Source organism: Homarus americanus, unplaced genomic scaffold (genome assembly GCF_018991925.1).
Source record: "Homarus americanus isolate GMGI-L3 unplaced genomic scaffold, GMGI_Hamer_2.0 scaffold51859, whole genome shotgun sequence".
In the NCBI taxonomy this organism is placed as follows: Eukaryota; Metazoa; Arthropoda; class Malacostraca; order Decapoda; family Nephropidae; genus Homarus; species Homarus americanus.
Genome location: NW_024711292.1, coordinates 3,286,463 through 3,347,501, shown reverse-complemented (window position 1 = coordinate 3,347,501; position 61,039 = coordinate 3,286,463). Strand labels below are relative to the sequence as shown.

The window sequence follows — 61,039 nt, the reverse complement described above, 5'->3', positions numbered from 1 at the left end:
AACATGCACACACAGAGCAGAGCACACTTACAGAACTGAAGAGTTACTGTTCACACTCTGCTCATTTACTTTGCTCACACACACACACACACACACACTATTTGCCTGACATACTTACCAGCATACTTAACATTTGTATGAGGTAAAGTAGGCAGGTGGTTAATGTTAATGATAGTGAGGGATAATGAGAGACAGTGGGATTTTTACGACAGACACACATTGATGCTGAGTTATTTGTTAATGCCACGTAATGACATATTTGCGTGTTTTGAACACGACATACCATATTTTAATGAAACTACCACACGACTGCATTTCAAAATACCATCATCAACCGGCCAATCTTTGTTTCTGGCCTTATTTAACGCGACGCCTGACGGACTACTCACCCACCTGGCTGTTTGGATGCCAGGAATGCATGCTCGAGACCGGCCTGTCGCCGCACCAGAGCACGCGATTTGCAGCGGTTTGCACCAGCCTGACCAACCGGAAGCCGCAGAGATCGCCTGAGCGTTGCTTTACCAGTCAGGAGAGGAATATGCGCTGCGCAAAACCGAAGGAGGCGCTGGTGCAACGCAAATGGAGGATGCCGGTGTGCGTGCGTCAGGGGAATGTGATGACGCTGGTGTGCGTGCGTCAGTATGGTAACACGTCGGCGTGCGTCCAGGAAGCGATGCGCTGGTGCGTGGCCCAGGAATGACATTGCCGGTGCGTACTGTGTAGGCTGCGGAGACGCTGGTCGTGCACCAGGGGAAGCCGTGAGACGCTGGCCCAAAAAACACCGTGCGTGGTGTGCGTCAGGGAAGGGTGGAGACGCTGGCGCGTGCATGTCAGGCCAAGGAGGACGCTGAAAACAGGGGAAAGGGAGACGCTGGCGTGCGTGCATGTCAGAAGGAGACGCTGGCGTGTGCGACTCAGAAGGGTGGAGACGCTGGCGTAAGCCCATGGGGAAGGGGGAGACGCTGGCGTGTGCGTATGCGTGAAGCTGGTGGAGATGCTGGCGTGTGTGGGAACAACAGGGGAATGGGGAGACGCTGGTGCGTGTGGGAAAAAGGGGAAGGTGGAGACGTCGGTATCTGTGTATCAGAAGGACAAGGCATCAGGGGGGGGAGACGCTGCGCGTCAGGGAACGAGACGCTGGCGTGCGTCAAAGGAGACGCTGGTGTGCGTCAGGGGGAAGGGGAGACGCTGGCGAGTGTGCGTCAGGGAAGCGCAGACGACGCAGGTATGTGTGTGCCTGGGGTGTAAGGTCGAGACGCTGGCGCGGTGTGCGCGTCAGCGGGGAAGGGTGAGACGCTGGCGTGCGCAAATGGGGGAGACGCCAGTGTGTGCGTAAAAAGGGGAAGGGGAAGCTGGTGCATGTGCATGTCAGGGGGAAGGGAGATGCTGATGTGTGTAATGTCAGGGGAAGAGGGAGATGCTTGCATGTGTGTGTCAGGGGGAAGGGGAGATGCTGGTGTGTTTTGTAAGGGGAAGGGTAGACGCTGAAAAAGGCACCAGGGGGAAGGGGGAGACGCCTGGCGTGCAACAGAAGACGCCTGCGCGCGCGCGTCAGGAATGAGCATGACACGCCGGCGTGCGTGCGTGTCAGGCCGCATGCTGCGCGGTGCGTGCGGTCAGGCTGGGGAGACGCTGGTGCGTGTGTCAGGGGAAGGGGAGACGCTGGCGTGTGTGCGTGTCAGGGGAAGCGTGATGATGCTGGCGTGTGTGTCGGGGGGGGAAGGGGAGGTGCTGGTGTGTGTATGTCAGGGGAAGGGTGGAGATGCTGGTGTGTGGTCAGGGGAAGGGTGAGATGCTGGTGTGTAAACAGGGGGAAGGGGTGGGAGATGCTGGTAACAGAAGGAGACGCTGGTGTGTGGGTGTGTCGGGGAAGGGAGGTGGCTGGTGCAGTGTGGTGTCTGGGGGAAGGGTGAGATGCTGAGGGTACGTTCAGAAATGGAGGATTGGTGTGTGTGTACGTCAGGGGGAATGGTGATGACGCTGGTCAGTAGTCGTGATGCGCTGGCGTGTGTGCGTGCTCAGGGGAAGGGAGACGCTGGCGTGTGTGTGTGTCAGGGGGAAGGGGAGGTGCTGGCGTGTGTGTGTGTCGTGGAAGGGAGGTGCCAGTGTGTGTGTGTGCTCAGGGAAGGGTGGAGATGCTGGTGTGTGCATGTCAGGGAAGGGTGGGAGATGCTGTGTGTGTGTGTCAGGAAGGGGAGGTGCTGGTGTGTGTGTGTGTCAGAAGGGTGATGCTGGTGCAGGTGTATGTCAGGAAGGGTGAGATGCTGGTGTGTGTGTGCAATTAGGGGGAAGGGAGGGTACAGTGTGTGTGGCTCAGAAGGCAGGAGATGCTGGTGTGTGTGGCATGTCAGGGAATGGGTGAGGAGACGTCTGGCATCAGGGAATGATACTGGCGTGCAAGGGGGAATGGGCGGATGACGCCAGTGTGTGCGGTCAGGCCGCGTGATGACGTGCTCAGGGGAAGGGTGGAGATGCTGGTGTGTGTGTGGGAAGGGAGGTGCTGGTGTGTGTGTCAGGGAAGGTGGGATGTGTGTGTGTATGTCAGGTGAGACGTTGGTGTGTGTGTGGGTCAGGAAGGTGGATGCTGAGGTGTGTGTGTGTCAGGGGAAGGGGGGGGAGATGCTGGTGTGTGTGTGTATGTCAAAGGAGTGGAGATGCTTTAGTGTGTGTGTGTCAGGGAAGGGGGAAGATGCTGGAGGTGTGTGTGGGCACAGGGGAAGAGGGAGATGCTGAGGTGGTGGGGTGTCAGGGGGAAGGGTGGAGACGTTGGTGCAAGGTGTGCTCAGGGGGCTGGTGAGATGCTGGTGTGGCATGTTCAGGGGAAGGGTGGAGACGTGCAGGTGTGGGCTCAGGGGGGAAGGGGTGATTGAGGCAGGTGGGAGGCACGCCCCAGGGTGAGGCCGCGTGGAGACGCCTGGCGTGCGTGCGTCAGGGGAAGGGGAGACGCTTGCGTGCGTGCGTGTCAGGGGAATGTGGGAGACGCTGGTGGGGGTGCGTGGTCAGGGGATGAGACGCTGGTGTGTGTGCATGCTCAGGGGGAAGGCGTGGAGATGCTGGCGTGTGTGCATGTCGTGAAGGGTGGAGGATGCTGGCGTGTGTGTGTGTCAGGGGAAGGTGGATGCTGGTGTGTGTGGGCATGTCAGGGGAAGGGTGTGAGATGCTGGTGTGTGTGTGTGTCAGGGGAAGGAGGTGCTGAGGGTGTGGGTGGTGTCAGGGAAGGGGAGACGCTGGTGTGTGTGCAACAGAGATGGCTGAGGCTGGTGTGTGTGTGTCAGGGGGAAGGGGGAGGATGCTTGCGCAGGGGGTGTCAGGGGAGATGAATGATAAGGGCTGGTGTGCAGGGTGTCAGGGGGATATCATCGGCGCAGCGTGCGCGGCCCAGACATTAATGATGCGCCGGCGCGTGCGTGCGCTCAGGGGAAATGTGGAGACGCCGGTGCGTGCGTGCATGTCAGACATGAATGATGCGCCGGTGCGGGAAGCCGGGAGACGCTGGCGCGTGTGCGTCAGGGGAGATAATGAGCAAGGCTGGCGGTGCGTCAGGAAGGAGACGCTGGTGGGGAGAGGAAGGAGGCGCTGGTGTGTGTGTGTGTCAGGGGGAAGGGGAGATGCTGGCGTGCATGTCAGATATGAATGATGCGCTGGTGCGTGTGCGTCAGGGGGAAGGGGATGCTGGCGTGTGTGCGCAACCAGATGAATGATGCGCCTGGTGTCAGGAAGGGGAGATCGGTGCGTGCGTCAGGAGAGTGAATGATGCACGGCGTGCAATTGTGGAATGATATGGCCTGCGCGTGCGTGCGTGCGTCAGAATGTGAGACGCTGGTGCGTGCGCGCCAGTAGCCGGGGATATGGCTGCGCGTGTGTGCGTCAGAGAGGAATGAGGTGCTGGCGGCGTGCGTGCGTCGAAGCCGGGGAGGTGCTGGTGTGTGTGTGTGTGTCAGATATGCGAAATAGGCTGCGCTGGTGTGTGTGTGTCAGAAGGGGGATGTGCTGGTGGGTGTGTGTCAGGGGAAAAACCACAAAAACACAAAAACCCAAAGGAAGACGTTGGCTGTGTGTGTGTGTCAGGGGGAAGAGTGGAGAGCTGGTGTGTGTGTGTGTGACAGGGTGAAGGGAAAAAACAGTGTGTGTGTGACAGAAAATGAGACGCCTGCCAAACCCACAAAAAACCCCAAAAACAAACAAGCCAAACAGGAAGAGGCTGGTGTGTGTGTGGGGGAATGAACAAGGCCAGGGGAAGGGGGAGACACTGGTGTGTGTGTGTCAGAAGAGGAGACACAGGTGTGTGTCAGGAAAAGGGGAGATGCTGGTGTGTGTGTCAGGGGAAGGGGAGACGCTGGTGAGTGTGTGTCAGGGGAAGGGGGCTGGTGTGTGGGGATAGGGGAAGGGGGAGATGCTGGTGTGTGTCAGGGGGAAGAGGGAGATGCTGGTGTCAGGGGAAGGGGGAGGTGGCTAGGTGAGGTGTGGCGTCAGGAAGGGGAGACGCTGGCGTGTGTGCAACAGGAGAATGAGTGGTGCAAGGGGAAGCGTGAAGATGATGGGCGCCTGGAAGCGCGAGATGCCAGTCTGGTGAGAGTAGATGCCGGTGCGCGTAAAACTGCATAATAAAAGCTGAGGCGCTGGTGTGCGTGCGTGAGATGCGTGCGTGCGTCAGGGCAGAGAAGGAGGCGCTGAAGATGCGTGCGTCAGGAAGGGAGGCGTGTGTAAAACAGAGGAGAGACGGTGTGTAACAGGGGAAATGAGACGCTGCGTGTGCAACAGGGGAAATATGAGCTGGCGCAAAAACAGGGGAGAAGAAGGAGGTGCTGGTGCGTGGTGCCTCAGGGGAAATATGGATGCTGAAAGCGTCAGATATAACTGCGTGCGTGGCGCGCAAAGATAAGTGCTGGTGCGCGTGGTCAAACATGAGACGCTGGCGCGTGCGTGCGCCAGAGAAGTGAGGTGCGTGCGTGTGTGCAAGTCAGGGGGAAGGAGATACACTGAAAATGTCAGGGGGAGAGGAAGAAAATGCTGGTCAGGAAGGGAGGTGCGTGTGCGTGCGAAGATGATATTCTGCGTGCGTGCGTCAGGGGAGAGGAACACGCTGGCGTGCGTCAGGGCCAGAAGAGAAACGCTGGTGTGTGTGCGTCAGGGCCGAAGAGAATAACGCTGGCGTGCGTGTGTCAGGGGGAATGGGACGCTGGTGCAAGGCGAAAAAGGCAAAAAAGGGGAAGGAATGGCTCAGCAAAACCCCAGAGATGCTGGTGTGTGTGTGTGTCAGGGGGAAGGGGGGAGGTGCTGTGTGTGTGTCAGGGGAAGGGGGATGTTGGAGTGTGTGTGCCAGGAAGGGAAGATGCTGGTGCGCGTGTGTCAGGGGGAAGGGGAGATGCTGGTGTGTGTGTGTCCCAGGGAAGAGGAGAGATGCTGGTGTGTGTGTGTGGAGAGGAAGAGATGCTGGTGTGTGCGTGCGTCAGGGAAGAGATGCTGGTGTGTGTGTGTGTCAGAAGGGAATGCTGGAGGTGTGTGTGTGTGTCAGAAGAGGTGCTGGTGTGTGTGTGTCAGGAGGGAGATGCTGGTGTGTGTGTGGTGTCAGGAAGGAGATGCTGGTGTGTGTGTGTGTCAGGAAGGAGGAGCAGGAGGTGTGCGTCAGGGAAGAAGATGCTGGTGTGTGTGTGTCAGGAAGAATGCTGGTGTGTGTGTGACAGGGAAGAGGAGATGCTGGTGTGTGTGTGTCAGGGAAAGGGGAGATCTGGTGTGTGTGTGTGTCAGAAGAGATGATGGTGTGTGTGTGCCAGGAAGAAGATACTGGAGTGTGTGTGTGTGACAGGGGAGATGCTGGTGTGAGAGTGTCAGAAGAGAATGTGGTGTGTGTGTCAGGGAAGGGGGGTGCTGGGTGTGTGTGTGTGTCAGGAGAGGAGATGCGGGAGTGTGTGTGTGTCAGGGAAGGAGATGCTGGTGTGTGTGTGTGTCAGGGAAGGAGATGCTGGTGTGTGTGTGTCAGGGAAGGGAGATGCTGGTGTGTGTGTGTGTCAGGAAGAGAGATGCTGGTGTGTGTGTGTGTCAGGAAGGGGGAGATGCTGCTGGTGTGTGTGTCAGGAAGGAGAGATGCTGGTGTGTGTGTGTGTCAGGGAAGGGGGAGATGCTGGTGTGTGTGTGTGTCAGGGGGAAGAGGAGATGCTGGGTGTGTGTGTGTCAGGGGAAGGGGAAAGCTGGTGTGTGTGTGTGTGTCAGGGGAAGGGGGAGATGCTGGTGTGTGTGTGTGTGTCAGGGGGAAGAAGGAGATGCTGGGTGTGTGTGTGTCAGGGGGAGATGCTGGTGTGTGTGTGTCAGGGGGAGAATGCTGGGGTAGTGTGTGTTGTAGTCCAGGGGAAGGAGACGCTGGTGTGTGTGTGTGTGTCAGGAGATGCTGGGTGTGGTGTGTGTGCGGGAATGCAGGGTGTGTGTGTGTGTCAGGGAAGGGGAGATGCTGGTGTGTGTGTGTCAGGAAGGGGGAAGATGCAGGTGTGTGTGTGTCAGGGAGATGCTGGTGTGTGTGTGTCAGGGGAAGGGGGAAGTGCTGGTGTGTGTGTGTCAGGGAAGGTGCTGGTGTGTGTGTGTCAGGGGGAAGGGGGAGATGCTGGTTGTGTGTGTGTCAGGGAAGGAGGAGATGCTGGGGTGTGTGTGTGTGTGTCAGGGGAAGAGGGAGATGCTGGTGTGTGTGTGTGTGTCAGGGAAGAGGGGAGATGCTGGGTGTGTGTGTGTCAGGGAGAGAGAGGAGATGCTGGTGTGTGTGTGTGTGTCAGGGGGAAGAGATGCTGGTGTGTGTGTGTGTCAGGGAAGAGGGGAGATGCTGGTGTGTGTGTCAGGGGAAGAGGGAGATGCTGGTGGTGTGTGTGTGTCAGGGAGGGGGAGATGCTGGGGTGTGTGTGTGTGTCAGGGGAAGGGGAGATGCTGGTGTGTGTGTGTCAGGGGGAAGAGGGAGATGCTGGTGTGTGTGTGTGCAGGGGGAAGGGGGAGATGCTGGTGTGTGTGTGTCAGGAAGGGAGATGCTGGGTGTGTGTGTGTGTCAGGGAAGGGAGATGCTGGTGTGTGTGTGTTTAGGTCTGTCAAGAGAGGGAGGTGTGAGGACTCGTAAACAGAGAAGAGAGACGCTACTGACGATGTGATCTCCAGGTTTACTGTGTCTTCCCGACAGTTTAAGGTCCTCCACCTGTGTATCTCCTCTACCTACCTCACCCTCCCTATTTTCTCCCTCTACCTTCTCCTATCCCCCCCCCTCCCCCCCCCTACTTATCTTTTGTCTACCAGCTACCTGTCTACTTCACCTAACCCCTACCACCCATCCCCCCTCCCCCTCCCCTATCCCTCCCTCCCCTCTCCCTCCCCTCCCTCCCCCCCCCCCCCCCCCCCCCCCCCCCCCCCCCCCCCCCCCCCCCCCCCCCATTCTCCTCCTCCCTCCCCTATCCAATTGTCTCCACCCTCCTCCCCCTCACCCCACCAAGTATCCATTAGAGTGCTGAAGCTGACACGAACACACACACACACACACACACACACACACACACACACACACACACACACACACACACACACACACACACACACACCGGAACCAATCTAAAACCGTATCTAGCCTGATGTCATAACTAACCAAATCTGTCACCACTCTCTATTGCAAAATCGACACAAATACTAAATCCTTCGTCAGATTCAGATTTTCACGAACATGTAATCAATAGACGCGACTCGGAACTCCTATTATATATATATATATAAAAATCGACAAAAATAGACGTATAATTTTGCGTCCCTACCAATCATTAGTCACCTGGGACGTTAACTGGCAGGGGACCAATAGTAATCACGCTGCAGTTGGATCCGACTTGGGATTGGATGACACGTGATGGCAATTTGATGGGTGGGCGACGTGTCGAAAATGAGAGTCTGTTGTGGTCGGGGGTTAGTGTAAGACTTTGCCGCTAGAGGGTAATACATACATACATACATACATACATACATATACATACATGCATACATAGAGGAATGATGAGTGTCTTAGGAGTTCAACTTTTTATTATTTGACAGAATGAAGATAGGAAGGAAGAGATAGAAAGGGAATGAGAGGAAGGAAAGAGAGAGTTCATGGGATCTCACTCGATTGAGTTTCAATCATTTCAATCATAATTCCCACCCATCAGTTCTCATCCATCCTGCACTAATGTCTTCCCTCTCACCCACCCTCTCTCCCCACTTAACCCTGCCTCCTTTCCCTCTCTCCCCTCTCCTCCCCTCTCTCCCTCCCCCACTCTCACCCCTCTCCATCCCCTTCCTCCTCTCCCCTCTCCATCTCACTCCACCTCTCTCTCCCTCCCTCCCCTCTCACTCACCCTGCCCCCTCTCCCTTCTCAATTATCCTTTCCTGTCTCCTCTCCCCTGTCTCACTTCCTTTCTCCACACACACACACACACACACACACACACACACACCTCTCTCTCTCTCTCTCTCTCTCTTCTTATATTTTTACTCAGACCTCCTCCCCCCCCGTAGGTAGGTATGTGTGTGTGTGTGTATGATGATGATGATGATGAAAATGATGATGATGTGTGTGTGTGTGTGTGTGTGTGTGTGTGTGTGTGTGTGTGTGTGTGTGTGTGTGTGGTGTGTCACGCCTCAGAGCTACAATCCACCCACCCCCAGTCTAATCCAATCTGAGGAGAGTAAGTGAGGAACCGATAGAGTTGCCTTCCTCCACCTCTGATTCCCCCAACAACTCCAGCACGAGCACTCAGCATCGCCAGCGTTCCCTCACTCTGATTCCCTAACATCTCCAGCACGAGCACTCAGTATCGCCTGGCGTTCCTTCACTCTGATTCCCTAACATCTCCAGCACGAGCACTCAGCATCGCATGGCGTTCCTTCACTTATGCACGTATCATAAAAAAAACCAGTTCCAGCTCTCGCAATCGAGCGCCTGACGTACCCAAACCCAGGATATTCAACACCGCCTGGCGTTCATTAGCCCAGGTGCCATTGAAAGCCGCCCATGACACGGTTCACTTCAGGGTTAGGTTAGGTTAGGAGCCAACATCGTGCGTCTGGCAGTGAAGTCTTTATAATGTTTTGGTGCCTGTGAGATGTGACTTATGTTATATACAGTCTAAACAAGTGATCTGAAAAATAAAATAATAATAATACTATAACTACTACTGCTGCTAATAATAATATGACAAAAAGTGTGTGTGGTGATTTTGATGAATATATAATTAATGGAATCTTCTTCTTCTTCTTCTTCTTCTTCTTCTTCTTCTTCTTCTTCTTCTTCTTCTTCTTCTTCTTCTTCTTCTTCTTCTTCTTCTTCTTCTTCTTCTTCTTCTTCTTCTTCTTCTTCTTCTTCTTCTTCTTCTTCTTCTTCTTCTTCTTCTTCTTCTTCTTCTTCTTCTTCTTCTTCTTCTTCTTCCTTCTTCTTCCTTCTTCTTCTTCTTCTTCTTCTTCTTCTTCTTCTTCTTCTTCTTCTTCTTCTTCTTCTTCTTCTTCTTCATCTTCTTCTTCTTCTTCTTCTTCTTCTTCTTCTTCTTCTTCTTCTTCTTCTTCTTCTTCTTCTTCTTCTTCTTCTTCTTCTTCTTCTTCTTCTTCTTCTTCTTCTTCTTCTTCTTCTTCTTCTTCTCCTCCTTCTTCTTCTTCTTCTTCTTCTTCTTCTTCTTCTTCTTCTATTCTTCTTCTTCTTCTTCTTCTATTCTTCTTCCTTCTTCTTCTTCTTCTTCTTCTTTCTTCTTCTTCTTCTTCTTCTTCTTCTTCTTCTTCTTCTTCTTCTTCTTCTTCTTCTTCTTCTTCTTCTTCTTCTTCCTTCTTCTTCTTCTTCTTCTTCTTCTTCTTCTTTCTTCTTCTTCTTCTTCTTCTTCTTCTTCTTCTTCTTCTTCTTCTTCTTCTTCTTCTTCTTCTTCTTCTTCTTCTTCTTCTTCTTCTTCTTCTTCTTCTTCTTCTTCTTCTTCTTCTTCTTCTAAATTAAGCTTAGGTTGTCACTTATGTTGTTGTTCTGTCATAAGAGACTTGTGGATGACTTGGGTGACTGGTAGGTGGATGACTGGTGATTGGTGTGGTAGGTAACTAGTGAGGTGGATGATTGGTGTGGTAGGTAACTAGTGAGGTGGATGATTGGTGTGGTAGGTAACTGGTGAGATGGATGACCGGTGATTGGTGTGGTAGGTAACTAGTGTGGTGGATGACTGGTGTGTTGGATGACTTTGGTGAGGTGGGTGGTTGGTGTGATGGATGACTGGTGTAATGGATGACTAACATGATGGATAACTACCTTGATGGATGACTAGCATGATGGAAGAATGTTGTGACGGATGAGTTGATATTTACCTGTATTTTACCTGTGGCTGAGTAAGAGGAGAGAGACGGTGGACGGAAATAACTGGTTGAGTCATCGGACACTTATACACCTCAACTGACTGGCGATTATTGACTTACTCACTAGGAGACTGTATCAGAGAGAGAGAGAGAGAGAGAGAGAGAGAGAGAGAGAGTATTGACTGAAAATAGAATCCATCTTTTGTTGCTTGTCAGATGTCTTGGAGGAGGAGGAGGAGGGTCTCCACACTCACTCAAGCCGCCTCCACCTGCCCCACTCAAGCCAACACCTGTGGCTTTCCTCACCCCTATCCTCACATGACTTTTGACCTCTGGCTTGACCTTCATCGTTTGACAAAGATTCTTAGACATTGTAAAAAAAAACTTCTTTAACCAACACCCTGCCACCACACACACACACACACACACACACACACACACACACACACACACACACACACACACACACACACACACACACACACACGGCCCTTAGCAAGCGTCAGCTTACCTTTATCGTATCAGATTATTAATACCTGAGAGGTGAGATAATTAATTGCTCTCCCGTGTACCTGTAGGAATGCTGTACCGTGTGTGTGTGTGTTTGTATATAGATGTGTGTCTGTGTGGGTGACTGGGTGAAACTGTGTGTGTGTATGTATGTACGTATGAATGTATGTATGTGTGTGTATATGTAGATGTGTGTGTGTGTGTGTGTGTGTGGCAAGCAAGGTATAAAGTATCAAAGACATTCCTCCTGTCAGTGTGTGTGTGTGTGTGTGTGTGTGTGTGTGTGGGCGGCGGTGAGGAAGGCAGGTAGAAATAATTATCAGTGTTATTTACGTAGGAGGCTGACGGAGGGGCGATAATTGTGGGAATGAAGTAAAAGGTAATAATAATTGTTGAACTTACCTCCTTCATGGTGTGGTGACGAGAGAGGCTATGAATATTTGCGTGTGCGTGTGTGTGTGTGTGTTTGACTTGGCCCAGAAGTTTGTGTATTATTCTCTCTCTCTCTCTCTCTCTCTCTCTAAATTGTTTCTTTTTTTAATTCTCTGTTAATTGCTCTTCACCTCACAACCTCCTCTCTTGTAATTGAACTCTTCCTCCTCTTCCCTCTCTTCCTCCTCCTCCTCTTCCTCCTCCTCTGCCCCATGATTATCTCTTTCTCCCTCTTTCATCATCACCTTTTCTTCCCTACTTCTTTGGTTTGTCCATTTTGTTTTTGTTTTGCTTCCCATGTTAGTTCTTCTTCTTCTTCTTCTTCTCACATTATCACGTGATGCTTCTTCTTCCTTCCCTTTACATTATTCCCTCCCTTTTCCCTTCATTAAATCCCCCCTCCCCCTATTTATCACTGGGTATGTTTCAGGGTAGGGTAGGGGGGGTGGGGAGGGGGTGAAGGATGTGGTAATTGGTTAAAAGAGTATTTTTGTTTGCAATGTGATCCGTGCATTAAGTGTTGAGTGGTGTGCTGACGTAAGGGGTGAGGGAGGAGTAGGGGTGAGGGGGAGAGCAGTGGAGGTAGATGATGGAGTTTAAAGATGTTCTCTCAACGGCCGCTATAGCAGAGAGTGACTGCATCATGTTGACCCCTGGGAGACACCTATGCTGATGGACAGGTGAGCAGGCACACGACAGGTGCACCTACTCTGCTCCCTCCCCTCACTCTCGACCCCTTTATTGGGTTCATCTCCCTCCTCTCCTTCCTTCCATCTTCCCCCTCCCTCCCCTCCCCATCTCCCTCCTCCCTTTCCCTCTCTCTCCTCCCCTTTCCTATTTTCCCTTTGCCCTACTCTCCTCCTTCCCTCCCTCCCCCTCCACACACCGTCACCTGTTGATGATATTCCCCTCCCCCCCCACAGATAGACTAAACTGCGGGGAGAAGGGAAGGGGATTAGAGGGGGGTTAGGAGAGGGTGGTGTGAGAGGAAGGGTTGGGGGGAGGGAGAAGGAGTGGTAGATTTTAGAGAGAGAGAGAGGGGGACCTTCCAACCACCACAGACTCTCTCTCAATGCCAGTCGAGCCCCCATGGAGGAGACTTGGGAAGGGAGGGGGAGGGGGGAAGGGAGGGGAGGGGAGGGAAGGGGGGAAGGGACCATTCGTACCTTCAGGGCGACTAAGGATAGAAATGCCCCAGTTCTTTTTTTTTCTCCTCTCTCTCATCTTCCTCTTTTTTTCCTCTTCTTCCTCCTCTTCTCTTCCTCCTTCTCTCCTCTTCTTCTCTCCCTCTTCCTCTCCCTTCTCCTCCTCTCAAGACTTCACCGTTTTATTGTATTTTGTATCAGCTAACAACATCAACTAACAACATCAACTAACAACACTTAACAACATCAACTAACAACACTTAACCACATCAACTAACAACATCAACTAACAACACTTAACAACATCAACTAACAACACTTAACAACATCAACTAACAACATCAACTAACAACACTTAACAACATCAGCTAACAGCATCAACTAACAACACTAACAATATCAACTAACAACATCAACTAACAACACTTAACAACATCAGCTAACAACATCAACTAACAACATCAACTAACAACACTTAACAACATCAACTAACAACACTTAACAACATCAACTAACAACACTTAACAACATCACCTAACAACATCAACTAACAACACTTAACAACATCAACTAACAACACTTAACACCATCAACTAACAACACTTAACAACATCAACTAACAACATCAACTAACAACACTTAACAACATCAACTAACAACACTTAACAACATCAACTAACAACACTTATCAACATCAACTAACAACACTTAACAACATCAACTAACAACACTTAACAACATCAACTAACAACACTTAACAACATCAACTAACAACACTTAACAACATCAACTAACAACACTTAACAACATCAACTAACAACACTTAACAACATCAACTAACAGCACTTAACAACATCAACTAACAACACTTAACAACATCAACTAACAACACTTAACAACATCAGCTAACAACATCAACTAACAACACTTAACAACATCAACTAACAACACTTAACAACATCAACTAACAGCACTTAACAACATCAACTAACAAAACTTAACAACATCAACTAACAACACTTAACAACATCAGCTAACAACATCAACTAACAACAATTAACAACATCAACTAACAACACTTACCAACATCAACTAACAACACTTAACAACATCAACTAACAACACTTAACAACATCAACTAACAACACTTAACAACATCAACTAACAACACTTAACAACATCAACTAACAACATCAACTAACAACATCAACTAACAACAATTAACAACATCAACTAACAACACTTACCAACATCAACTAACAACATCAACTAACAACACTTAACAACATCAACTAACAACACTTAACAACATCAACTAACAACACTTAACAACATCAACTAACAACATCAACTAACAACATCAACTAACAACACTTAACAACATCAGCTAACAACATCAACTAACAACACTTAACAACATCAACTAACAACACTTAACATCAACTAACAGCACTTAACAACATCAACTAACAAAACTTCAACAACATCAACTAACAACACTTAACATCAGCTAACAACATCAACCAACAACAATTAACAACATCAACTAACAACACTTACCAACATCAACTAACAACACTTAACAACATCAACTAACAACACTTAACAACATCAACTAACAACGTCAACTAACAACAATTAACAACATCAACTAACAACACTTACCAACATCAACAACAACACTTAACAACATCAACTAACAACACTTAACAACATCAACTAACAACACTAACAACATCAACTAACAACAATTAACAACATCAACTAACAACACTTACCAACATCAACTAACAACACCAACAACATCAACTAACAACATCAACTAACAACACTTAACAACATCAACTAACAACATCAACTAACAAACACCTTCAACAACATCAACTAACAACACTTAACAACATCAACTAACAACACTTAACAACATCAACTAACAACATCAACTAACAACACTTAACAACATCAACTAACAACACTTAACAACATCAACTAACAACACTAACAACATCAAAACAACACTTAACAACATCAACTAACAACACTAACAACATCAACTAACAACATCAACCAACAACACTTAACAACATCAACTAACAACACTTAACAACATCAACTAACAACACTTAACAACATCAACTAACAACACTTAACAACATCAACTAACAACACTTAACAATCAACCAACACCAATGACATCCTAACAACACAAATTCAACCAACACCAACAACATCAACTAACAACACTTAACAACGTCAACTAACAACACTTAACAACATCAACTAACAACACTTAACAACATCAACTAACAACACTTAACAACATCAACTAACAACATCAACTAACAACACTTAACAACATCAACTAACAACACTTAACAACATCAACTAACAACACTTAACACAACCAACAACACTAACAACATCAACTAACAACACTTAACAACATCAACTAACAACATCAACTAACAACACTTAACAACATCAACTAACAACATCAACTAACAACACTTAACAACATCAACTAACAACACTTAACAACATCAACTAACAACATCAACCAACAACACTTAACAACATCAACTAACAACATCAACTAACAACACTTAACAACATCAACTAACAACATCAACTAACAACACTTAACAACATCAACTAACAACATTTAACAACATCAACTAACAACACTTAACAACATCAACTAACAACATCAACTAACAACACTTAACAACATCAACTAACAACACTTAACAACATCAACTAACAACACTTAACAACATCAACTAACAACACTTAACAACATCAACTAACAACACTTAACAACATCAACTAACAACACTTAACAACATCAACTAACAACACTTAACAACATCAACTAACAACACTGAACAGCATCAACTAACAACACTTAACAACATCAACTAACAACACTTAACAACATCAACTAACAACACTTAACAACATCAACTAACAACATCAACTAACAACATCAACTAACAACATCAACTAACAGCACTTAACAACATCAACTAACAACACTTAACAACATCAACTAACAACACTTAACAACATCAACTAACAACACTTAACAACACTAACAACATCAACTAACAACATCAACTAACAACACTTAACAACATCAACTAACAACACCAACTAACAACACTTAACAACACGTCATTATCACCACCTCCCGTTAACTACTCATCCGTCTGTCCGTCACCAAACTATAAACAAACGCAGCTCTAATCACCATAATTAAAGACACTTAATTGCTGAGGTAACGAGCACTGTTGCATTAGTGTATAGAAAGATGTTAACCCACCGTTATTAACTCGACTTAACCCGGTAAATAATGACTCCGTACTATAAATACCGGATTAACGCGGATTTTATTTAAGTAATCGGGGTCTAATCGGGTGTGTTTAATCGGGAGTGTAATCGGTATAATCTCATTAATGTTGATTATAGAGGGTAATTATATTTAATGTTGTAGAATAATAATAATGATAATAAGAGTCGTGGTGGTAATGATTACTGTCTGGCCACTTCCTGTGATTAGCTAACGAGTGTGATGATTGGTGAGAGAGAGAGAGAGAGAGAGAGAGAGAGAGAGAGAGAGAGATCGTTTGGTAGTAATGGCCCCGAGATTCTGTGGGTGGGCTCCGCTAAATGTATTGGGTGGGCGTAGTGGGTGGGTTTCAAGGGTGAGTGTAGTGGGTGGGTTCGAAAGGTGGGTGTAGTGGGTGGGTTCCAAGGGTGGGTGTAGTGGGTGGTTCAAAGGTGGGTGTAGTGGTGGGTTCCAAGGGTGTAGTGTGGGTTCCAAGGTGGGTGTAGTGGGTGGGTTCCAAGGGTGGGGTTGTGGAGGAGCCTGCGGACTCAGGGCCCTCGTAACAGGACCCCTGACCGACCACAAGGGTTCCTTGTCGGGGTTCACGGCCCTCTCAATGTGTGTGTGTGTGTGTGTGTGTGTGTGTGTGTGTGTGTGCGTGTGTGTGTGCGTGCGTGCGTGCATTCCTCGTGCGCGTTGTCAACATATCACCACACTCTCGACACACTTCACCATTAAACGTTAAACACCACCACACGCACTCTCTCTCTCTCTCTCTCTCTCTCTCTCTCTCTCTCTCTCTCTCTCTCTCTCTCTCTCTCTCTCTCCGTTATTGTTACTATCCCAGGTGTGGGTTTTAGCGCAGGTAGATTTACAAAGTTCTAGGCCTACCGATTGTAGTTGTAGAGAAGATAGGCCTATCAGTTACAGTCGTACATGTTGTGAGGGTCGCTGTAGGCCTTTCCTGTTGTTGTTGTGAGTGAACCCGGGAGGAGAGGTTGTCCGCGGCGTGTGTGTAGTGAGGCTGTAACAGGTGTGTCCTATTGACTGTGCGTTACCTGCCAGTCCTCTCCTACCTACTGGCCTCCCTACCACCACCTGCCCTGACAGTATACAGCTGGCGATGACGACGGCACTACCTACAGTACGTAGCGACGACAGTGCCCAGCTGGCGACGTGAGCAGTACTCAGTTGGCGGGCGACGACAGTATCACGTCGCCGACACGACTAACAGCGGCGATAAAACGTCGTGAAGGTGAGGGTAGTGCGCCGGTAATGCTCGTTAAAATACACACGCCATTGATGACCCGCCGTTAGAGGAGCTGCCCGTGATAGTGGCACCCGTAAAACACCTGTGATAGTGGCATCCTTAAAACACCTGTGATAGTGGCACCCGTAAAACACCTGTGATAGTGGCATCCTTAAAACACCTGTGATAGTGGCACCCGTAAAACACCTGTGATAGTGGCACCCGTAAAACACCTGTGATAGTGGCATCCTTAAAACACCTGTGATAGTGGCACCCGTAAAACACCTGTGATAGTGGCACCCGTAAAACACCTGTGATAGTGGCATCCTTAAACACCTGTGATAGTGGCAATCTGCAAAACACCTGTGATAGTGGCACCTGTAAAACACCTGTGATAGTGGCATCCTTAAAACACCTGTGATAATGGCATCCGTAAACACCTGTGATAGTGGCACCCGTAAAACACCTGTGATAGTGGCAACCTGTAAAACACCCGTGATAGTGGCACCCGTAAAACACCTGTGATAGTGGCACCCGTAAAAACACCTGTGATAGTGGCACCCGTAAAACACCTGTGATAGTGGCACCCGTAAACACCGTGATAGTGGCACCTGTAAAACACCTGTGATAGTGGCAATCGTAAACACCTGTGATAGTGGCACCCGTAAAACACCTGTGATAGTGGCAACCCGTAAAACACCTGTGATTGTGGCACCCGTAAAACCCCTGTGATTGTGGCACCCGTAAACACCTGTGATAGTGGCACCGGTAAAACACCTGTGATAGTGCACCTGTAAACACCTGTGATAGTGGCACCGGTAAAACACCTGTGATTGTGGCAATCTGCAAAATTGCCTGTGATAGTGGCAACTGGTAAACACCTGTGATTGTGGCACCCGTAAACACCTGTGATAGTGGCACCGGTAAAACACCTGTGATTGTGGCACCCGTAAAACACCTGCGATAGTGGCACCTGTAAAACACCTGTGATAGTGGCACCCGTAAAACACCTGTGATAGTGGCACCCGTAAACACCTGTGATTGTGGCACCCGTAAAACACCTGTGATTGTGGCACCCGTAAAACACCTGTGATTGTGGCACCCGTAAACACCTGTGATTGTGGCACCTGTAAAACACCTGTGATTGTGGCACCCGTAAAACACCTGTGATAGTGGCACCCGTAAAACACCTGTGATAGTGGCACCCGTAAAACACCTGTGATTGTGGCACCCGTAAAACATAGTCGGCGGCGAGGGACGACACGAGCCACGCTTAACGTCCTCTACCCTTTGTGGCGGCTGTTCCTCGCCCAGTTCTCGCCAATCCTTGTTGGTGTTGGCGTGATCCCGCCCGGGAGTTTGGATAGTTTATGGCCGCACGTCTCGCAGACCTTATTAGCTGTTACTCGCAGTCCCGCGCCATTCCCCCCCCCCCCATGCCTTCCTGTTAGTAATGACCAGCTTCTCTCCCTATGTGTGTGTGTAGAGCTTGTGTGTGCGTGCGTGCTTGATAGCCACATCGCAAATACTGCTCCCAGCGAGCAATATACCTACAACCCCTTCACGCCCCTGTGAACCTGAGGCATTAATACTTAACATTTGATGGGTCTTTTTACGGTCTTGGTGAAATTTAGTGTTGTGTGTGTGTGTGTGAGGAGTGACTCTTTTTGTGTGTGTCAACTCTTTCTTTTAGGAGTTGGTGTAATTATTCTTTGGTCTGTTGGATGCAGTTGTGCGCCTCCGTTAATGTGTGGCTCCCGTAAATACTTTCATGGGTGATGACTTTACGATGGCCGGGATATTAAACTCCAACCTACCGTCAGTATAGTCATGCGTGCTCGGCCATGGCCTCAGTCATGTTGGCCAGCAGTGACACGAGGACCTCAATCATGTTGGCCAGGAGTGACGCGAGGACCTCAATTATGTTACAGGAGTGACTTTTAGGAGGGACCCTCACTATGTTGGCCAGGAGTGACGCGAGGACCTCAATTATGTTGGCCAGGAGTGACACGAGGACCTCAATTATGTTGGCCAGGAGTGACGCGAGGACCTCAATTATGTTAGCCAGGAGTGACGCGAGGAATTCAACACTGACGAGGCCAAGAGCTTAACACTTTACACTGAGGGAGACCACAGACACGGATCTTGGGTGAAAGAATTTGACCTTACACTGAACTCAAGGATTACACTGTTGATTTATCCTTTTAAGTTCAACATAGGGGGAGTCATACTGTTGAAATCACAAGTACACCACACCTCACCACACCACACCTCACCACACCACACTACACCTCACCTCACCACACCACACCTCACCTCACCACACCTCACCACACTACACCACACCTCACCTCACACCTCACCACACTACACCCTCACACCTCACCACACCACACCTCACCACACCACACCTCACCTCAACACCACACCACACCTCACCTCATCACACCACACCACACACCACACACCTCACCACACCTCACCCTCACCTCACCACACCACACTACACCCTCACCACACCCTCATCACACCATACCACACCACACACTACTCTTTTACACCCTCACCACACCTCACCACACCTCACCACACCTCACCACACCACACTACACCTCACCACACTACACCTCACCACACTACACTTCACCACACCACACCACACTACAGTACATCACACTACAGTAAACCACACTACATCACACACCACACTACACTACACCTCACCACACCAAATCACACCACACCACACCAAATCACACCACACCACACCATACTACAGTACAGTACACCACACTTCAGTAAACCACACTACACCACACACCACACCACACCATACTACAGTACAGTACACCACACCTCAGTAAACCACACTACACCACACACCACACTACACCACACCACACCACACTACACTACACTACACCTCACCACACCACACTACACCTCACCACACCTCACCACACTACACTTCACCACACCACACCACACTACAGTACATCACACTACAGTAAACCACACTACAGTAAACCACACTACATCACACACCACACTACACTACACCTCACCACACCACACCAAATCACACCACACCATACTACAGTACAGTACACCACACTTCAGTAAACCACACTACACCACACACCACACCACACCTCACCACACATGTATCTCAAACAGCCACAAACGTCAAACTGTCAACAAACCACAAGTATGAGACTGAACGAACACAGACACTAAAACTGAGAACACCCAAGACCAGCCCTTTAAACTCACCACATGACATAACCTCGATAAATAATCCCAGGAAGACGCCCCGAACAGTAGTAGCAGTAGCAGTAGTAGTAGTAGTAGCAGTAGTAGTAGCAACAGAAGCAACAGCTGATCAAGGGGCGGTGGCAGTGTAAAATACTCGACGTTCGTGACCCAGGTTCGCGCCCCGTCTCAACCCCGAGGATTCCCGGCCGTGCGAGAAGTCTGTTAAGGTAATCTCTTGAGAATCCACAGTGAACAAATAACCCGCCTTTGAGACTTGCCTGCGTCCCTCCTCCTCCTCCTCCTCTCCCTCCTCTCCCTCCTCCTCCTCTCCCTCCTCCCCCGCTAAGCTGGCAAGACACAGCTCGTAAGACATAATTTTCAGGCCAACGATGCACAGCAGATAAATCCGGGTAATCGGCGTAGTCGTAAAGTGTTCGTGGTGGTAGTGGGCCGCTGCTGCTGCTGCTGCTGCCTGGCGAAGAGGAGGACCTTCCTGCTGGAGGCCCCACAAGGTTCACTCTCCCGCCCTCAACGCCACCGTGAGCGCCCTTAAGGACACTCCAGCTGCAGCACCAAAATACCACCACCACCACCACCAACACCACCACCAGCTAGGATGGAGGAGAGAGAGAGAGAGAGAGAGAGAGAGAGAGAGGTTGCCTCAAGTGACTCGATATCAGGAAGGTTTATCTCCTCCATTAAATCAACAGTAAAGGAAGTTGTCTCTGATTTAAGTTGTGATTCTCGCCGGCCTTAAGGGATTAATTCTGGTATTTTTCCAATCCAGAATTAAAAGAGGGAGTGAGAAAAATATGTGTGTTTATGGGGTGTAAGAGTGTAAAGGGGAGAGGGGGAGGGGAGGGGTAGTTAGAGATCCCGATCGTTAAATGTGTACTTCCCGGCGGTGTTGTGGTTCAATAAATGTTCCTCGCCCCGCACGGATGAAATTCTATTACGAGTCATTCCGGTTTAATTTTTTATTCTTCGTCTCTATCTCTCTCTCTCTCTCTCTCTCTCTCTCTCTCTCTCTCTCTCTCTCTTTTTATGTTGACTGTAAATATAAGCTAGGCGGCGAGGTGTGTTGTGGGTATATTAGTGTGTGTGTGTGTGTGTGTGTGTGTGTGTGTGTGTGTGTGTGTGTGTGTGTGTGTGTGTGTGTGTGTGTGTGTGTGTGTGTGTTCAAACATCACCGTTATGAGCTATCAAACGACAGATTGCGGTTGTCAGATCATCCTTGTCATCCAGCGAGGTCGACTGTTTATGAGAGCAGCCAGCGGAGGGGTGATGTAGCAGAATCCACGCGCATGAGGGCATGACGTGTTTGATTGGTTCTACCTACCATGACCTCCGTTAAAAACTCGCTACACCCTGATATACAATGCACCCTGACACACACACACACCGTGACACACACACACCCACACTTCTGCACCTTCCTCGACACCGGCTCCTACTACCACCCGAGATCCCTCGTCCGAGAATTGCTGTTCGACACCACAACCGCATCCATCCCATACGAGCACGAACTGATCGCTATAAGAACAGCCCAGTCCCAACCATTGTAAAAATTATCAATAACTTGTAATCAACCAGTGTGCTTGCTCCCAGTCAATCTTACCTTTTTGCACTGTCACTATGTTGAAATGCCCAGTAGTATGACCTTCCCCCCACCTAGTCATTTTATATTATATCACTTATGTTACCTGTATATTATTTGTGAATCAAGAGACCCATTCACCTATTATGCAAGTGTATATTTTCAGCCTCCCAGCTACCATGCTCTTTTAATAAGCCGTTAATTATTATTATTATTATTATTAATTATTACACACGTATCATGCTCTTCAGATTAAACCTTTTCTAAATATAAAACCATTTTGTAGTTTAAGGAGAACGAGTGTGACGGCGTGTGTTGACAACTGAGGTACTGTAATGTGAAGGTAGATACATTGTTATATTGTCCGTTATATGGAGGTTTTTGTTTTTAACGGACTGTCATGTCATTGTCCGTTATATGGAGGTTTTGCTTTTAACGGACTACCCACCTGCCATATTGTCCGAATCACGACCCCAGGTTTCCCCGTCGCCCTCCTCCTGACTTAACCTAACCTGACCTGACAAGATTAACTTAACCTAACCTGACTTGACCTGACTTACCTGTGTCTCGGTGACGTTTAAGAGCTTGGCCATCTCCGCCCGTTCCGAGGATGACAGGTACTTCTTGAGCTCAAACTGACGCTCCAACTCGAAGATTTGTCGTCCGGTGAAGGTCGTTCTTGCCTTCTTCTTTTTCCGGTCGTTCGCACCTGGGGGTGGGAGAGAAAGGGCGGGGTCAGGTGTGTGGCTAAAGAACGGGAGAGAAGTTCTCGATACTGAATGAATGACTCACACACCCATCCACTTCCTCACCCTTCCACACGCACTCACTCACTCACTTATCCATCCAATCATTCTTGCACACACACACACACACACACACACCTTCAGCGTCGCCGACAGATCCAAGTCCAGGAGACAACTCGCCATTCTCCTTCTTCCTCTTGGTCGCGCCCTTGGGGTCCGTCACGCCACCTGCAGGAGAAACACGCCCTTAGTGCACCTGTAGTCTTAATGAGTCTATTTGAGTCTTAGGTCTATTTTGAGTCTTAGGGGTGTTTGAGTCTTAGGTCTGTTTGAGTCTTTAGGTCTGTCTGAGTCTTAAGTCTGTTTGAGTCTTAAGTCTGTTTGAGTCTTAGGTCTGTTTGAGTCTTAGGTCTGTTTGAGTCTTAGGTCTGTTTGAGTCTTAGGTCTGTCTGAGTCTTAAGTCAGTTTGAGTCTTTATGGAATGGTCCTTGTGTTTTCAGTCAAAATCCCACAGTCCCGCCATTACCCCCACACCTCCACCACCCCTCCACCACCTCTCCACCATTCCACCCTCCACACCCCACCCCTCCACCACCCTCCACATCTCCCCCACCCCACCCTCCGAGTGATCAGTTGCACACTAGTAAATAGACGATGAGTTACAGCCTCCTCACATGGCCGTCCGGAACGAGCAAGAACCGACCTAACTACCCGACTACACAAGGGTCAGAATGGCTCCTGATTGGTCGGGGAGTTTGGGCCCACCACACACACCCTAATTGTATTGTTGTTAGTAAATAATTAGCAATTTTGCGAGTACGATGTGGTGGGTTAGCTCTGAGCGACGATAAACCGCTAATGGTCTCGTTACGTTAAAATGGCTGCTATCACCCACTACCAATTACTACCAATCGTTACTAGCTTCACCACCTGTTACTCAATGTCTCACCACCACCTCAATTCACCACTACTACTACTGCCACTCACTACTACTACCACCACCACCACCACCAATTCTCCCAGCCACTACCACTGGCCACTACCTCCCTACCACCACCACTCACCACACCACTAGCTCACCTTTTAATTACCACTAATTACTACCACCAAGCTACCACCAATTACTACTACTACTACTACTTCACCACCACCACCACCACCACCACTTTGCCATTTACTACTTTTTTTTTTTTTTCAACGTATTCTAGCCTCCCCCAATAGCCATTAATTCCTTCACAAATTACTTTATTTACCTTAATATTAAATATCCTAATACATAAGAAGCTATCCTATCTGTGTTAAATTAGTTGAGCTGCAGATCTATGCGGCATTCAGTGACTGTAGCCTCATAGTCAATATCTGCAGCAGTTGTCGGAGTAGGGGCAGAAGCTCTCGTTCCCCTGAGGCAGAGCAAAGCCGACCGAAGGAGAGAGAAGGACAGTCGACATCTCATCCAGGCTGTAACATAACTTCTGGGCTGCTGCTTCTGTTCGGAGATCAACTCCGCGAGTCTGGCGTAGAAACATCTTGCACTTGGGCCCATCCCACCAGAGGTTGTGAACACTAGAGGAGTGAAGCTGCCTTGATCAACATTTTGAATTCTTTCCCCATATGCCCTTCTCTTGTCGTTCTCGTTCCTCCTATGTGCAGCATCGAGAGCTAGGTTACGGTGACAAGCGGCCATGGGATCAAAAATCCTGATGTCGAAGAAAGCTCGCTGTCCCAGCGTCCAGAATCCTCGAGCACTGACGTCCACACGGGCTTCGTTAGATGTGTTTGAAGTCCTGTGTTGGAAGATCTCGCCATCCAGTGGAAGGAGGGTCGGTTCTACCATGACGTCCTGGCAGATTTCCTTCAACATATTTGCTGTGAGATCCCTTACCTCGTCATGCCTCATGCATATGAAGCCCCCCTTCTTGCAGACCATGGCGTGATCGCCATCATAGGAAGAGCCACACACGCATTGGGAGGGCAAACCATCTACTGGCCAACCGTACCTTAGAGCAATGGCATCTGTAAATTCTTGTTTGTTAAGGCTGAAACCATTTGCCCTTATCGGTAACGTAGTTAACCAGTTCGAGGCACCCACCTCCTGCGCTATAGCTACTTTTTTTGTCAAATTTTCTGGAACCTGCAGCAATAGTTGCTGCAACATGTCATTTTGGCAGTGCTGCCGATCTGTTGTAATGGACCTACGGATCTTATTTACTTCGCTGGTGTCCACTTCCCCAGCCACTACCACTAATACTACCTCCCCACCACCACTACTACCCCTTCTGCAACCACCATTACCACTACCCCCATCCCGCTACTACGACAACCTCCACTATACATTCCCACCCCCCTCTGCGTCGCGTGCGGTGGAGGGGAGGAGAAGAATAAGGAGGAGGGAGGAAGGTGTTCTAAGGTACTCTATCGTTGTTGTTTTGTTCTTCATGTGTTCTATAACCCAGGAGTAAAAAGCTGAGGTTTTTTATTGTTTACGATTTACGCTAATAACAATAATAACAGATAATAATAATAAAATAATAACAATAAACTTAACAATAATAGCAATAATAATAATAATAATGACAATAACAACAATAATAATAATAATAATAATAATAATAATAATCTTTTGGTAATTATATAAGTGTAATGAGCGATAATTTCTGGTAATGAGCGATAATTTCTGCGTAATGAGCGGTGTGTACTCCTGGTCACACGGTAGACAAACCCACGCGGCTCGCAAGTTCCAGAGATTTATTTTTTTTAGTACAGTACAATGTGTAATGTGTTGTGTATATGAATGGTTATATACTGTGTGTGTGTGTGTGTGTGTGTGTGTGTGTGTGTGTGTGTGTGTGTGTGTGTGTGTGTGTGTGTGTGTGTGTTTGTTTAAAAACGTATTACACACACACACACTCGCTAGTATTCCTAACCTAACATAACTTTATTTTCTAATTCCTTAACTTCCCTTCATAAAACAATAGACAAAGATTGTAAAGATTATTATTATGTTTATGTTAATTAATCCCTTTACCTGTGTGATTATCCAGGTGAGGTGTTTATCCAGGTAAATTTATTTGTCGTTATTACATACGAATTAAACGTGTGAGTTTATAATTGTTGTTGTTTTTCTTTATTTTTGTGTGTGTGTGTGTGTGTGTGTGTGTCCTCTCTCGCCGCTACACTTACGACGAATTTATCTATCTTTTGCCGGCCATGAAAACGACGCCGGCATTAACACGCATTAGGACCGGCAACGAGCGGAAAATGCAGAGATAACGTGTCGCAAAAACCCGCTAGTGTTGACAGCGACGGTGTGTGTGTGTGTGTGTTTGGACCTAAGCGTAAATTTGTTTAAGGTGTAGAATCTGTCGCCAACACAACAACCACACCCTGAGTTTACGAGTTGCATGATACAGTGTCAAGGAGAAGACCGGACAACTCGCCAACTGCACTGGCTAACCATTACCCCAGAACACGAGCTGCAAATCGATTAACATTCTGGTTCCCAATTACTGCTGGGTAGACAGAGGCAAATGGCGTAAAGAAACTTGCCCATAGTTACACCCTGCCCGGGGATCGAACCCGGGTCCACTACTACCACTACAGTACTTAGGCGCCGTCGGAAGGTCTCTATCTCTCTCTCTGCCCCTTATCCCCCGCCAGGTAATTATACACTATCACTTAACCCCTTCAGCTATCAAAGGTGTTATTGTTAGGGCGTGATAACCAGGACGCTGCCGCTAACGTACACTGGTGCCTAATTGTCCCGACACACCTGGGCCCCCTCTCCCCCTCCCTCACCCCCTCTCTCCCCCCTTCTCCCCATGACCTTTACCTGTCCCTCTTCTCCCTCCACAACCCCCCCCCCTCTGTCCATCACATCCTCCCCTCATCCCCTCTCCCCACTTCCTCCCCTCTCACCCCCACTTCCCCCCTCTCACCCCCCACTTCCCACAAATGGACAAAAAACAAAACAAAGACAAAATAAGACCTTGATCCTCCTCATTAGTCGGGAGTTTAAGAATTAATGGTTTAATATTGTATAGTGTTGAGTCTTGTGTGTGCGTGTTACTAAAGTTGTGGTGGTGAAGGACGGTGGTTGAGAACAGGTATGGTGAAGGACAGTGTATGGTGAAGCATCAACCATTACAACCACCACCACAATCACCACGTCAACCAACCATCGCAACACCACCAACACAATCACCATTAACCACAAGCATCACTACCACAATCGCCACGTCAACAGCCGCCACCGTAAGAGGGAGTTATCAGGAGGAAGAAGAAGGAGGAGGAGAGAGAGAGGGGGCAGCTGACCGTGGATTGTCAAATGAGAGGAACATTAGAGGGTGATGGTCGACCAGTGATGTGTTACCATTCACCTGTTAAGAGGTAGACCGACTCCACCTTGATAATGTAGAGCCCTTCACCCCTCACCCCCCCACCCTCCCCACCCTCCTCTCCTCCCCCCCCTAGCCTACCCCTACCTCCTCGTGTTGAAGGTGTGGTGATGGGATAGTGTGATGATGAGATGGTGTGGTGTTGTGGTAGTGATAGGGATGGCATGGATAACAGCGAGGAACTATAATGGTGATAGTGAGGGAATGGGTGACAGGTGATAAATGTAAGAGTAATGGGTGTGGTTGTCGGGAGACGGGAGCATGTTGTGGTGTAAAATTATACTCTCCTGAACAGCGACGCGGGGAGGAGGAAAACGTGTCTGACTGGTCCACACACACACACACACACACACAGACACACACTAAGAATAAGAGAGAGAGAGATACGTCCTGTTAGTCTTAATTAATTATACCTGTACACCTTTTCAGGGCTTGTGTTTACCTGTGTATTACTGTAGTTCAGATGGTTGGTGGTTTATTTACGGTTAATATTATTCCTAAGAATGGGGGAAGAGGGGAGTGGGGGGGGGAGCTGGGTGGTGGTGACAGTGGTGTGAGAAACCCTGCCATGTTAAGGGACAAGAGAGGAAGGTGAGAGGGAACGGGGGCGGGGGGTGTGAAGGAGGGGCGAGAGATGACGTGGCGGCAGGCCCCTTCCCCCCCTCTTCCCCCTCCCCTTCCCCTCTACCCCTCCCCCCTTCCTTGTTCAGCCATAAAACCTGCTTTCAAGAGGTGACAAGAACCATTTACCTGGGTGACTCAACAACAGCAGCGGCTCCCACGGTAATTAAGCCCCGCGCTACAGGTAATGTGTTGAATAAAAGACACACCTGGTCTAAGTCACTTGGATTCCTTTAAAGAGGGTCGTATGTTATGTCCCTCCTAACTACAGAGATGTGAGGTGACTTTATAACGAGGTCACTTATGCCACACACAGGTGTTATAGTTTAAATTTCTCGAAGGGTCGTACGGTTATTTATCTCCCCTCCCTCCACCCGACCACCTGAAGATTCTCCACACCTAGCCTAACCTAACCTAACTTAACCTAACGTAAGCTCGTATATTTTTAAGGTAATATAATATTCTCAAAGATTCTTACGTTAAATTTTACCACGATTGACGTAAGAATCATTGTAATTCTCGTAAGCTACAACAGCGGTGATGGATTCTCAGAAGATCGTAGGTTAAATTTCTACTTAAGTATTAGATGGTGGAAAATGGCGTCAGAGTAGCAGTGAGACTTTACCTTAAGTGCTATCTATTCATATCGTAATGGGGGGAAAAACTTACGATCTTTTTTTACGAGAATTTGGATAAAAGTTGTTGACAAAAAAACGGCGTGCGTTTTGTTGTTTTGTTGTTGTTCGAAAGAGGAAATTATTTTATACACGTACGATTTTTTTTACGATTTTTTGGAGATAATTTGGTTTAACCTAAGTGTGTATAAGTTACGTTAGGTTAGTGTTACATTAGGTTAGGTTACGTTAGTGTTACATTAGGTTAGGTTACGTTAGGTTAGGTTACGTTAGTGTTACATAAGGTTAGGTTACGTTAGTGTTACATTAGGTTAGGTTAGGTTACGTTAGTGTTACATTAGGTTAGGTTAGGTTACGTTAGTGTTACGTTAGGTTAGGTTACGTTACGTTAGTGTTACATTAGGTTAGGTTACGTTAGGTTAGGTTACGTTAGTGTTACGTTAGGTTAGGTTAATCTTCAGATAAAATAAGTCGGGTATCTAAAACATTCCGAGGGCCCAGTCATTCTCTTATCGTATGTAAAACTAATTCGATTCTATAAACTGAATTTAGTAGGAAGCCAAATAAGGCACAATAGCCCAGACCGCCATGGTAATGTGAGTGCTACCATGATGGTGAAGTGGCCTGGACTACCATGATAATTCTTTGAGATTAGACTTTAGTACCATGGAGATATTTACAAGGAATTTGAACTACCATGAGTGTACCTGAAACTAGCCAGAATTACCATGATTGTCTGAAACTAGACTAAACTACCATAATTACACTTAAACTAGCCAGAACTACCATAATTTCACGTAAACTAGCCAGAACTACCTAATACTAAACCCAAACTACCATTAAAAAACCCTAAAAATACCCCAAACTACCACGCATAAACCTCAAACCAACCGAAATTACCATGAATACCCCCCTCCCCTCCAAACAACAACCATCCACGACTCACATGATGATTTAAGCAAACTCTGACACGAATCTTGACGAGGTAAACTCAGGTGAACTATGCAGGATAGCTGAGGTAAGAGTCAAATTAGTGGCAAGACCTCGTTATCCCTCCCCCCAGAGATGGCATGCAGGTGGTAGGGCGAGAAGAGCCAGGTGGAGAGGAGAGCTTGGACGTGGAAGGACTACGAACGGTGTACAAATTAACTTACAGAATGCGACGTTTGAAAATGTAATGGTCCCGCCTCATTTGCATATTGAAAAGGAATTTATATTTATTTTTTTAGTGGTTTATTCTTCTTCTTTTTGTGTTGGTGTTTTGTGATAGGTTTTATTAGATGTGTTTTAAGGAAGGTTTTGTGTTATGTTATGGTTCTCAGTTGATTAGATTATGTGAATGGTGATTAATGTATAACTAATGGTGGAAAATGGGTGATGAAGCACGTGGTGGTGGTAGTGTGATAACTGATAACACTTAGTGATAACAATATATATAATGGTTAAATATGAGATGAAGGAAGGTGGAGCACGTGGTACCATGGGGAGGGAGGGTATTAGTGCCGCAGTGGGTGCCTGAGGGTGTAGTGCCACTGTGGGTGCCTGAGGGTGTAGTGCCACAGTGGGTGCCTGAGGGTGTAGTGCCACAGTGGGTGCCTGAGGGTGTAGTGCCACTGTGGGTGCCTGAGGGTGTAGTGCCACAGTGGGTGCCTGCCTGAGGGTGTAATGCACAGTGGGTGCCTGAGGTGGTGCACAGTGGGTGCCTGAGGGTGTAGTGCCACAGTGGGTGCCTGAGGGTGTAGTGCCACAGTGGGTGCCTGAGGGTGTGTGGTCTGAGGGTGTGCCACAGTGGGTGCCTGAGGTGTAGTGCCACAGTGGGTGCCTGAGGGTGTAGTGCCACAGTGGGTGCCTGAGGGTGTAGTGTGCAGTGGGTGCCTGAGGGTGTAGTGCCACAGTGGGTGCCTGAGGTGCAGTGCCACAGTGGATGCCTGAAGTGCACTTATAGTGGGGCCTGTGGGTGCCACAGTGGGTGCCTTATAGTGGGCCTGGCCTTACTGTTATGGGATTACTACTGGGCGCCACCACACCTCCCAACACACGTCTGATAACACTGCCACCCTCCTCCATGGCCACCACCCTCCCATGGCCACCCCTCCTCCCATAGCCCACCACCCTTCAATGTGTCTCCTCCCCACACCACCACCCCTCACACCACCCCTCCCCTGGCCACCACCCTCCCATGGCCACCCACCTCCCATGTGTCTCACCTCCTCCTCATGGCCACCACCCCATGGCCACCACCTTCCCCCACCACCCTCCCCTAGCCACCACCCTTCAATGTGTCTCACTCCCTGACCACCACCCATGACCACCACCCTCCCATGACCACCACCCTCCCATGGCCCATGGCCACCCTCCTCCCATGTGTCTCACCCTCTCCCATGGCCATCATCCCTCTTGGCCAAACGCTCTAACCCTTGGCCACAGGTAAAATAAGCTATGGGGACAAATCTTCAGGTGAGATGTAAAGGTGTGTGTGTGTGTGTGTGTGTGTGTGTGTGTGTAGACTGATGACGTGAGTGTGGCGCCAGGTAGGTAGCCTGAGCCGATAAGGCAAGTCTCTCAGCACTACCACCTGCTCTTACCTCCACCACCCTCTCTACTATCACCCTCCACCACTATCTCACCACTATCACCCTCCACCACCCTCTACCCTCTATCACCACCACTCACCCTCCACCCTATCACCCTCCACCACTATCACCCTCCACCACCATTATCACCTCCACCACCACCCCTCCACCACCATCACCCCACCACCTCACCACCTCATCACCACCACCATTATCTACCCTCCACCATCTTCCTCCATCACCACCATTACCTTCCACCCACTATCACCCTCCACCACCACATCACCTCCCACCACCATTACCCCCACTACCCTCCACCACCTATCACCCTCCCACCACCACCATTACCCTCCACCACTATCACCCTCCACCACATTATCACCCTCCACCACATCACCCTCCCACCCTATCACCCTCATACCCTCACCATCACCACACCTTCCACCACTATCACCCTCCACCACTATCACCCCACCCTCACATCACTCCACCACCACCCTCACCCTCCACCATCACCTCACCATCACCCTCCACCACTCACCCCATCACCTCCTCCACCACCTATCACCCTCACTCACCCTCCACCACATCACCCTCCACCACTACACCCTCCCACCACCTCATCCACCACCACCTCCACCCACTATCACACTGCCTCCACCACCCTCACTATCACCCCTCCACCACCCTCACTACCCTCCACCACTATCACCCTCCACCACTATCACCCTCACCCTCTCCCCTACATCACCCTCTTCCACCACCTCCACCACCACCACATCCTTCTCCACCACCATCCACCATCCTTCTCCACCGCCACCACAACAACTACTATATAATGATAATGATGGTGATGATAATAACGACACAACACATCCTCTCAGTAACACCCTTCTCTCCGTCAGATCATTTAGGGGTGAGTCAAGGTCAAACTAATTACTGTACATGTTGGAGTTTGATTTTTTTAATATAATTTTTTTCCTACATTTGTTTACCATGTTCACTTCTGATGCAGGTGAGAGAGAGAGAGAGAGAGAGAGAGAGAGAGAGAGAGAGAGAGAGAGAGAGAGAGATATGTATTTAGCCAAGAAAAATATCTCCAAACAACATTATGACACACACACACACACACACACACACACACACACACCTTGGCCACCAGCTCAGGTAACTCAACAGGTGTGTGTGTGTTGTCTCCTCCAGGTGCCTCTCATTAACACGACTGCACTGAATAATAATAAAAACACTCCTGACAGGTATTAGGATCTCTTTATATGTCAATTTTGTTAGGAGGGGGCGGGGTGGGGAGGGAGGGTGAGGGAAGGGGGATGGGGGGGTTGTATGTACACTGTGGTATATAAAGAGGCGATGCTACCTATTATACTGTATGTTATATAGGGAGGTGAGGCGAGTCATTTATTGATTACGACACCTGTATTATACCTGAGATTGTTGTTGTTGTTGTTGATATTATTACTCTTATTACTATTGTTGTTGTAGTTATTTTTAGTTGTTGTTATTGTTGTTATTATTACTCTTATTACTATTGTTGTTTTTGTTATTGTTGTGATGATGCGGTATTAGTTCCGGAGTAGTGAGCGTGTGCGGGCGCGCTGTTTAGTACGGTTAAACTATACACGACACAAGCACCTCCATATCCGGAACTCATTACCGAACCATTACACACCGAATCCCGAACCTCAATGGGTGGGTGGGTGGTACAGGTCGAAGTGGGTGGGTGGCACAGGTCGAAGTGGGTGGGTGGGACAGGTCAAGCTGGATGGGTGGGTGAGTGGCTGGGTGGGTCATACAAGTCGTGGTAGTTACAGTAGGTAGGGTGGTGGTATAGGCCGGGGTTAGTTGGTTGGGTGGGTGGCGCCAGGTCTTGTGGGTGGCGCCAGGGAGCGGACTGGGGGCGGCATGACTGGGTAGCCTTTGTTGGTGTAAAGTCAGGCGGCGGCGGCAGTTGTCTCTGAGAGTTCCACAAGACTCCCTTTGTCTACAGTTATCTCCACCCTGATCCACAGCCCCCTCCCCCCCACCCTTCCTCACCTCCTCCTCACTTACCCCCCTTCCTCCTCCTCACCTCCCCCCCCTTCCTCCACCTCCTCCCTTACCCCCTTCCTCACCTCCTCACTTACCCCCTCCTCTACTCTTTTACCTCACTCATGCCTTCCATCCTTATGCTCTTCCTCCACTAATGCCCTTCCACCCCACCATGCTTCCATCACTCATGCCCTCCCCCACTCCATGCCCCCCCTCCCTCTCTGCCCCCCCCCTCATACCATCTGGACGATCATCTATTTTAAGCCATTTTTGCCATCCCATATAGACGATTAAGTTAAGTTAGGTTTGGTTTGGCTAGATTAGATTAGATTAGGTTAGATTAGTTTAGGTTAGATTAGGCTAGATTAGGTTAGGTTAGGTTAGATTAGGTTAGATTAGGTTAGGTTAGGTTAGGTTAGGTTAGGTTAGGTTAGGTTAAATCATCAATCACTTATTTAAGAATTTTCGTGTAAGAGACCTCAGTTGCTGTAGGCCACACCAGACCCTCCTGCCAACCAGCTGAGTATATTTCTCGGAACCTCTCAGTGACCTCACAAGGAAGAGGTTATAATTTCCTGTGACCTTTCCCATAATGACCTTTTACCTCTGTAGAATAAGTTACAAGATATATACAGGAACACTAAATCAGTTTATAAGGTGGCCTAGGTTAGGTTAGGTTATGATAAGTTAGGTTATGATAGGTTAGGTGTTTAATCTGTATGTGGGTAACATATGCTGGGGGGCTAAACTTAATGTGATTATTATTATGATTATTATTATTATTATTATTATTATTATTATTATTATTATTATTATTAACAATAATAGTAACAGTAGTTGTAGCAATGATAATAGTTATAATAATAATAGTAGTAGTAATAGTATCAGTAATAGTATCAACATCTATATTCAGTCTCAGTGTTTTCCTTCCTTATTGAACACAACACACCAGGACCCGCCAGTCAGCCCGTCTCACCTTACCTTCAGTTACCAGGAAATACTGATATACCTACACAGTGTTGGCCTTGTGTCAGTGATGGTGAGTACTCTTAAGTTAATCTCTCTCTCTCTCTCTCTCTCTCTCTCTCTCTCTCTCTCTCTCTCTCTCTCTCTCTCTCTCTCTCTCTCTCTCTCTCTGTTTGAACTTTGAAGGGACTTGTAAATATCTAATGAAGATTCGTGGGCGGGTCGGAGGTGCAAGAAGGAGTCGTAGGTATGTGAGACGGAGGTCGTAGGTGTGTTAGAGAGGTCGTAGGTGTGTAAGGAGGGGTCGTAGGTGTGTTAGAGAGGTAGTAGGTGTGTAAGGTGGGGTCGTAGGTAAGAAGGGAAGGTAGTAGGCGTAATACAGTGGGTCTTTCTGTTAAGTTGATAACCCTCGTTAGATAAGTTTTGATACACACACACACACACACACACACACACACAGGTAACTCTCCTCCTGTTTTCTTCTTTCACGATATAATAAATTTTCTGTCATTAGGTATAACTATTTTTATCTGTTTTGTTTATTATTTTTTCCGTTTTCTGTCACTAGCTTCCCGTTTTCTGTTTATTAGTTTCACGTTTTCTGTCATTTGCTTCCCGTTTTTTGTCATTTGCTTCCCGTTTTCTGTCATTTGCTTCCCGTTTTCTGTCATTATATTCCCCATTTTCATATCATTAACTCATCCGTTTTCTGTCATTAGCTAATCGTTTTCTGATTTATTGTGGAAAGTCTGATGGACGACGGGTCATTAGTCCATTTTTCTCCCCCTCATCTGACATTGATTAATTGAGTCTCTCCCCTCCCCTTACCCCCTTACCCCCCTTAATGGTGAACCTTCTGATAGTTTTTTAAATGGTGGCGCTAAATTAGTTTACATTTAGTTCTCTCTCTCTCTCTCTCTCTCTCTCTCTCTCTCTCTCTCTCTCTCTCTCTCTCTCTCTCTCTCATCAATTTACAGGTATCTATTGTTAGTAATTTGTTATCGTTATTCTTATCGTTAATGGTTATTTTCTGTCCTCAGGTAAGTCGCTGCTGATAACTACCAACAGGTATGGAGCCCGACAGGTGAAGGACCCGACAGGTGAGTGCCGACAGATATATCTTATTCATTAGCGATTATTATAAGGGGTATATATAAGCTTAAGTCTAAACGATATTCAACCCGTAAAGCGAGATGTCTGTTGGTCTGTTATGTACACACACACACACACACACACACACACACACACACACACACACCAATTGTTGTCAAGAGGTAGAGAGAGAGCGGCAGGAAGGTACAATTAAGGGCGAGATAACTACTAGTAGGCCTTGATAAACCACCCCATTAGAGACTCACCGACTACTTATCACCCTCTCCCCCTCTCCCTCCTCCCCCTTCCTCCTCTCTCCCCCCCTTCCTCCTCTCTCCCCCCCTTCCTCCTCCTTCCCCCTTCCTCCTCATCCCCCCTTCCTCCTCATCCTCTCTCCCTATCAGACACAAGCCGGCCGGCCTATCCACTCTCCCTCCTCTCCTTCTGTCGCCATACCCCTCCTCCTCCTCCCTCTTCTTCCCCCTCCTCCCTCTTCTTCCCCCTCCCCGGTTAACAAATTTACTCGCAAAGCTTGGAGTACAGTTTGCCTATTCTGACTGCTATCACTTCTCACTGCCACAGAGGACAGAGGTTCATACACAAAGAAATACATCATATTCATTAATAATATACAAAGGTAAGAGTCATGTGGGTGATATCACTGTTCACTGCCACACAGGACAGAGGTTCATATACAGTAGAAGTCATATTCTATTTGAGGACTAATGAGTGTGGACCAGCAAGGATAAACAGCAAGAATGTCCTTAAGCAGTCCTGATTCAATGTAGTAATTACATAACTCAAGAACAACACTACACAGCCTCGTACAACACCACAAACACAACAGCTTTACAAAACACAAGTTATTCACCGCTTTTTAAGACCATAATATCCACTACCACCACCACCACCATCACCACCACCACCACCATTTAAGCGCCGTCCGACCCTTAAATCTAGTATTACATGGCAACTCCTCCCCTTATCCCCTCCCCCCCCTTTGCCCCCTCCCATCTCTCTGTCCCCGGCCCGTATCGTTAATTAGGATATGGGCAATTATGGGCAATTTGGCCGGCGCTGACAGCCAATTGACAAATAGAGTGACGTGAGGCGGAGAAGTAATCATGACGGGTCGCCAGCCTCCAGTACTACCTAGGAGCGGGAGGAGGAGGAACGGGAGGAGGGGTGAGGGGGAAGAGAGGAGGGGGTGAGGGAATAACGCGGGAGGATTCATTATTGATTGTCAGAAATGGGGTGAAATTATCTTTTACACAGAGCCGCCCGCCCCACTGTTGCCATATGAGTGTTCGTCCTTATCCTCCTTGTCTCTAGTCTCGTTTCGTCTCGTCTCTAGTGTTGTCTTGTCTCGTCTCTTCTCTCGTCTTGTCTCTAGTCTTGTCTCGTCTCTCCTTTTCTCGTCTCGTCGTCTCATCTCGTCTCTAGTGTTGTCTCCTCGTCTCATCTCGTTTCTTCTCGTCTCATCTCGTTTCTTCTCGTCTCGTCTCGTCTCGCAGATGATGGTATTTTTGGTTGGGTTTTTGTTTATTTATTATATAGTAACCAGTGTCGTTGATCTTGTGTTGAATGAGTGTGTGTTTTGCATGTGTCAGTGTATGTATATATATGTGTGTATGTATGTCTGTGTACGTTTATATATATATATATGTGTGTGTGTGTGTGTGTGTATGTATGTATATGTGACGGTGTGTGTGTGTGTGTGTGTGTGTGTGTGTGTGTGTGTGTGTGTGTGTGTGTGGATCTTTTACAATGGCAGGAATGTAGTTGTTTTTATAGCGATCAGTACGGCAATCCACGGACGAGGGATCTCAGGTTGTAGCAAGAGACGGTAATTGCGAGGATGACGTAGTAGTAGTTAGTAGTAGTAGTTAGTAGTAGTAATAATAGTAGTCGTAGTAGTTGTAGATGACCAGAGAGGGGTGAGATGGTCGGTATACTAAGCTCTTACTATGTGGTGTAGGAGAGGGGCGGGGAATAGTCTTGCGCCCTCTTCTGCATTCTCTTAGTGGTCTTCGCTGTGTAGCATTTAAGGAAGAAGTCAGGCAAGGGAGCATAGGTAGTGTGTGTGTAGTGGTATGTAAGTAGTGTGTGTGTGTAGTGTGTATATAAGTGGTGTGTGTGTGTGTGTGTGTGTGTGTGTGTGTGTGTGTGTGTGTGTGTGTGTGTGTGTGTGTGTGTGTGTGTGTGTGTGTGGACGCCGAGGTCGTTCATATGCTGACTGGCGGACGACCTCTCGTTATATGGTAATAAATAATTTGCAGTGGCTTAACGCATGTGTTTTGTTTACCCTCTGGAGATGATGCGAAATACCACAGCGAGGAGGAGGAGTAGGGGGAGAGAGAGGAGGAGGGAAAAAAAGAAGGAGGGAGGAGGGAAGAGAAGAGGAGAGACTGGCGGTCTTACTGCTTCAAGAATGTGTGGTGGTGCTGACGGTGTGTGTGTGTGTGTGTGTGTGTGTGTGTGTGTGTGTGTGTGTGTGTGTGTGTGTGTGTGCGTGGCCTGTGTGTGTGTGTGTGTGTGTGTGTGTGTGTGTGTGTGTGTGTGTGTGTGTGTGTGTGTGTGATGTGACTGGTGTGTGTTGACAGCAGAACTAGAGACAGTTAGGTTGACGGCAGTAAAGTGACGGTGATGGCGGCATTTGCATCGAGTCACCTGGCCAGAGACAACAACAGTGGCTACATTGTGGTGGTGGAGATGGCGACAGTGGTGGGGGTGGAGGTGGGAGATAGCGACAGTGGTGGGGGGTGGAGGTGGAGATGGCGACAGAGGTGGTGGAGATGGCGACAGTGGTGGGGGTGGAGGTGGAGATGGCGACAGTAGTGGGGGTGGAAGGCGGGCGGTCAGGGACGGTCACTACGGCACATCAAAGTGATCTTACCAACTCCATACAACCCGCTACACTCTCCTCCCTCTCCCCCTTCCTGAATTACTTTTACCTCTCTCTCTCTCCACCCAAAGTACGAATCCCTCCCATCCTCCATCCTCCCTCCTTCTCTCCTTCCTCCCCCATTGTCCTACCCCTCCTCCCACATTCCCCCTCCTTTCCTTCCACATTCCCCCACCTCTCCCTCCTTCCCCATTCCCCTCTCTTATCGCCCTCTTCCTCCCCATCCCCCACCTCTTCTTCCTCACCCCCTTCCCTTCTCTCCCCACCCCTTCTCTCCTCCCTCCCCTTCTCCCTTCCCTCCCTTTCTCCCTATACGCGTGGCCAGGATCCCCAAAGGTCCCCATATTGTCACCAGCACACTTGAGTCACCAAGACACTTAACTCAACCAAGACACTTAACTGAGACGCTTAACTCACTCGACTGCTCCTTAATGACCGGCTGCTTGTAACTGTGTGGATGACTGGCCAGTTATTCCCTCGTTCAGTGACTGTTGACAGGTCTGTTAGTATTCTGCCTGTTGCCTGGGTGCTTATTCATAATTCCCGACGGCTGATTGGTCACTGAACTACCCTATTGTGTTCGGAGATTACGAGGGCCAGTCAGTGAGGCGGTGGTGGTGATGGTGGGGAGGGGTAGTGGTGGGGGTGGTGATGGTGGTGGGGAGGGGTGGCGGTGGTGGGGGTGGTGATGGTGGTGGGGAGAGTTGGTGTTGGTGGGGGTAGTGGTTGTGATGGTGGTAGTGATGATGGCAGGAAGGAATCTTAGGGCCATGGTATAGTAGTTTTCTTTCATATTGTCTCTCTAATTTACTTTATGTGTGTGTATGTGTGTGTGTGTGTGTGTGTGTGTGTGTGTGTGTGTGTGTGTGTGTGTGTGTGTGTGTGTGTGTGTGTGTGAATAAGATGTTTGGATCTATTGGTATGGATTTAGTTTATCTTCCAAGTCGAGAGTGAGGGACTCTTTACACCCTCTCCCCTCTCCCACACTCCCCCCTCCTCCCCTCACCCCTCCTCTCCCGCCCCTCACCCCTCCCTCTCCCGCCCCTCACCCCCTCCCTTCCCCGTTGGTTTAGTGTCCCTTGACTTAATTCTGGCGAGTTTTATTTATTTTTTTGCAACGTTTAATCGCGACAATTAAAATAATCTGTGTAAGCCAGAGAGTCAGCGGCAGTCCTCCTCCTGCTCCGCCGCCGCTTATCTGGGTGCTCTCCTCCTCCTCTCACAGACACACAGACAGACACGCCACCACATTTAACTCCTCGTCAAACGGTCCGCCATCATCCAAGTGTAGATCTCGGGAGTCGATACCTTAATTGCCGGAGATATTCTTAACAGCGTCATAGTCATGGAGGCTTCACTCAGAGCGTCCCTCAAGCCTCGGCTCCTCCCTCTGTCCTGCTCCTCTTAAATGAATAATCAAGCAGGAGTTATCTGCTATTAGGCTCGCCGCCCTCCTCACCCCGCCAGACCTACACCTCCCCGCCGACATTTTCACCTCTTTGCCGTCGGGTAATTAGGGCGACATTCCTACGCTCTGAGGGGGGTCAAAGGGTCAGTGGGATAGGCCCTTATCTGCCCTGAAGGAGGACGACCGGGTGTCTTTGTCGGGCACAGCAAAGGGAATATCAAAGACGGCGCTCCAAGATACTACAATTTGTTTTCAAGACGTGGCCGGCCAGTGTCGACACGCGGTCTTGTTCCGGATAACATGACGGTCATTTTGGAGTCCCCTCGCCGGCAGCTGCGATGGCCCCCCCGACGAAGTGACCTGACGGCGAGAACCGGCTGCACGGACGCCACCTGACTGACGGCCGGACTCGTGTGTGTGTGTGTGTGTTGTAACGAGTTTAACGAACGAGTGCGGATAAGTTAAGACAGTACAAGCGAGAGCCACCAGACGCATCACTACCGTCCCGTGTTTTCTTTAATTGGACATTGGAAATTACACGCTAGTCCCTGTCCGTCCATACTGATGATGACGACGAGCCTCAACCTGAAGAAGTGGTCTAGGCAAGCGTATAAGGGCGCTCCTACCACCCACCCAACCCGCCCACCAAACCACCCATTACCACCCTCCCACCCATTACCACCCACCCAACCCGCCCACCAACCCACCCACTACCACCACCATCCACTACTATTACTACCACCACTAACCACCAACACCCACCACCACCACACGACCAATCAAGGGAGCAAACTCAACAGACATATGGAGAGTAACACGGCCGACCCCTATCTTTGCTCTTGTTAAGCCAAGTCTCTCTCTCTCTCTCTCTCTCTCTCTCTCTCTCTCTCTCTCTCCTTGCCCTTCAGATCAGATACTACTGCTGCTGACGAAGGCCACAGTACCAGGCGGCAGCGGCGGGAAGCGTGTTATAGAGGACAAAGGAACAGTGGATTTGGGCGTTGTTTGAACTGGCGGTGGCGGCGATACAGAGTTCAGGACAAGTGTGTGTGTATGCTCTCCCTCTCTCTCTCTCAACCTTTATCTCGATTCCCTCCTTCCCACCCTCTCTCCTTCCTTCCTTCCTTCCTTCCTTCCTTCCTTCCTTCCTTCCTTCCTTCTACAAGTAATCACTCTTCCTTTACTTCCAACTTTATCAAAAGCTCAAAAGAATATCTCTCACGTTCCACTGCTTCCCTCCTTCCCTTCCCTCCCTCACCCCCTCCTTCCCACCACCTCTCATCCCCTTCCCCTCCCTCACCTCCCCTCCTTTACCACTTCTCACCCCCCTCCTTACCACCTCACCCTCCTTCTCCTCCCCCCTTTCTCCCATACCTTGAAACAACTCCTCTCTAATTAAACCGTGATTTACCTGTCCACAAATTTTTGCAATTGTACTCCTTGTCGAACACTGGGGAGGGAGGGAGGGTAGGTGATTGATAATCCTTCCCTTCCCCTCTCTCCCTCCCCCCTTCCCCTGACCCCCCACCGAGGAGAAGCTATGATGTAAGTGTTTTTTAAGATTTTGTGTCGTTGAGGCTGAAAAGTCTTTGTTATTGAGGTAGAGAAAGAGTCTTATTGTGGTAGAGAGAAGAGTCTTATTGTGGTAGAAAAGTCTTGTGTGGTAGAAAGAGTCTTATTGGGGTAGAGAAGAGTCTTATTGTGGTAGAGAAAGAGTCTTATTGTGGTAGAGAAAGAGTCTTATTGTGGAGAAAGAGTCTTATTGTGGAGAGTAGAAAGAAAGAGTCTTATTGGGGGTAGAAAGAGTCTTATTATTGGTAGAAAGAGTCTTATTGTGGTAGAGAGAGTCTTATTGAGGTAAGAAAGAGTCTTATTGGGGGTAGAAAGTCTTATTGTGGTAGAGGTCTTATTGGTAAGAAAGAGTCTTATTGTGGTAGAAGAGTCTTATTGTGGTAGAGAAAGAGTCTTATTGTGGTAGAGAAAGAGTCTTATTGTGGTAGAAGAGTCTTGTGGTAGAAAAGAGTCTTATTGAGGTAGAAAGAGTCTTATTGTAGTAGGTAGTAGAAAGAGTCTTATTGTGGTAGAGAAAGAGTCTTATTGAGGTAGAGAAAGAGTCTTATTGTGGTAGAGAAAGAGTCTTATTGAGGTAGAGAAAGAGTCTTATTGTGGTAGAGAAAGAGTCTTATTGAGGTAGAGAAAGAGTCTTATTGTGGTAGAGAAAGAGTCTTATTGTGGTAGAGAAAGAGTCTTATTGTGGTAGAGAAAGAGAGTTATTGAGGTAGAGAAAGAGTCTTATTGTGGTAGAGAAAGAGTCTTATTGTGGTAGAGAAAGAGTCTTATTGTGGTAGAGAAAGAGTCTTATTGAGGTAGAGAAAGAGTCTTATTGTGGTAGAGAAAGAGTCTTATTGTGGTAGAGAAAGAGTCTTATTGTGGTAGAGAAAGTCTTATTGTGGTAGAGAAAGAGTCTTACTGTGGTAGAGAAAGAGTCTTATTGTGGTAGAGAAAGTGTCTTATCATCCAGGTGAGGCAGAATAATTAATTAGCGAACGTTAGGGCTCAGGTAAAGCAATTTTTTAAAACATTTTTATTTTCTTTAATATTTTCTCGTTATTTTTGTTATTTAATTAAAGGTATGTCTCGAGTGTCCCCCTGGTGGCCAAACTGTGCATTACGTTACACTCCCAAACCTACCTACCTCTCTCTCTCTCTCTCTCTCTCTCTCATTCATCAGCGTTACTGCCATTATTATTGTCATTTATCTCCGTTACTTCACGAGACAGTAATATAACCCCTTCAGTAAACTAAATAGCTAAGGCCCTCACCGCGGATACACTCCAAGGATGACTAAATTTAGAGACACACTTCCTGTGTAAGTGTGTGTGTGTGTGTGTGTGTGTGTGTGTGTGTGTGTGTGTGTGTGTGTAATAATAATAATAATAATAATTAACGGTTTATTGAAAGAGCTTGGCAGCCAGAAGGCTGAAAATTTACAGTTACATATTTGGGGAATGGGTTACGAATTACAAATAATATGTGTGTGTGTGTGTGTGTGTGTGTGTGTGTGTACTAAATTATGACCGGATCCGCTGTGTATTGAGTTAACTTTTTTACTTTACTTTTTAGTTTACATTTAGTCTACTTTTGGGGTTTACAGAAAACACAAAAAGTCATCCTTACAGACACCAAAAAATATCCCTACAAAAACAAAAACTTTATACACCGCCATCAAGCCACTACACATCCCCACGCTTCAATGCCACATAGTTGTTTCTCCTATAACCTCCAACTTTTGCATCCCAGTGATACCGAGTGAATATTTTATGTGACTATACTCCACAACGAAGCTTGGAGCATTATACTAGGTGGTAGGGAAGAGGCGTCGAGTGTTGAGGTGATGTTAATTGATGTGTTATTTTGAGGTGATGTCAATTGATGTGTTATTTTGAGGTGATGTCAATTGATGTGTTATTTTGAGGTGATGTCAATTGATGTGTTATTTTGAGGTGAAGTCAATTGATGTTTTGAGATAATTTTAATTTACTCATTATTTTAAGATGTTTTTTTAACTTAGGTACGTTTTGAGGTGATGTTAAATGACGTGTTCATATGATGTTAATTTCCGTGTTAATTTGAGAATATTGATAAATATTTTGTTCAGAGATGTTAAATTAAGCTGTTTATTATAAGACAAGAAATCAGTGTATTTAATAATGAGATGATAAACATTTTGTTAATGTTAGACTTTATAAACAGTGCTTCTTATCATGGGATGGTAATTTAACATTTTTGTAGCCGAGTTATTTATTTACTTTATTTAATTGGTGTATAAATGGTGGTCAAAATTCCCTGGACACTTGGTGGTATGTGGCAACTCCTCGTGGGATCTTGTACGTGATTGGTTGAGATGAACTGAAAACTCTCTATCTCTCTCTTTCTGTCTCTCTCTCTCGAAATTATACCTGACAGGTGAGTACTAGGCTTAACTAGTTACTACCTACTCTACCTGGGATAGACTAAACACTAATTAGCACCAATGCGGCATTATTCTGTCTCGTGTGAATTTCAACGATGCCAAAAATTTATCTTAATTTTCTTCTTATTATTATTTTCTCTATGTGACTGTTGTATGGATATTTATCTGTGTTATTATTATTATTGTTAAGGCTGCCAACCTAACCAGAAGTGTCCTCATGATGTACAAGGTTGGTTGGGTTGGTAGTTCGTGTAAGTGTGAACGCTTGTTTTGTGTTCGGTGTTATATCCAAATTTTGTTTTTAATTTTTCATCTCTTACAATCAATTTATTTCTTCATAAATAGAAAACAAACAAAATTATGACGTATTTAAGTTATCAGTTAGGCATATAGGTTAGTCATTTGTTTAAAAATCAGGCGAAATTATAACCAAAGGGAAGCCGAAGTCAGTGTCGGTCGCAAGATGAGCGCATGCGTGGTGAAGGAAAGACAGATGGCGGTGTTAACTAGACCACAATCATGCGGGATAATGGGTGAATATTTCTGATGACAACTTTAGGCACCTAGAGATTATTATTATTATTATTATTATTATTATTATTATTATTATTATTACCTCACCTCATCTGTTATTTAGGTTTAATATTCAGTACGGTGGGATTACATAGTTTACACATCAAAATAAATTACTCTCTCCTTAGTTCCGGGTCAACTCTGAGCGATCGTTAATTAAAACCGGGTTGAGACGTAGTCATTGAACGAACGTCTATTAGCTCCGGGTTGGGTAAATGACATATAAACACGGATTGAATCATTGACATCAGAACGTTTATTAAATCCAGGTTACGTAGACTATAAGAGCGAATGTCTTACTATAGGTCCGGGTTAAATAAGACACCCAGTAACAATCCCCTTAAATCCAGGTCGTGTTGGAGTAAACGACTGTAAACACCCCCTCCCCAGAGAATACGCCAGCTAGATACGGGTCGCAATGAGAGTGAGTGTCAATTAATTCCGGATCGGGCTTTGATCCTCCTGTGTGCACCGCCTCGCTGTCTCTTCCTCTCAATTAACTTTCACACCTGTGCAGCTTAAGGTAATTAAGTCACGGAGCTCCGGGCAGGTAAACCGATAATTGGCCATTGTCTTAAGGCGAATCTAGTGAGAGGGTGTGAAAAATGGTCCCTTTAAATTGTGTGTAAGTCTCTCTCTCTCTCTCTCTCTCTCTCTCTCTCCCCTTTTCTCTACAGTATCCCTTCCTCCCATCTCTTTCTCCACTTCTCTCTCTATCTCTCTCTCTCCCCTCAGCTCAGCACACAGGTAGGAAAACATATCGTGTCTACTTAACTCTCTACCTCACTTTTATCTCTCAGTAAACAGGTGAGAAAATTCACTTAATTGTCTCATAACAACACCACTATGGGGGAGGGGGGATTAGCTTCTAGAGACCCTGGCCAGCAGCGGTAAACAAGGTGTGTTATGTTAATGAGTGACCAGGTAAATACTCTTCAGTTAAGATCAATAATGATAACAAATAATAGTGATAATAATAATAATAATAATAATAATAATAATAATAATAATAACAGCAACAACAACAACAATAATAATAATGATAATAAAAATAATAATAAAAATACCAATAACAACAAAAACAATAATAAAAATAAGTAAAACAATAACAACAATGTCGAGTGATTTAACAATATCTTTCAATACAAATAAAAAAAGTTTTGATAATTAATAAACAAACAACAATCTACAAGTAAACAAATAAATATAAGTAACGACCCACTTAACTTACCTTTAGAGTGAGGTTGTGAGTCTGGTGGGCGTGTAGTCAGGTTAAGAGGCTCATCATTACGCCCACACACCGCCGCCCATCCCAAGATATCTGAAATCCTATGTGGCGTTGGTGATTTGGGCGGCGCTTCATACACGTGTTGATGCCAGGTACGGATCGAGGGCGTGACGGTGTGGTGGAAATTGGATTGGGTGGTGGGCGTGGGTGGCTTGAGGATTTGGCTGTATGTGGGCGTAGTGGGCGGGAGGGCGGGTGATTTTTCTCCTGGATCCGGGGAAGGGATGGAATTGGAGAGAGCTAAGCTGACGCCCACGCTGCCGTTCATGTTGAAGGCGCCCACGATGTTGTTGTTGTTGGTGGGCGTCTTGGGTTCGTGGGCTGACTCCCCCGCCCCTGACATTACTTCAAACATGAGGGTGGAGGTAGGGGGGGAGGAGGGGCAGGAGGAGGAGGGAGTGGGGGAAGGGGAGGGGAGGAAAGAACAGGAGGAGGGAGGGGTGGAGTTAAGGAATGGAGAGGAAGGGAAGGAGCAGGAGGAGGAAGGAGGAGGAGAGGTAAAGAAAGGGGAGGAAGAGAAGGAAGAAGAGGGGGTGGAAGTAAGGAAAGGTGTGAATAAGGAGAAGGAAGAAGGGGTGAAGGAGTGGAGGGGAAGAATTATGTAAAATGGGAAGAAGAAGGAATAAAAGGTAAATAAATAAGAGAAAGAAAGAAAGAAATCGATAGGAAAAACTACGAAAGAGAATTGGCTTAGAAGGGATAATTAAAAACAAAGAGTGGACAGAGATGGGATGAGGGTTAAGAGGAGAAGAAGAGAGAGAAAGTGAAAGAAGGAGGAAAATAGGAGGTAATGGATAAGAGGGAAGAGAGGGAGAGAGAGAGGAACAAGGAAGGAAAGAAAGAGGACCAAGATAGGGAAGGAATGAGGGCAGGTAGCTTTCACCCCTCTCAAAAAAATAACACCACCACCACCTTCTCCTTCTCTCCTACACACAGGTGCTCCTTCGTCAGCAGATGCCTTCGTCGTAGTGATCGTCGTCCACACACGCCGACGACACTTTGAACCAAAGATCCACTAATTGGTGTACCCAGTATTTCTTCCACTAATTGCTTGCCGAACGAGCCTTTGGTGTTGTGGGGGGAGGGGGTGGGGGGATTTAGAGCGTCTTCCCCCACACAGCCAAGATAAACAAGGGGAGGAGGATGAGAACTTCGTCAGGGGGTTCCTCTCGTTGTGATCTTCGGCAGCGACCTGTGCGGGAGAAGAGAGAAACACTGGTGGTTAAAAAGGTGGAGGGAAGGAGGGTGTACTACAGAGAGGGGGTGAGCTCTCTCTCTCTCTCAATATGGCCCATCGTTCAATGTTCCACTTTCTCGCACACACACACACGCACACACACACACAGCGTATTGTATTAAGAACACTGATAAAAATTAATTCATATATATACAGTATTATTATTATTATTATTATTATTATTATTATTATTATTATTATTATTATTATCGTTATCATTATCAGTGTGTGTGTGACTGTCATGAATATCCCATAATGGTTTAAGTCTTGGGCAAGGCGTCCATTAATAGTGTGTGTGTGTGTGTGTGTGTGTGTGTGTGTTGATCCCCACCAATACAATCCAAACGCGACCACTGCTCTGTCGTATCCCTCCTCCCTTACCCCTCCATTATCTTCTTCCTTTTCTTTCTTAGCTTCCTCCATCACCCCGTCCCTTATACCTTTCCCCTCCCTCCCTTATACCTTTCCTCCCTCCCCCTTTACACCTCCCTAACTCCCTCTCTCTCCCCAACAATCCCTCCTCCTCCTCCCCTTGTTTCTCCCCTCCTTCCTCTTCCCTCTACCCCCCCTATTATAAAGGGATTTTTGTGATTAAATCCTGATGTAACCATAATAAGCGGATTTCCTTCATTAATTAAATCCGTTTTGATGTTAGTACGAGGATTTCCGGCGTTCAATTAATCCCTTTGGAGGTTTTATTATGCGGATTTTTTTCTAATATATTAAACTTTTAGGTTTTTGTATACGGAGTGAGTTAAATGGTTCTAATGTTGTTGTGTTATTAATATACTGTACATGGTGGTGGTGGTGATGGTGAAGGTGGTGGTGATGGAGGTGGTGGTGGTGGTGGTGACTGGTGTGGTAGTGAAGGTGGTGGTGATGGAGGAGGAGGTGTGTGATGGAGGTGGTGGTGGAGGAGGAGGTGGTGGTGGTGATGGTGGTGGTGGTGGTGGTGGTGGTGGTAGGAAGGTGGGGATGGAGGTGGTGGTGATGGAGGTGGTGGTGATGGAGGTGGTGGTGGTGACTGGTGGTGGTAGTGACTGGTGGTGGTAGTGAAAGGTGATGGAGGTGGTGGTGATGGAGGTGGTGGTGGTGGATGGTGGTGGTGGTGGTGGTGGTGGTGGTGGTGGTGGTGGTGGTGGTAGTGAAGGGGTGGTGGTGATGGAGGTGGTGGTGATGGAGGGGTGGGTGATGGTGATGATGGTGGTGGTGACTGTGGTGGTGGTAGAAGGTGGTGGTGATGGAGGTGGTGGTGGATGGTGGTGGTGAGGAGGTGGAGGAGGTGGTGGTGGTGATGGAGGAGGTGGTGTGGTGATGGAGGAGGTGGTGGTGGTGGTGGTGGAGGAGGAGGTGGTGGTGGTGGAGGAGGTGTGGTGGTGGTGGTGGGTGGTGGTGGTGGAGGTGGTGGTGGTGGTGGAGAGGTGGTGGGAAGGAGGTGGGTGGTGACGAGGACAGGTAACCTGGCCTGGGCGTCTACCTGTCCTCTACATCTTCCCTCCTCCAACACCTTACCTCCTGACCTAACACACCTTTCTGTCACACACACACACACACACACACACGGTAACAACCCGGAACTAGCCACTATAACGAGCCAACTAAAGTCGTCGTCAAGGCACCTCTGCACACGGATCTAGGCGAAGCGTCAATATCGAGGAGTAATAATGGTTCTTATTTTATTGTGATGTGTATGTTAGTAATACAAGTCTCTCTCTCTCTCTCTCTCTCTCTCTCTCACTTTACAGTCCTCAAGTCAATACAATCTTGGTATTAATAGACAAAGTTGAGGGTATAGGAGGGCCAGGGGAAAGTAGCAGAAACGAGGATGGATGAATGGAATTAAAACCATTGGGTCCCCAGAGATACAAAACCTTAGAGGATTGGTAAAAAACAAAAAAAACCCAGCCCCAGAACGTTTATAGTAGAGGGCTGTAGTCGCCAACCCTCAGATATCGGGATGTTATATACTGTGATTTATTTATTGATTGGTTCAGCTGTTTGAGAGTTGAGTGTGAGATGATAACAGGAAATACTTCAGGATGTCTTTGTGATGTCATGTTGGCGACTGATTAAAAATGTTGAATTTTACTGGGATGGTGTGTGTGTGTGTGTGTGTGTGTGTGTGTGTGTGTGTGTGTGTGTGTGTGTGTGTGTGTGTGTGTGTGTGTGTGTGTGTGTGTGTGTGTGTGTGTGTGTGTGTGTGTGTGTGTGTGTGTGTTCGGCTTTGCGCGTTTGATTGGGTTGGAAAAGACACAGATATTAAGTGTATTTATGTTCACGTTTAGTCAATAATTGTAAACAAAAAAAATAGATCAACTTAAAAGAATTCTGATAGTAAGAATAAATTAGCGAATATTGCCGCTTCACTATCACAGTACCTCAACAACGATAAGTTCACCGTTCGTGGATACACTATACTACACTACATGACACGACACTACACTCCACTGCAGTACACTCCTCTCCACTACACGGCACTACACTCCACTCCACTCCACTCCACGGCACTACACTACACTCCACTCCACTCCTCTCCACTACACTCCACTACACTCCACTACACTCCACTACACTCCACTACACTCCACTACACTCCACTCCACTACACTCCACTAGTAGACTGAGGAAACGACACAATATTTGAGCTCAATCGAATGGAATAGTTAGCGACGGATCATTTCTCCTCAGGCCTTTTTAAAATATTCTTACGGTCGACTTATGTTATCCGGTTAAAATGTGTGTGATAAGTTGTATCCGGTCGGTATTATGTTACTCTGGCACCGGATGCCTCGAACGTTATGTACATTCAGTAAGAGTTTCGTTGTGTTGTTATAAATTTAGAACACATCATAGCTTTTGACGTGGTATTTACCGCCATCTGTGTGTGTGTGTGTGTGTGTGTGTGTGTGTGTGTGTTTACAGGATGGAGATGTGACACCATAGTTCATAAACGTTCAGTGTTATAGATGCAGTTATGTTTTATTATCACACACACACACACACACACACACACACACACACACACACACACACACACACCTAGTATAATTGTCAGACAGTTTAAAACTTCTCAAACTCACTCGAAAAGTTAAACACACTCCAGATTGATTAAAAGTTAAACCTCAAACACCTTTAATATTCCACACTGGAGACACGTTTAAACCACTAACAGCCCCCCGTCCCCTCCCCCCTCCCCCTTCCAGAGGTTAGATTTATCACAAAACAATTAAATATTCCGTTTCAAGGGTCATTACTCAAGGTCAATTTCGTTTTGTCGAGAATATAATCTCTCTCTCTCTCTCTCTCTCTCTCTCTCTCTCTCTACACACACACACACACAGAGAAGCTGTACATAAGAAACCGTAACGTGACCCATCAACATTTTACAGAACAAGGTGTGTGTGTATTATTATTCATGTGTGTGTGTGTGTGTGTGTCTTGATCCTCTTTACTACTCTGAAAGTCTTACTAAGCATCAGAAGCCATTAACCTCCCACAGTAAAACAAAGGACTTCGCCGCGTTTAAGTTATCTAATCCTTTATGCAAGAAGCCAGAGAATTCCCCCCTCCCCTCCCTTCCTCCTCTCGCCCTACCCCTCCTATCCCCCTACCCCTCCTATCCCCCTACCCCGAGCCGACAAAAGACGGCCGAGTCCTGGCAGCGAATATATTGCCTGATCGCCCAAACAGCGGCTCGACTTTCATCTTGTGAGACTAATAGCATGTAGCATTTCAAGGGGTGATAGTGGGAGCCTTATCTGCCAGTAGCCCAAACACCACGACGACGTCAAATGAACGGATTCTTTCATGGTGATGTGTTGGGTGAGTTGGCAGCGTTGTTAGTGTCAGTCTTACCAACCTCTCTTACTTCCCTTCCTTCCTTCTCTCCCTTCCTTCTCTCTCTTCCTTCTCTCTCTTCCATCTCACACTCTCTACCACACTCCTTCTCTCCTCCTTTTCTTCTCTTGCACACTCTTTCTCTCCTCCTTTTCTTCTCTTGCACACTCCCTCCCTCCCTCCCTTTCCTTCCCTCCCTCCTTTCCTTCCTTCCCTCCTTTCCTTCCTTCCCTCCCTCCCTCTTCTTCCGTCTCACAAACAAAAACAAAAAATCTTCCGATGACATTATTATTTTATTTTGTTTATTTGTTAATTGGTCTATACAGAAGGTCATACCGGGGTTATATAAGACTGGTGTGTGCGTGTGCGTGCGTGTGTGTGTGCGTGCGTGTGTAGAGTCGAGATGAACTACCGCTACTTCAGACAAAGCCGCCCGCTGTGTGATGATATTGATACGATAATTTGATTGTTTAGTCCATTATTGATATTTTTTTAGTAGTTATCAATAGAGAAAATAAATTAAAGGTTGTAAATAATACTATAAATAATGATGGCTGGTAATAGTGATAAAATAAATATTAATAATAATGATAATGACTAGTAACGAAAAGAAAAGAGAGAGGGAGAGAAAGAGATGATAAAACGAAACGAAGAAAGTCTCTATTTACAAGCAGCACCAGCAGCGTCACACATGATGGCCCGCGAGACAAACCGCCCCTTTCTTCCCATCCCCCGTAATTAATCCCCATTATCTCTCATTCCTCTATTTATCCAGCTCTTTATTACGACTATGAATATATTCCTCGTTCTCATACACTTAACATAACCTCCTCCTTCTCTCCCTCCTACCCCCTCGTGCCTTCGTTTTTAATTCGCCAAAGTCTCTTAATCTCTCATTAACTGTGTGAGATGGCCGCCGCCGAGTGTGGTGTTTTTCCCGCGCGCCTCACCCAGATGAGCTCGATAACCGGATCCACTACATTTCGTTTGTTGTTGGCCGCGACTTTGAGAGTAACAGATGGGAGATGTGTTTAAATTGGCTTCGCTCGTCTCAATAGCAGCGTCGTCGACAAACCAGAAAGATGTTTTTAGAAGACAGTCAGGGAAAGGGACGGAGGAGATAAAAAAAAAAAAACACAAAACAAATATTTAGATAACAGTTTAAGAAAGAAGTTTTAGTGAATAATTGGAGGGTTTTTTTCACGGAGGAATTTGAGTCTTTGTTTATTTTTATCAGGGTTGTATTCAGTTTATTTACTTGTTGGAAATTACTCCTGTACCCTTCTTACCTCCCTGACCCCTCTACCGTCTCCAGTTGCCACGCGAAGCTTATTGCACGGGAGGTATGAGTTATGGAAGAGGGATAGTAATGAGGGTGGTGGTAGTAGTAATAGTAGTAGTAGTAGTAAAACGATGCTTACTAAATTTCAGTGAGCCCACACCCCTCTCCCCTTCCCCAGCCTCCCATCCCCCTCTTACCTCCCTCCCCTCCCCCATCCCTCATCCTCTCCCTCCTCTCTCCCTCCCCCCTCCCCCACACTTAATTGAGAGAGGGGGTGTAGTAATCAGTAATGGGTTTTTAGATTACCATAATTGCACGGTGAGGATTTGGCGATGAGAGAGTGAGACGTGGTGGCAGGCCCTAATTATCCCCTTTGTCTACTACTATAACCTAACCTAACCCTGACCTAACCCTACCCTAACCTAACCCTAACCCTAACCTAACCCTAACCTGACCTAACCTTGACCTAACCTAACCTTAGCCTGACCTGACCTAACCCCCTTCTCTTGCTCTCATTCCCGCACCCCTCCCTCTTACCCCTTCCCTCTCACTCCTCTCACCCCCCTCTCACCCCCCTCCGACATGTTGTTAAGAGCGGATGTTCACGATTTACTGAACAATATTAAGTGTAGATTTTTTCCTCCTTTTACAGTTTACGTAATTATAAAAAAATCCGAAATTTCATTATAACTTGACGCCGATGTTGTGTTACGACGCCTTAATTACCTTACCTGTCTGATTATGACTCATTACCTGTAAGTACCTTGTGAGGAGGGGGAGGTAAAAGGGAATGGGGGATAGGGAAGGGGAAGAAAAGGGGAAAGGAGGGGATAGGGAGGAAGAGGGGAAGGAGAGAAAGACAGATAGTAGGGGATGGAGGAGGGAAGGGAGGGAGGGAGGTAATTGAGAAAGGGAGATAAAGAGTAGGAAGAGATTATAGGGGAGGGGGATATGGAGAGAGAGGAGGGGATGATGTGAGGTGAGCGAGGAAGAGGAACGAAGGAGGGAATGAGGAGGATAGGAAGGAGGAGGGTAGAGAGGTAAGAAAGGGAGAGGAAAGAAAGGGAAGGAAACAGGGAAGAGAAGGAGGTAGGGAAGAAGAGGAAGGAGGAAGAAGAGGGAGGAGGAGGAGTGAGATACCAATATCCTTAACAAAAAAAAAGTCTAATATTTTCCCCCAAATTTTTTTAAAAGAACGAAAAAAAAGTCGAAACAAATCAACATTAAACAAAAAAAGACCAGAATGGTAAACAAAAGACCAAGAAGTGTGTGTATATGTAAAAGAAATAAAAACCTGTACCATAAAAAAGTAAAAAAAAATAATACACAAACCGAATAATACTGCAGTAAATTAAAAAAAAAGGCAAAAAAGGAAATTAAAAAAGGGGGAAAAAAGCCCTGGGAGGAAAAAAGTCACCACAACTGAACAAACGACAAGATTAAAACCCAACAAAAATTCCTCCAACTTGGGGATTTTTTTTGGTCAATAGGAAATGAAAGTAAAATACACGGGTTAATACACCGAGTTTAGGTAATTTATCCAGGTGTATTTGTGTGTGTACCCGTGTGTACCTGTGTGCACCCCTGTGTGTACCTGTGTGCACTTGTGTTAGCATGATTGAGTGGAAAGGGGGGGATAAAGGTGATAATATAGAAGGAGGAGAGGGAGGGAGGAATGAGGAGGGGGGAAGATGGAGGAAATAGAGGAAGAAGGAAAAGGAGAGAAAGAAGAAGAGCACACACACACACACACACACACACACACACACACACACACACACACACACACTGGTAATGAGCAAACAATTAATAAAGGAGGAGGGGAGAGGTTAAGCCCAATTTTTTTCACGATTTCCAATTTGTGTGTTTGTTCACTCAACACAAAATCCAGCCACTTTTAATCTCGTGTAGAAATATTGCCAATGTTTTAATCTTTTCTCGTATGTTTTTTTTTATTTTTTATTTATTTTTATTCCTCCCTCCCTTTCAGTTCCTTTGTCTTTCTCCTCCTCTTCTTCCTCTTCTTCTTCTTCCTCTTCCTCCCCTCCTTTGTCATAAAACTCAGCTACACGTTGTTTGTCCAATAAAAACCTGATTATGACTGATCTTGAGGGAGAGAGTAGGGAGAGAGAGGGAGAATTAAGGGGAGAAAGGGAGAGGGAGGAGGGAGTGGGGAGGGAGAGGGTGGGGAGAGGGAGGAGGGGTGGGAGAGGGAGGGAGGGTGGGAGAGGGAGGGAGGGTGGGTGAGGGAGGGAGGGTGGGAGAGGGAGAGAGGGTGGGAGAGGGAGGGAGGAGGTGGGAGAGGGAGGAGGTGGGAGGGAGAGGGAGAAGAGGAGCTTCTGGTGGTTAGTCTTAACAGTGACTTCCAATGAGGTTCTGACTTTTTTTTTCTTCTGGGTCAAACAGTGATGAGGAGGAGGAGGGAGGAGGAGGAGGAGGAGGAGGAGGAAAAGAAAGAGGAGAAATAGGAGGACGAAGAGAACAGAAAGCAGGAAGAGAAGGACGCGGAAAAAACAGAAGGAGAAATTCTGGTAAACAACACGCGCCTCTTGTCCTAAGGGCCACTCGTTCGCACCCAAGACAACCTACCCCTCCCCCCTCCCCAATCTACCCCTCCCCAACCAAACCCTCCCCAACCAACCCCTCCCCAACCAACCCCTCCCTACCCCCGAGGAATTAACAGCAGTCAGTGTTAGTGCCGACCATTGCTTCTTAGCCTTGGCCCACAAAAATATATGGTCTGCAGTGTGCTATATCCGCATTGCCATAACTCTTATTTATTTGGTGATTTTTTATTATTTCTCTGTGGTACCTTGTGTCTGTCTGTGTGTATATATCTATCTCTCGGTGTGTGTGTGTGTGTGTCAGACTGTCAGTATGTCAGTGAATTTGTGTCTTGCCGCTCAGTCATCACTCCCTCACCAGGATGTACTTGAAGCTCTAAAGTCATAAGTGTGTGACGTGAGACAGCTGTGACACTTGTGGTGGTGGTGGTGGTGGTGGTGAGGGTGGTGGTGAGGTGGTGGTGGTGTAGTGTGATGATGGTTATGATGATACCAATTAAAAGCTCTGATGATTATAATGATGATAATGGTGTGCCTCTATTCCACCCCCCCTCTCTCTCTCTCTCTCTCTCTCTCTCTCTCTCTCTCTCTCGTGCATTAAGTCGAAGAGGGTGTGGGAGGAGATGTGTGGGAGAAGGGGGGTTAAAGAGGTAGTTATATGTTATGTCCGGTTTTAGGGGAGGGTGACATCGAGGGGTAGTGAGGGAGGAGATAGCAAGGAAAAGAAAAATAGAGGAAAGAAAGGAAGGGGGAGAGAAGAGGAGAATGGAAGAGAAAAGAAGAAAGAGGAGAGAAGAGAAGCGAGAGAGAGAGAGAAGAGGAGGATGGAAGAGATAAGAGGAGAGAAGATCCTTTGAGAATGTTATCTAATTTGTCTCACTACCAGATAAGATTTCCCGCAAGTTGAGGAAAAGATTCAACTTATGACTTATGGAGAATTTGTCGTAACTTAAGTGAGAAAATATTTAAGTTACGATGGTTTTTGGTGAGGAATTTGTCTCGTGTCGTAACTTAAATGAGGTAAGTGAGTCAGTTTACACACACACACACACACACACCTACACACACACACACACACACACCACAAACTTTTCATGGATCTGTTCGTTAAGTTGTGAGTTAGTGAGAGAGAGAGAGAGTTTGGGATGTAACTGACTGACTGGCATAGGAAGTGAGTGAGTAGAGTGGTGACTGACTGGGTGGGTGAGTGACAGGTGGTGACCCCACCACAAATCCCAGCACAACACTAGCAGCAGCAGGGGGTGAGGAGGAGGAGGAGGGAGGGGGCGTGGAGAGGGGAGAGGGAAGGGTGAGGATGGACTCTTGGCCACACATTCAACATCCTATGTGTGGACCAGCTGACTTGGCCCGGATCTTAACTAACGAGTAATTGTTTGGTTGATGTTGTCTAGTCGTGTGTGTGTGTGTGTGTGTGTGTGTGTGTATGTGTGTGTGATTTGTCCAGTGTTTGTTTTAGCTTCCAAACACATAAAAAACAAACTTTATTGTTATTATCACAATATACTATAACATAACTATAAAAATTCCCATGATTAACAACCCATGTGTCGCGCACACACACACACACACACACACACACACACACACACCGACACACACACACACACACACACACTCATGACCACACTAAATATCATCTCATACTCTCAACCAATCACGTTCCTCGGCCACACTAAACATCATACTCTCCACCAATCACGTTCGTCGGCCACGCTAAACATCATACTCTCCACCAATCACGTTCGTCTATGCACAAAAGATGTTAGATAATAATTATTGAATGACTCGAATTAAATCTTTGACAGGCAGAGGCCAAAATACCTGGGCGAGTCAGGTAAGTTTGTCCCCTAATTACTCCAAATTCGTCAGGTGAGTCTTGGCGAGTCAGTTCTCTTGTTTATCAAATCCTGAATTTTAATTGGTTTATCTGGTTAACCAATGGAAAGTGAGTTTGTTTTTTTAATGAGGTAAAGTCCTTCATGTTTACTTTACCCCTATTGGTTGTTTTGGCAATCGAGGCGTTTGATTGGTTGACTTTGATGGGCAATGGGAGGAGTGATGGTTAGGTTAGTTTTAGTTAGGTTAGGTTAGGTTAGGTTAGGTCCACAGGTGTTTCTCTAACCTACATCTGTTTCTCTCACCTCTCACATCTGTTTCTCTCACCTCTCACACCTGTTTCTCTTACCTCTCACACCTGTTTCTCTCACCTCTCACATCTGTTTCTCTCACCTCTCACACCTGTTTCTCTCACCTCTCACACCTGTTTCTCTCACCTCTCGCATCTGTTTCTCTCACCTCTCACACCTGTTTCTCTCACCTCTCGCATCTGTTTCTCTCACCTCTCACACCTGTTTCTCTCACCTCTCGCATCTGTTTCTCACACCTGTCTCTCACCTCTCGCATCTGTTTCTCTCACCTCTCACACCTGTTTCTCTCACCTCTCACACCTGTTTCTACTCTCACACCTGTTTCTCACCTCTTACATCTGTTTCTTACCTCTCATGACCTGTTTCTCTCACCTCTCAATAATCTTGCTCTCTCTACCCTCACACCTGTTTCTCTTACTTCCTCACACACCTGTTTCTCTCACCTCTCACATCTGTTTCTCTCACCTCTCACATCTGTTTCTCTCACCTCTCACACCTGTTTCTCTCAGGTGTTTCTCTCACCTCTCACATCTGTTTCTCTCACCTCTCGCATCTGTTTCTCTCACCTCTCACATCTGTTTCTCTCACCTCTCACATCTGTTTCTCTCACCTCTCGCATCTGTTTCTCACCTCTCACATCTGTTTCTCTCCTCCTCGCATCTGTTTCTCTCTCACCTCTCCCTGTTCCACCTGTCTCTCACCTCGCATCTGTTTCTCACCTCTCACACCTGTTTCTCACACCTGTCTCCACCTCTCGCATCTGTTTCTCTCACCTCTCACACCTGTTTCTCTCACCTCTCACACCTGTTCTCTCACCCCTCTCACCTGTTCTCTTACCTCCACACACCTGTTTCTCTCACCTCTCATCTGTTTCTCTCCTCTCACATCTGTTTCTCTCCCCTCTCACACCTGTTTTCTCTCCCTCTCACACCTGTTTCTCTCACCTCTCGCATCTGTTTCTCTCACCTCTCACATCTGTTTCTCTCACCTCTCACATCTGTTTCTCTCACCCTCTCACATCTGTTTCTCTCACCTCTCGCATCTGTTTCTCTCACCAAATGACTCGCCCTGCAGCTGTATCGGAGGCCATTCCCGGCAGCTGATCTGGGTGTGTTAATAGGTGCCAGGTGGAGGTGTGTAGATGGTCTCTCTCTCTCTCTCTCTCTCTCTCTCTCTCACACTAGATGCCTCCCATTGACCAACTCGATACCTCAAAGAGAATTCCTTGTGATTAAGAGTTAAAAGTCGTACACAGCAGACACGTTCCTCTCCCTCCTCCTCCTTCCCTCCCTCCTTCCCCTCTCTCTCTCTCTCCTCACACTCTCCCTCCCTCACTGTCTGCCTCTCACCGGCTCATTATCAAGCCAGCGTTTGTCTAATGAATCGTAATTATATGCCTGGTCATTAATTAGTGCTCGGATTCAGGTGGACACGTATTTGTTGACATTGATGAGATACAGGTGCCGTCAGGTGTGCTTACGTTGGGTTTGGTTGGGTTTTGGTTGGGTTTGGTTACGTTAGGTTAGGTTTCGTTGGGATTGGATTGGGTTAGGTTAAGTTAGGTTAGGTCAATTCTGGTTTGGTTTCGTGAGGTTAAAGTTAGCTTATTATTTTTGGTTGTAGTTTGGTTAGGTTAGGTTAGTGTGGTTATTGAATGTCCCTGAGCTAACTAAAGTGTGTCCTCTCTCTCTCTCCCCTCACCAGGTAGGTAGCTAGGTAACCAGTGTAGGTGATAAAACGAGTGATAATTAGTTAAGACTAGACCTGCGATAGTTAATGACCAGCAGCAACCTCTCTTAACAAGGTAACTGCTGATGGTCGGATAAACGAGGCAATTGTCGCGTGTTGGATTAATTGTTTGATACATAAATAACCGTTGGATACTTATTTAATTTCTGGATACGTAAGGAATTGTCGGATACATAATTGATTTTCGGTTACATAATTGTCGGATACAGAATTAATCATCAGATATGGAATTAGTTTTTGGATACATATTTAATTGTCTGATATGAAATTAATTATCAACTGCATAATTAGCGTTAACCAGTGTTGTAGAGGAGTTAACCGCAGTATTAACCAGTGTTGTAGAGGAGTTAACCGCAGTATTAACCAGTGTTGTAGCGTTAACCAGTGTTGTAGAGGAGTTAACCGCAGTATTAACCAGTGCTGTAGCGTTAACCAGTGTTGTAGAAGAGTTAACCGCAGTATTAACCAGTGTTGTAGCGTTAACCAGTGTTGTAGCGTTAACCAGTGTTGTAGAGGAGCTGCAGTATTAACCAGTGTTGTAGCGTTAACCAGTGTTGTAGAGGTTAACCGCAGTATTAACCAGTGTTGTAGCGTTAACCAGTGTTGTAGAGGAGTTAACCGCAGTATTAACCAGTGTTGTAGAGAGTTAACCGCAGTATTAACTAGTGTTGTAGCGTTAACCAGTGTTGTAGAGGAGTTAACCGCAGTATTAACCAGTGTTGTAGCGTTAACCAGTGTTGTAGAGGAGTTAACCGCAGTATTAACTAGTGTTGTAGCGTTAACCAGTGTTGTAGAGGAGTTAACCGCAGTATTAACCAGTGTTGTAGCGTTAACCAGTGTTGTAGAGGAGTTAACCGCAGTATTAACCAGTGCTGTAGCGTTAACCAGTGTTGTAGAGGAGTTAACCGCAGTATTAACCAATGTTGTAGCGTTAACACCAGGCAGGCGTCACCGTCAGTAACCTGGGCAACCCTTCATAACACCCTCAGGGGCTGGTGAGGAGTCAGGCAGTGTGTGGTGTGCGCCCCCTGCTTTACGGCCCCGATAACTTCTACTTGATGAAACCTGAGCCGAGTTTTTCGGGGGCCGTACGTTAATTTTTCTCACCCCTTTCTACCCTCTCCTTTTCTTCTCATCTCAAACCCCACTGTTATACTTCTACTCACCTTCCTCCATCCTCTCCCCGCCTCTCTACCTAAGTGAAGATGTGTGTGAAAGAGGCTGACTGACTGGCTGAGTTTAAGTCACGCCACAAAGATGGATTTTCCGAACCCCTGTTTTGGTCGGTCATGATGTGTGAGGGAGGCGACTTAGGGTACACCTGAGCTACGCCACAGGATGGATTCTAAATAGGTCCACACACACACACACACACACACACACACACACCACACACCACACACACCACACACACACACACACACACCACACACACACACACACACACACACACACACACACACACACACACACCCTACTTAACACAATTATATAATAAGTAGTTGGTTTACGAGACAACTACTTAAAGCATTTTTCCCCCTCGTAACTACCCGGGTGGCCTAACAAGCTAATTACAACATCGTTACACGTATGGGAGACGGCTGACTTGTTCATACTTTCCCCAGGATGAACAACAACCACATGACCGGAATACCTAACCTAACCTAACGTAGTAGGTAGCAGGAGCTACCAAACAGGGAGGTACTACCGCCTGGGAAAATATTGGAAGCATAATGTGTTGTCTAATGGTAGACCCTGCTGCCATATGGCATCACGAAAATAGTGACCAAGTCCCAGGTTGCTGATATGACTTTCTGCCTCATTTACACACAATTGCAGGGTCTCAATTGTTTCTCCTACTCTGACAACACAACACAACATTCATATATTGTTCCTCACTTTTGATCTTTTTTCATATTTTTATTATTATTATTATATTATTATAGTGTTGTTATTATTATTGTTATCATTATTATTATATTGTTATTTTTAATTGTGTATTATTTTTATAAATTTTATTTACTGTGGGTTAGTGACCTGTGCCTGGGTGGGCTAATCCCTGTAAAAAATACACTAACCTAATCTAACCTAACCTCCTCTCACCCTACCTCCTTAGTAATTAGAGATCAACATAGATAATTTTGATTATATTTATATCCTCTCGTTAACATATTGTTTCATCAAGTTTCTCAAATGATCGTTCAGAAACAGAAGGAAAGTACATGATCTTGTGAGCGAAATAATTAAAAGAAGACGAAGATTTATTGGAGTCTTGTTATCAGAGTCTGAGAGAGAGAGAGAGAGAGAGAGAGAGAGAGCATGGGGGGACGAACTAGGTTGAACTGTGTCCTAACTACTGTGAAAAAGTTGTGTGTTGCTGTAGACTCTAAATGACTAATTTAATCGTTCGGTGCTTAACAACCCTGATAGTCGAAGTAACTGATTCTTTAACACAATAACAACAGCAACAAAACATAAACAACAACAACAACAATAATAAATGATGATGATGATGATGATGATATATACCACAAAAATCACTTACTACAAATAATTACCGAACACTTATAAAGCCTGACCAATAATAACTAACGAGCGGCGAGAATTCTGATTGGCTGATGTTGTTGAGGACCCGATACTTTCACCAGACTCCGTAAGAGGCCTCGTTAGTGTGTGGTGGGAATTCTGTCCACCAATCACGTCTCGGTGTGAGGGGAGGGGGGGGAGGGAGGAGGGTTGTGGAGAGGGGAAGGAAAGGAGGGGAAGGAGGGAGGGGAAGAATTAGACCCTGAGGAAGCTAAGCCAAGATGAATCATTCTCTTGATAATCTTAGCTAATCCTGTGTGTGTGTGTGTGTGTGTGTGTGTGTGTGTGTGTGTGTGTCCACCTGCCTGTCACAACAACTGTTAATCACTCCTACAACCACACCTTAATACCCCACACCCATGATATAATATACCCATTCTTTACCCACGGATACCTGCCCTCCTCTCAACCACTGAACCCCATCACTTCATCCTCCACCCTTTCCTCACCCACACAACACCTGTTTCTTTCTCCAACACAACCTCTCTCCACTATATCACGGGGAGGGAAGGATGTGTGTGTGTGTGGGGATATGGAGGTTTGTCAGATTCTCCCACCAGGCAGGTCC

General features: G+C 46.9%; 1 protein-coding gene across 1 annotated transcript; it reads right to left on the bottom strand.

Annotated features, from left to right (window-relative positions):
- Positions 1-18,804: 18,804 nt before the first annotated feature.
- Positions 18,805-45,493, bottom strand: LOC121864732 (homeobox protein Hmx-like). Its single transcript, XM_042363928.1, has 4 exons — positions 44,992-45,493; positions 22,713-22,802; positions 22,375-22,537; positions 18,805-19,066 (listed from the first exon to the last, which is right to left on the bottom strand). The coding sequence occupies exons 1-4, from the start codon at positions 45,401-45,403 to the stop codon at positions 18,805-18,807; spliced, it is 927 nt and encodes a 308-aa protein (XP_042219862.1). The 5' UTR covers positions 45,404-45,493.
- Between the last annotated feature and the right edge of the window lie 15,546 nt (positions 45,494-61,039).

Bases quoted from the DNA above. Each gene is read 5' to 3' on its own strand.
- LOC121864732 (XM_042363928.1), bottom strand. From the start codon at position 45,403: ATGTTTGAAGTAATGTCAGGGGCGGGGGAGTCAGCCCACGAACCCAAG. The intron at 22,538-22,712 runs GTGTGTGTGTGT...TCCCACCCCCAG, and splicing joins ATCTGTCGGCGACGCTGAAG to GTGCGAACGACCGGAAAAAG. The intron at 19,067-22,374 runs GTCAGGTTAGGT...TGGCCTCGTCAG, and splicing joins ACACAGGTAAGTCAGGTCAA to TGTTGAATTCCTCGCGTCAC.